General features: G+C 43.0%; 2 protein-coding genes and 1 non-coding gene across 3 annotated transcripts; 1 reads left to right on the forward strand and 2 right to left on the reverse strand.

The window, feature by feature from the left end:
• Nucleotides 1-7073: 7073 nt before the first annotated feature.
• On the reverse strand, nt 7074-28140 carry LOC118517906 (zinc finger protein OZF-like). The gene is made up of 5 exons (XM_036064335.1): nt 26166-28140; nt 25933-25977; nt 19783-19933; nt 10775-10864; nt 7074-8754 (listed from the first exon to the last, which is right to left on the reverse strand). The coding sequence occupies exons 1-5, from the start codon at nt 26223-26225 to the stop codon at nt 7505-7507; spliced, it is 1596 nt and encodes a 531-aa protein (XP_035920228.1). The 5' UTR covers nt 26226-28140; the 3' UTR covers nt 7074-7504.
• On the forward strand, nt 13056-13162 carry LOC115500235. Its single transcript, XR_003964470.1, has one exon. It is a non-coding gene; the product is annotated as a U6 spliceosomal RNA (small nuclear RNA).
• An 11004-nt stretch (nt 28141-39144) lies between the features above and the next one.
• Nucleotides 39145-52956, reverse strand: ZFP37 (ZFP37 zinc finger protein). Its single transcript, XM_030293814.2, has 4 exons — nt 52825-52956; nt 47357-47483; nt 46914-47048; nt 39145-41746 (listed from the first exon to the last, which is right to left on the reverse strand). Exons 1-4 carry the CDS (start codon nt 52954-52956, stop codon nt 40206-40208), a joined length of 1935 nt encoding a protein of 644 aa, XP_030149674.2. The 3' UTR covers nt 39145-40205.
• Nucleotides 52957-63805: the final 10849 nt, after the last annotated feature.

Raw genomic sequence — 63805 nt, forward strand, 5'->3', positions numbered from 1 at the left:
GTCTGGAAAGTCTAAAACCAAATACCATGACTTTGAGGATTAGGTCTCAACATATGAATTTTGGGAGCAACAAACATACAGCCTCTGGAAGCTATTGTTGTCACTCTCTCGTGTCTCACTGTCCCCTTTTTGCATTTTTAGGTGTCCTTATACCTTTGCAACAACTCCCCTGTATTAAAGTCCCTTTATTCAACTACCTAGTATAGGTTCTATTTTCCTGACTGGAATCTGCCTTATATATTAACTTTAAAAATTGCTTTAAGGGGCACCTGAGTGGCTCAGTTGGTTAAGTGTCTGAGCTTCAGCTCAGGTCATCTCACAGTTTGTGGGTTCAAGCCCCACGTCAGACTCTGTGCTGACAGCTCAGAGCCTGGAGCCTGCTTTGGATTCTGTGTCTCATTCTCTCTCTGCCCCTCCCTCACTTGTGCTCTGTCTCAAAAATAAATAAATGTAAAAACTGTTTTTAAATAAATAAATATTACTTTTGCCTATTTGATGTTTTCTTGATTTTACTTTACCTGATTAGTAAAGTTAGGTATCATTTATATGTTCATTTCATTGATTACATATTTCATCATTTGAAATTTTTTCTTTTCCCTCTTCCTCAGTGATACTTGTGGAGGTGGCAGCCATCCACATCATAGCCACCCTTAGACCTCTGATGAAGCCGAAAATCATTCAAAAGAAGACCAAGAAGTTCATCCGGGACCAGTCAGACCAGTATGTCAAAATTAAGCACAACTGGTAGAAACCCAGAGGCACTGACAATAGGGTGCGCAAAAGATTCAAGGACCAGATCTTGATGCCCAACACTGGTTATGGGAGCAACAAGAAAACAAAGCACATGCTGCCCAGTGGCTTCCAGGAGTTCCTAGTCCACAACGTCAAGGAGCTCGAAGTGCTGCTAATGTGCAACAAATCTTGCTGTGCAGAGATTGATCACAATACCTCCCCCAAGAACCACAAAACCATTGTGGAAAAGCAGCCCAGCTGAAGGCCAGGCTGCACAGTGAAGAAAATGAATAGACACCTTATGTGCACGTCATAATTGTATTAATAAAACCATAAAACTATGGGACACCTGGGTGGCTCAGTTGGTTAAGCTTCTGACTTCAGCTCAGATCATGATCGCACAGTTCATGAGTTCAAGCCCTGTGTCAGGTTCTGTGATGACAGCTCAGAGCTTGGAGCCTGCTTCAGATTCTTGGTCTCCCTCTCTCTCTGCCCCTCCACTGCTCATGATCTATCTCTCTCTCTCAAAAATAAATAAAAACATTTTTAAAAACATTTTTTTAAACCCATAAAACTACATACACACACAAAATTTTTTTCATACTTATTTATTTTTGAGAGCAAGGGAGAGACAGAGCACAAGCCAGGAAGGGGCAGAGAGAGAGGGAGACACAGAATCCAAACCAGGCTCCAGGCTCTGAGCTGTCAGCACAGAGCCGCACATGGGGCTCAAACTCACAATCTGTAAAAAGAAATCATGACTAGAGCTGAAGTCAGATACTTAATCGACTGAGCTACCTAGGCACTCCTCTTTTTTTTTTTTTTTTAAGGTTTACTATGAGAGAGTGTGTGTGCAAGTACGTGCACAAGCAGGGGAGGGAGAGAGAGGAGAGAGAGAATCCTAAGCAGGTTCCATGCTGTCAGTGCAGAGCCCCACGCGGGGCTTGATCTGACAAACCATGAAATCATTGACCTGAGCAGAAACCAAGAGTCTGTTGCTTAACCAACTAAGTCACCCAGGTGCCCAAGGAAAGTTTTCTTCTGTATAGGTTATCTTTATCTGTCTTACTGATAGGAACTTAGCTATATTCTGAACATTAATATCTTTTCTGTTGTATGCATTGTAAATACTCCCTACCAGTCTTGTTTTTCTATCTGTAAATACAGTGTTTTTGCTTATTTGTTCAAATCTATCAATCCCACTTTTATGGATTAGGATTTGAAATGCCAAGTATATATCCATATATATTACATATATAATTTTTAGCCCCCCATTTTTTTTACCATTGAGCTATTTCTGTGCCCATACCATAGTACTTTACTTATTTTAAATTTTAAAATAGGTTTATCATATAGGAAAATTCTTCTGTGAATGTTCTTTGCCAATAAGTTTTGGGCTATTTTTTGCATTTGCAATTTCAGATGAAGTTGAAAATAAATGTGATAACTATTTTTTTTTAACCTATGGGGTTGAGGTAGAGGTAAGAATTCTACTACCATCCACAATAGAATAAAATAGGAAACTGGACAAAACACAGAACAATGGTTTCCAGACACTGAATAACAGCACAGAACTGTGATCCTTAAGAGAAAAATAAAGTGACCTCTATGATTGCCTCCAGGATAAATCCTCAGGGAGGAATATCTTAAAGAGAGCCCAGGGGTTCACTAAGTTGAGGAGAAAGAGATCAGACATGAGGGAGGCCAGAGTTTAGACTACTCCAATCAGACTACTTGAGAGAAGTGAGCTACACAGCAATATATAAAAATAATATGTCATGAACAAGTAGGGTTTACCTCAGGAATATAAGATTGGGTTAACATTAAAAATGTCATGAAATTTTAAAAAGTCAAGAAATGAAATTGACTGTATTTTTATATTTTTAATGGGTTAGAAAACACACAAAAGTGTAAAACAGAGATGGAAGTGCAAGAGCCAAAATAATTTGGAAAATTAACAGTATTTGGGGTTTCATTTGTTCATATCTTCATAAGAAGGAAGCTCAACTAATTAATTTTACACATTTCTTCTTTTCTAGTAAAACATCTGACACTATAAATTTTACTCCAAGCTCTGGTTTAGTGGCATTTCCAATACTTTGATATATTTTATTTTCATTTCAATATCATTTAACGTTTTTTTATTTTCTCTTGTGACTCATCTCTACTTAGGCTAACAAATGGAAATTTGATTTTCTCCACCTTTTCAGAAAAAACCCATGGTGTGCCTCCCTCCCATCCTAACCATACCCACTCACACACTTGCATAATACCATTTTGATCTGTTCTACTCTAAGAATGTCTAAAATACAGGAGATTCGACTGTGAAGTGTGCAACTGTGACAACATTCTGAAGTTGAGATAAACATAGTATCTAAGCATTGGGGTGACCATCAGCATACATAGCTTCAAGTAAATCTCAACAGCAGGCATGTAAACATTGCAATTCTTTAATTTGCAAACCATTTTAAACTATATTTTCAGCATTACTAGAGTAGTTCCATTTGTTTAATTTTTTTTTTTGAGAGAGAGAGAGAGCTCAAGTGGCAGAGAGGGGCAAAGGGAGAGTGAGAGAGAATCTTAAGGGGGCTCTGCATGGAGCCTAATGTGGGTCCCGATCCTACAACTCCAGATCATGACCTGAGCCAAAATCAAGAATCAGACACTTAACCAACTGAGCCACCCAGGTGCTCCCATTTGTTTCAACTTTTAACTCTGCCTGGAAACTCTGAAATATCTGTGAGTTTATGTACAGTATAATGTTTCAGAGTCCCTGGGTATGAATCGTGGTGTCTTGTGTAATCCCTTAAATTCCAGTTGTTGAAGACACTAGTACCTAATTCATAGTGCCCAAAAAATACCTATTAGTAATACTACTGAAGTAGAAAGGAGGCAGAATGAAGTATCCATTTAAAGAGAATACAATAGGCTCAGATGTCAAAATACAGGAGGAAAGTTAAAAAAAAACTGTAAGAATTTCCTACCTATTTTATGCTCATGGTGATGGTAGCTATGTAAAGGAAACCATTAAATAGAAGACAAGACATTGAAAATAGAGATACTGAATCTTCTAAGGATCTGAGACTTGAAATGCCTATAGAAGGGGCACAAGCTTTCTTCTTGCTGAAGTCATATACAGAATTAATGGGATGATAGTGAGGAGGGATAAGGGCTAGAAAAACAATGAATTCTAATGAATGAAGGGTCTCTGAAAACACTACATAGTTCCATATGAGGCCTAACAGGCAAGCTGGATCTGAGAGAAGTTCTGAGAGAGAGGAATTCCATAAATTATTGGCATAACTGCATAAGTGGCATTATCATATAGTTTCCAAGATGCAAACATTGAAGGGCAAGATACATGTGAATATTTTAGTTCCTGATATTTGTTTAGAAAATTAATTTCATACATTTACATCCCAACTCAGTATTTATCTTCAATATTCTTTTTTTAAATTATTTATTTATTTATTTATTTATTTAATTTTTGAAGGAGAGAGAGAGAGAGAGCATGAGTGGGGGAGGAGCAGAGAGGGAGAGAGAGAGAGAGAGAGAGAGAGAATTCGAAGCAGGCTCCAGGCTCTGAGCTGTCAGCACAGAGCCTGATGCAGGGCTTGAACTCACAAACTGAAGATCATGACCTGAGCCGAAGTTGGACACTCAACCAACTGAACCACCCAGGCACCCCTGGTATTTATCTTCAAAAGTGACTAATAAAAAATGACTAATAAAGAATTACATGACTGCAATTCACTTATTAGTTTAAAACCATTATTGCAAAGTTAAAATCTACAGTAAAAATCATGACTATTATTGACACTTCCTATTTTAAAATATTACTTTTAATTTAAAATCTAAGAAAAAATATTTGATAAAAATTTAGGATCAGGGAGCCTGGGTGGCTCAGTTGGTTAAGTATCCGACTCTTGATTTCAGCTCAGGTCACGATATCAGTCATGAGATGGAGCCTCACATCAGGCTCTGTGCTGGCTGTGGAGCCTGCTTCAGATTCTCCTTCCTCCTCTGCTCCTACCCAGCTTCCACATATGTTCTCTCTCTCTCTCTCTCTCTCTCTCTCTCTCTCTCTGACAAAACAAAACAAAAACTTAGGATCAAGCTCAATATCAGCTTCACCTTCATTTTAAGGAAAGGCTGAAAGGCTGAAAGGTTTTTGATATGAACCTCTCTTTTCATAATATTACTTGACAACAAAATTTACAACTTATATGAAGTTATTGTTCTTTAAAAGGAAAGAATGCCAGGGTGCCTGGGTGGCTCAGCTGGTTGAGCGTCCTACTTCGGCTCAGGTCATGATCTCATGGTTTGTGAGCTCAAGCCCTGCATCGGGCTCACTGCTCTCAGTGCAGAGCCTGCTTCGGATCCTCTGTCCCCTTCTGTCTCTGCCCCTTCCCCATGTGTGCTTTATCTCTCAAAGATAAATAAAACACTTAAAAAAATAAAATAAAATAATAAAACTAAAAGGAAAGGATGCCTTGGATAATAGAATTTCTAAGAAAAGTTATTTGTGATAAAATGACAACTCAACAAAACAAAGACTTAATTTGCAAACAAACTATAAAATAATAGTATTATTTCTATGTTCAGGCTGGTCACAAGAAAACATATAGGGCAGCAAAATAGATACCCCTCAAAATGTATCTCCAAGAGCTTCTACATATAAGAAACTACAATTTAATAGTCCCTTCGAAATGCATGTTTCTTGGAGCAACTGGGTGGCTCAGTCAGTTAAGTGTCTAACTCTTGATTTCAACTTAGGTCATGATCTCAAGGTTTGTGGGTTTGAGCCCCGTGTCAAGCTCTGTACCTGACTTGGGATTCTCTCTCTGCCCCTCCCCTGCTTGCTCTCTATCTCTCTCTGTCAAAATAAATAGTTTTTAAAATGCATGTTTCTTGTTAATTTATTTAGCATAATGTAGGGACAGGATACAGAATACCATATTATGTCAAGTTCATTTAAATTCTGTCGAGGTGAAGTGACATGACACCAACTCCTCCATGTCTCCAGTGGGACAGAATTGTGTGGAGGCTAAGAGGTTGATCTGAACCCCAACCTTCCACTTATTAGCCACATGGGTTTAGCCAGGTCAAGAAACTTCTCTAGGCTTGCCTCACCTATAAAATGGTGATAATCTCAGTTTCATGCATTTGTTGAAAGGATTAAATGAGAAAGTAAATGTAAAATTACTTAGCAGAAAGTGTGGTAGAAATATCCAATCTAGAAGGCTTTTAAAAAATTCACTTCTGATAATCACAAGGATATAAAGATCTCAAGATATGCATAAGAGTATGCATGTAAATACCATGAGCTGAAAAAGGGCTATGAACAGGAGGAATTCCTTTGTGTAGAACAATTTTTGTCATATGTTGAGTATGCCAACATTGTCTACATCCACTACTTGCTTTGTCTGTTGTTTGATGTATTTCTTACTTCTGAATGCTTTACATCAAGCAATATTTTCAAAAGTATAAAAGTATCAAAGACACCAAACTTTTGATGTCTTTATAAATACACTGGTTTCATCTTCTCGTAATTCTATACACATCAAGAAAGAGTGGGGGGAAGAGCTAGTTGTAATTTAGTTACAATGTATCCTTTTACATTTTTTTTTAATTTTTTTTTCAACGTTTATTTATTTTTGGGACAGAGAGAGACAGAGCATGAACGGGGGAGGGGCAGAGAGAGAGGGAGACACAGAATCGGAAACAGGCTCCAGGCTCTGAGCCATCAGCCCAGAGCCTGACGCGGGGCTCGAACTCACGGACCGCGAGATCGTGACCTGGCTGAAGTCGGACGCTTAACCGACTGCGCCACCCAGGCGCCCCTCCTTTTACATTTTTTAAGATGTGGGGAAAATGGTGTCATTTAGTGTGGAAAGTAAAGCAGGCATGAATATCCATAGCCACTTCCAAATGACAGATAATTTGGGTTATGAACGCCATTCCTACGTGATTTGTAGGATAATCACATATAGTTGTCACTTCGTTGTCCTGATTAATCAATTTGAAGGTAGCCCTTCAACAATACAGGTTTGAACTATGAGGGTCCTTGGATTTTTTTTATAAATACAGTACAATACTATAAATGTATTTTCTCTTCCTTATGACTTTTTAAAAAGATTTTTAAATAATCTCTACATCTAATGTGGGACTCGAACTCACAACCCCAAGATTAAGAGTCACATGCTCCACTGACTGAGCCCCATAGATACCCCCTTATGACTTTCTTAATATCATTTTCTTTTTTATAGCTTACTTAATTGTAAGAATACAATATACAATACATATAATATAAAAACGTGTTAATCAATGGTTATGTCACCAGTAAGGCTTCCAGTCAATAGTAGGAGGCTATTTATTAGTTAAGTTTTTGGAGAGTTAAGTTACACATGAATTTTCAAGTGCATAGGGCAATGGTGCCCCTAACCCATGTTGCTCAAATGCCAACTATACTCACTCATTTAAAAAATTTGTACTACACAGTGAACAAGTCAATCGCATGTGGTTGAGATTTTTCTATCATACTTAAAAAAAACTTTTAGTATTAGGCCTGAACCAAGATGTCCAATGTAATTTATTTTTGGAAACATGATTTCTCAAAGTTGCTTCTTGGTATTTATTTTTGGTGCTTAATAGTTTGGGAGCTATTGTTGAAGGCTTCTCAAGTTTAGTACATTCATAGAATTTTTAGGCTTAATGAATTCTATGATGTGTGATGAAACTTTGATCGCTGAATCAAAGTTTTCTCATTCCATTAAAAGTATTTGTGTTCAATATGAATTCTCTGATGAACAATGAGAGTAGATTTCTTGCTGAAAGCTTTTCTACAATTACTACATTCATAGGGTTTTTCTCCAGTATGTATTCTATGATGCACAGTGAGGTGTGACTTCTTACTAAAGGCTTTTCCACACTCAATGCATTCATATGGCTTCATCCCAGTATGGATTCTTTGATGCACAATGAGTTGTGATTTCTGGATAAAAGCTTTTCTGCATTCACTGCATTCATAGGGTTTCTCCCCAGTATGAATTCTCTGATGTTCAATGAACTGTGAGCTCCGGATGAAGGCTTTCCCACAATCGTTGCATTGATACCTTTTGTCCCCAGTGTGAGTTCTCTGATGTACAATGAGATCTGACTTTTGAATGAAGGCTTTTTTACATTCATTACACTCAAAGGGTTTCTCCCCAGTGTGAATTCTGTGATGTACACTTAGTTCTGACTTCCTGTTGAAGGCTTTTCCACATTCATTACATCCATGGGGTTTCTCCCCAGTGTGAATTCTCTGATGTACAGTGAGCTGTGACTGCCAGATGAAGGCTTTCCCACAGTCACTACATTCATATGGCTTCTCCCCAGTATGAGCTCTTTGATGAACACTAAGTGTTGATTTCTTGATGAAAGCTTTCCCACATTCATTGCATTCATATGGTTTTTCCCCTGTGTGAATCCTCTGATGAATAATGAGGTTTGACTTCTGGATGAATGCTTTCCCACATTCATTACATTCATAGGGTTTCTCTCCTGTATGAGTTCTCTGATGTACAGTGAGTTGTGACTTCTGAATAAAGGTTTTTTCACATTCATTACATTTGTATGGTTTCTCTCCAGTATGAATTCTCTGATGTACAATAAGTCCCGACTTTCCACTGAAGGCTTTCCCACACTGAACACATTTATATAATTTCTCACTGGTTAGAATTTTCGGCTGTGCAAAAAGGTGTGGCTTTTGCATGAAGGCTCTGTTGTGTTCACTAGATGTTCTGTTCAGATGAATTCCTTTCCCCAGTGCACTGTTACATTCACAATCTATCTCCTCAGTCAGGGGCTTATTGTTAATGAATGCAACCTGGTTCAAAAAATTGTCCTGGTTTTCCTGGTGATTTATCTCATCTTCAAGTTTCCAGTCTCCAAAGGTTGAGTATACAATCATGTTATGGAGTACCACTTCTTCAGAAATGCTCTTCTGTGTTGTTAATTCTTTCATTCCAGTTTCAAAGTCTGAAAAAAGCCCAAGTGTAAGTGATCTTACTTCACTCCTGAGCTTTGAAGAATACAAAACACAAAAATAAAAAATAACATTCTTTGGTTTTTGTTTTTTTTTTTTAATTTTTTTTTTCAAGGTTTGTTTATTTTTTGGGGGGACAGAGAGAGACAAAGCATGAACAGGGCAGGGGCAGAGAGAGAGGGAGACACAGAATCGGAAACAGGCTCCAGGCTCTGAGCCATCAGCCCAGAGCCTGATGCGGGGCTCGAACTCACGGACCGCGAGATCGTGACCTGGCTGAAGTCGGACGCTTAACCGACTGCGCCACCCAGGCGCCCCAACATTCTTTGTTTTAATAGAAATAGATAGAAATCTGATAATGAGTACAGTCAGTTTTGAAATAAAGGTAAGCTTAAAATTCAAAGATAGAAGAATAAACAGGCATAAAAAAAAGTTAGCAAGATGCAATGGAAAAAGAAGAGTTGATGAACTCAGTGTCACAGTCCCACATGGCACCAACCCCAATGCACCACAAGGCTCGGTGAAGAACAGAGGCAGATCCAAAAATCATTTCAGGAAAGACAAAGGAAGGATGCTAGCAAAGGGGACGGAGAATGAGCGGAAGTGACCAGCAGAAAAATTAAATCCACACTAAACATAAAAACAGTTACAAGTATTTTATAAGTAACCAAGCATATTAGAGCACAACTACAGGATAGGGATTTCCACATATATGCATCTTAAAGAGGCAGATGACATAAAAATGCATGGAATAAGACAGGGTCTATTTAAAGGGGGCGGTTCTGAGGTAGAAAAACAGACAGTTTCAGAGGGAGAAAGAAGGCAAAAAACAAGGAAGACATACCTGCTCATAACTAGGTGGTGGTAATGAGGAAAGAAAGAAAAGGAAAATATGGGTCCTGGAAGACAATGAAAACCACAAAACCAGAAAAGCCAAAACTCTTTTCCAATCCCAAAATAAAAGAAGGAGGGGAAAAGACCTACTATACTAACAGAAAAGAACTCCATAAAATTTAGAAATCTTACCAAAACACTGTGATGTAATAAAATGAACAGAATAAAAGTACAGTCCATAGAGAACTACTACAGAAAATCAGGAAATAAATTTGTGCAGATATTGAGAGGAAACTGTCCCCTGCAAAACACAAAAATAACTATCCATGAACCAGAAGAAAATATTGTCTGAACTCCAAACAGAATATATTCAAACAAGCATCTGAGGACCTGGAAAACCACTATGAAGCAGAACTTATTTAAAAAAACAAAGAAGCAAACAAACAAAAAATGGAGAGATGAAAAAGAATTGGTTAAACTCAGGGGGAAAATGAAAGATTAAATTACAAGGTGTGGGCAGGGAGGTAAGAAGAATTTAATAAGAAGCACTGAAAAAAGATAGGAAAACAACCAAGATAATAAAAATGACATAAAGAATCAAGTGAAAATGGTCACAAAGAAAGTAGAAAAAGAAGACTGACAAAGGAAGAATATTTATATTACTGGAGTATCTGAAAACTGAAAAAACACAAAACAGGACGTTATAATATCAAGACATATGACACTAAACGGAAGATGAATAAAACAAGGTAATTAAAAAGGATATGAATATCATTTGGTAAGTTACTTTGATAGAGGGCATATCTAAGTCTGGGTAAATGTGTAACGGGAAGAGTATAAGCCCATTTTGGAAGAATAGGGTGCTGTAGATGTTAGCCAAAGAGAGGTTAACTAATTAAGAATGTCCTAAATGATATGGGCATAAATAAGACAGAAAGAACAGATAAGGGGGTTACCTCTCTCTCTAAAAGTTAAGCAAAGAAAATGGATTGCGTGGGTGTTTGGTATGTAGAAGTGTTATTTAGGTATTTGACTATCTCACACCAACAGTCTTCGGCCATTTTGAGACCTCTATGGCCTTAAAAGAATGATTTCCTAAAAAATATTTCAAAGATAAATGTCTCACTAATCAATACTAATCTTACATCCCTGTTTCCCATATACCAGGTTCTCACTTACCTGGATAGGCCCAATTTGAGATTTCTCCCCCCTCCATCCATGGTTCTCCTTGCTTCAATAAGACTACATCTGACTTCAGATACTGATACCCTGTTTATGGGAAAGGATATAGAACTTGGGCATTAGTGGACATCCAACCATCCTAGAACTCAAGCCCACTACATATGCACTAGAATAGCCAAAATTAAAAAGACTAACATTACCAGGGTGTCGGGATGGCTTAGTCAGTTAAACGTCTGACTCTTGATTTTGGCTCAGGTCACGATCTCACAGTTACCTGAGTTCTCGAGCCTGGCATCAGGCTCTATGTTGACTGTTTGGAGCCTGCTTGGAATTCTCCTTCTCTCTGCCCCTACCCCACTTGCGCTCTGTCTCATTCAAAACAAATAAATAAACTTTAAAAAAATGCCAACATTACCAAATGTTGATGGAGCTGCCATAATGCTAGTAGGAAATAAACTGGTATAACCTCTATGGAAAACTGCCTGGTGGTATCATCTAAAGCTAAATATACATGTGCCATGATTCAGAAACTCCACTCCTGTATATATACCCAATAGAAATAGAATGTTTATTTCCACTAGAAGGTGTATATAAGAATGTCCATACAGCTTTATTCAATGGCCCAAATCTGAAACAAGCCAGATGACTACCAACAGTAGAATGGATACGTTGATGAATTACTCTAAACTCACTGAATGGAGTATGATGAAACAGTAAGGAGAAACAAGCTACTGTCAATTGCAACAACATGGATGAATTTCACAGATACTATGTTAAACAAAGATGCCAGGGGCGCCCGGGTGGCTCAGTCGGTTAAGCGTCCAACTTCAGCTCAGGTCATGATCTCACAGTCTGTATGTTCAAGCCCTGCATCAGGCTCTGTGCTCACAGCTCAGAGCCTGGAACCTGCTTCAGATTCTGTGTCTCCCTCTCTCTCTCTGCCTCCCCCCACTGGTGCATGTTCTCTCTTTCTCTCTCTCAAAAACAAATAAAAAATAAACATTAAAAAATTAAAAAAAAAAAAAAAGAAAGATGCCAGACAATAAAAACTTATATACTGTGTGGTTACACTTAGATGAAGTTCAAGAACAGACAAAACTAATCTATGGTGATAAAAGCCACAAGTTGTTATCACAAGTTGAGGAGATAAATGGCAAGGGGTCCATGGGAGCTTGCTAGGGTGCCTGAAATGTTTTATACATTGATCTGGGCAGTGTTTAAATAACATAGGGAAAAAATGCATCAATCTGTACATTTAAGATTCGGGCTATTTACTATATATGTTCTATGTCAACTAATCTTATAAAAACTAGGAATGTAGGCACAGCCCATCATCTTTAACCTCCAAAGAATGAGCAGGATGCATCACCCATTTTCTTTTCATCCAAGTCCACTGGAATATTTGGTACTCAAAATTAATATTCTTTAGACCTTTATAGCTTGAAATGAAGCTCATTAAATATTCAGAGACCCAGCAGTTTTCAGTAAATAAGAAAGGAAAGGCAGGCAATTGGGTACTCTGGTGGTTTTAATATGTTCATAAGTTCTTTGGCACTCTTCCCTTCAAGAGATTCTCTCCTCCCCTTAAACATGGGCTGGACTTAGTAACTCATTTCTAATGAACACAAGAAGGTAGAGGTGATGGTATGTGATTTCAGAGACCTGGTCATAAAAGGCACTGTGACTTCCTCCTGGCTTTCTCTCAGCTCACTCTATCTGGGGGAAGTTTGCCATGTCATAAAAACGGGTGCACATGGTGAGAAATTGAGATCTCTTGCCAATGGACAGCAAGGAACTAAAGGCTCCTGTCAACAGCCATGTGAGTGAGTTATCTCAGAAACTGGATCCTACAGGGGCGCCCTGGTGGCTCCATTGGTTGAGCATTTGACTTTAGCTCAGGTCATGATCTTGCAGTTCGCAAGTTCGAGCCCCACATCAGGCTCACTGCTGTCAGCGTGAGCCTGATGTCCCCCTCTCTCTGTCCCCTTTTCTATGCCCCTGCCTCACTTGCACTCTCCTTTAAAAATAAACAAGCAGGGGCACCTGGGTGGCTCAGTCAGTTGGGCGGCCGACTTCGGCTCAGGTCATGATCTTGTGGTCCGTGAGTTCGAGCCCCGCGTCGGGCTCTGTGCTGACAGCTCAGAGCCTGGAGCCTGTTTCAGATTCTGTGTCCCCCTCTCTCTGACCCTCCCCCATTCATGCTCTGTCTCTCTCTGTCTCAAAAATAAATAAAGGTTAAAAAAAATTTTTAAAAAATAAAAAAAAATAAACAAACATAGTGCTCGCTTCGGTAGCACATATACTAAAATTGGAACAATACAGAGAAGATTAGCATGGCCTCTGCGCAAGGATGACACGCAAATTCGTGAAGCATTCCATAAAAAAAAATAATAAAAAAAAATGAACAAACATAGTAGAAAGGGGAAGATGACGGCGTAGGAGGATGCTGAGCTCACCTCGTCCTGCTGATCACTTAGATTCCACTCATCTCTGCCTAAATAACCCAGAAAACAGCCATAAGACTAGCAGAATGGACTCTCTGGAGCCAAGTGTAGACAAGAGGCCCATGGAAGAGGGTAGGAAGGGCGGAGAGGCAGTGCATGCTACATGGACTGGTGGGAGGGAGCCGGGTGGTGGAGGGGCAGCCCGCCCAGCAAGGCAGAGCCCCCGAGTCTGACTTGCAAAAGCGGAGGGGCCGGACTGCGTGAGTTCTGACAGCCAGCGGGACTTAACATCAGGAATGTTATAAGTCAACAGCTCTGCTTGGAGAGTGGGAGGGCGAGAGGACACCGGTGTCGAGCCCTGGAAGACAGAGCTCAGCTTGGCAGGGAACATAGGCACTGGCCAGTGCCATCTCCCTCTCCCGTCCCCCAGCCGAAATCCCAAAGGGAACCAGTTCCCGTCACTGAACTTGCTTGCACCGCGCAAACACCCAAGGCTGTGCTTTTGTGGATCCATCCCTCCAATAGGTCTGCCTTCCTCCTGGTGCTGCAGGGCCCCTCCCACAGGGGACCACCAATGGCAAAGCGAGCTAAGCCTACCCCTCCCACCCCTGTGCACTCTGCAGATCCACCCCGGCTAATATATCAGATCCCATCAAAGCAGCACCACAAGCCTGGCATTGTGAAAGTAGCCCAGACAGGGGCCACACCACTCCACAGTGAGTCCTGCCCCTGGGAGAGGGGAAGATAAGGTACACACCAGTCTGACTGTGGCCCCAGCGGTGGGCTGGGGACAGACATCAGGTCTGGAAAAAGAGGAAGCTGAGAAAAAGAGAGATAAAAAAATCCAGGAGTATGAGGGAAGAATTAGAGAACTAAGTGATGCAATCAAACGGAACAATATCCGTATAATAGGAATTCCAGAGGAGGAAGACTGAGAGAGAGAGGCTGAAGGTGTACTTGAACAAATCATAGCTGATAACTACCCTGATCTGGGGAAGGAAAAAGGCATTGAAATCCAAGAGGCACAGAGAACTCCCTTCAGACGTACCTTGTATCGATCTTCTGCACGACATATCATAGTGAAACTGGCAAAATACAAGGATAAAGAAAAAATTCTGAAAGCAGCGAGGGAGAAACGTGCCCTAACATATAAAGGGAGACCGATAAGACTAGTGGCAGACTTATCTACTGAAACTTGGCAGGCCAGAAAGGAATGGCAGCAAATCTTCAATGTGATGAACAGAAAAAATATGCAGCCAAGAATTCTTTATCCAGCAAGCCTATCATTCAGAATATGAGAGATAAAGGTCTTCCCAAACAAAAAAAAACCGGAAGGAATTCATCACCACTAAACCAGCCCTATAAGAGATCTTAAGGGGGATTCTGTGAGTGAAATGTTGCAAGGACCACAGAGTACCAGAGACATCACTACAAGCATGATACCTACAGACATCACAGTGACTCTAAACCTGTATCTTTCAATAATAACATTGAATGTAAATGGACTAAATGCTGCAACCAAAAGACATAGGGTATCAGAATGGATAAAAAAACAAGACCCATCTATTTGCTGTCTACCAGAGACTCATTTTAGACCTGAGGACACCTTCAGATTGAAAGTGAGGGGATGGAGAACTATCTATCATGCTACTGGAAGTCAAAAGAAAGCTGGAGTAGCCATACTTACATCAGACAAACTAGACTTTAAATTAAAGGCTGTAACAAGAGATGAAGAAGGGCATTGTATAATAATTACAGGGTCTATCCATCAGGAAGAGCTAACAATTATAAATGTTTATGTGCTGAATACAGGAGCCCCCAAATATATAAAACAATCACAAACATAAGCAACCTTATTGATAAGAATGTGGTAATTGCAGGGGACTTTAATACTCCACTTACAACAATGGATAGATCATCTAGATACAGGATCACTAAAGAAACAAGGGCCCTGAATGATACATTGGATCAGATGGACTTGACAGATATATTTAGAACTCTGCATCCCAAAGCAACAGAATATACTTTCTTCTCGAATGCACATGGAACATTCTCCAAGATCACATACTGTGTCACAGAACAGCCCTTAATAAGTATAAAAGAATTGAGATCATACCATGCACACTTTCAGACCACAATGCTATGAAACTTAAAATCAACCACAGGAAAAAGTCTGGAAAACCTCCAAAAGCATGGAGGTTAAAGAACACCCTACTAAAGAATGAATGGGTCAACCAGGCAATTAGAGAAGAAATTAAAAAATATATGGGAACAAATAAAAATGAAAATACAACAATCCAAATGCTTTGGGATGCAGCAAAGGCAGTCCTGAGAGGAAAATACATTGCCATCCAGGCCTATCTCAAGAAACAAGAAAAATCCCAAATACAAAATCTAACAGCACACCTAAAGGAAATAGAAGCAGAACAGCAAAGGCAGCCTAAACCCAGCAGAAGAAGAGAAACAATAAAGATCCGAGCAGAAATAAACAATATAGAATTTTAAAAAATTGTAGAGCAGATAAATGAAACCAAGAGTTGGTTTTTTTGAAAAAATAAACAAAATTGACAAACCTCTAGCCAGCCTTCTCAAAAAAAAAAAAAAGGGAGATGACACAAATATATAAAATCATGAATGAAAATGGAATTATTACAACCAATCCCTCAGAAACACAAGCAATTATCAGGGAATACTATGAAAAACTATATGCCAACAAACTGGACAACCTGGAAGAAATGGACAAATTCCTAAGCACCCACACGCTTCCAAAACTCAATCAGGAGGAAATAGAAAGCTTGAACAGACCCATAACCAGCAAAGAAATTGAATCAAAAATCTCCCAACAAATAAGAGTCCAAGACCAGATGGCTTCCCAGAGGAGTTCCACCAGACATTTAAAGCAGAGATAATACCTATCCTTCTCAAGCTGTTCCAAAAAATAGAAAGGGAAGGAAAACTTCCAGACTCATTCTATGAAGCCAGAATTACTTTGATTCCTAAACCAGACAGAGACCCAGCAAAAAAAGAGAACCACAGGCCAATATCTCTGATGAATATGGATGCAAAAATTCTCAATAAGACACTAACAAATCGAATTCAACAGCATATAATAAGAACTATTCACCATGATCAAATGGGATTCATTCCTGGGATGCAGGGCTGCTTCAACATTCACAAATCAATCAATGTGATACAGCCCATTAATAAAAGAAAAGATAAGAGCCATATGATCTTGTCAATCAATGCAGAAAAAGCATTTGACAAAATTCAGCATCCTTTCTTAATAAAAACCCTTGAGAAAGTTGGGATAGAAGGAACATACTTAAACATCATAAAAGCCATTTATGAAAATCCCACAGCTAATATCATCGTCAATGGGGAAAAACTGAGAGTTTTCCACCTGAGATCAGGAACACGACAGGGATGTCCACTCTCACCGCTGTTGTTTAACAGTGTTGGAAGTGCTAGCATCAGCAATCAGACAACAAAAGGAAATCAAGGCATCAAAATTGGCAAAGAAAGTCAAGCTTTCGTTTTTGCAGATGACATGATCTTATACATGCAAAACCCAATAGACTCCACCAAAAGTCTGCTAGAACTGATACATGAATTCAGCAAAGTCGCAGGATACAAAATCAATGTACAGAAATCAGCTGCATTTTTATACACTAATAATGAAGCAACAGAAAGACAAATACAGAAACTGATCCCATTCACAATTGCACCAAGAAGCATAAAATACCTAGGAATAAACCTAACCAAAGATGTAAAAGATCTGTATGCTGAAAACTATAGAAAGCTTATGAAGGAAATTGAAGAAGATATAAAGAAATGGAAAAACATTCCATGCTCATAGATTGGAAGAATAAATATTGTTAAAATGTCAATACTACCCAAAGCAATCTACATACACATTCAATGCAATCCCAATCAAAATTGCACCAGCATTCTTCTCGAAGCTAGAACAAGCAATCCTAAAATTTGTATGGAACCACAAAAGACCCCGAATAGCCAAAGTGGTAGTGAAGAAGACCAAAGCGGGAGGCATCACAATCCCAGACTTTAGCCTCTACTACAAAGCTGTAATCATCAAGACAGCATGGTACTGGCACAAAAACAGACACATAGACCAATGGAATAGAATAGAAACCCCAGAATTAGACCCACAAAAGTATGGCTAACTAATCTTTGACAAAGCAGGAAAGAATATCCAATGGAAAAAAGACAGTCTCTTTAACAAATGGTGCTGGGAGAACTGGACAGCAACATGCAGAAGGATGAACTAGACCACTCTCTTACACCATTCACAAAAATAAACTCGAAATGGATAAAGGACCTGAATGTGAGACAGGAAACCATCAAAACCCTAGAGCAGAAAGCAGGAAAAGACCTCTCTGACCTCAGCCGCAGCAATTTCTTACGTGACACATCCCCAAAGGCAAGGGAATTAAAAGCAAAAATGAACTATTGGGACCTCATGAAGACAAAAAGCTTCTGCACTGAAAAGGAAACAATCAACAAAACTAAAGGCAACCAACAGAATGGGAAAAGATATTTGCAAATGACATATCAGACAAAGGGCTAGTATACAAAATCTATAAAGAGCTCACCAAACTCCACACCTGAAAAACAAACAATCCAGTGAAGAAATGGGCAGAAAACATGAATAGACACTCCTCTAAAGAAGACATCCGGATGGCCAACAGGCACATGAAAAGATGCCCAACATCGCTCCTCGTCAGGGAAATACAAATCAAAACCACACTGATATATCACCTCACGCCAGTCAGAGTGGCCAAAATGAACAAATCAGGAGACTATAGATGCTGGAGAGGATGTGGAGAAACGGGAACCCTCTTGCACTGTTGGTGGGAATGCAAACTGGTGCAGCCGCTCCGGAAAAGTGTGGAGGTTCCTCAAAAAATTAAAAATAGATCTACCCTATGACCCAACAATAGCACTGCTAGGAATTTACCCAAGGGATACAGGAGTGCTGATGCGTAGGGGCACTTGTACCCCCAGTTTTTATAGCAGCACTTTCAATAATAGCCAAATTATGGAAAGAGCCTAAATGTCCATCAACTGATGAATGGATAAAGAAATTGTGGTTTATATACACAATGGAGTACTTCGTGGCAACGAGAAAGAATGAAATGTGGCCCTTTGTAGCAACGTGGATGGAACTGGAGAGTGTTATGCTAAGTGAAATACGTCATACAGAGAAAGACAGATACCGTATGTGTTCACTCTTATGTGGATCCTGAGAAACTTAACAGAAGACCATGAGGGAGGGGAAGGCAAAAAAAAAAAAAAAAAAAAAAGGTTAGAGAGGGAGGGAGCCAAAACATAAGAAACTCTTGAAAACTGAGAACAAACTGAGAGTTGATGGGGGGTGGAAGGGAGGGAGGGTGGGTGATGGGCATTGAGGAGGGCACCTGTTGGGATGAGCACTGGGTGTTATATGGAAACCAATTTGACAATAAATTTCATATTTAAAAAAATAAATAAATAAACATAAACAATTTTTTTAATTAAAAATAAATAAATTGCAACTTCTTAAAAAAAAAAAGTAAAGAAAAGAAATGGATCCTACTCTGTCAGTCAAGCCTTCAGATGACTGCAGTCCCTGCTAATATCTGATTACAACCATAGGGGACCACATGCCAGAACCACCCAGCTAAGCCCTTCCAAATTCCTGACCTACAGAAATTGTTAGTAAAAATTGTTTGTTTTAAGCTACTAAATTTTGAAGTGATTGTTACATAGCAATAGGTAATTAGTTCCTAGTACCCTCTGAGTGATGTCCTTACCTGTGAGGAATAAGCTTAGGAATTCCCTGAGCCTGTACTGATGAGCTAACAATGCATAAAGAATTACAAAGCCATGGGATGCTCACACCCAAGCTTGGGTAAACAAGATTAGGCCCCCAGAATAAAACGGGGCGGGGGGGGGGGCAAATGCCTCCAGAATAGAAAGGGGGGCAAAAACCCCCTATACAAAGGTATATGAGGTAAGCAAGATTAGGTATTCAGGGAAAAAGCACCCCCAATTTAGTACTATGGCAGAAAGCTGCTTTCACAGGAAGGACCAAATTAGGTAAACAGGTAAATAGGGCTATAGACTGCTGTGCTGCAGGTGATGCTGCCCAGAAGGGAGCTGATTAACAAAAGAAAGGTGCCTTGTTAACCCTGAGGTGCTCTATCTGTCTTATCCCCTGGGCTAGCTAGGATAAACAGACACAGCGCCTCCTGTCTGCTGTTAACAACCATCTGCCCATCTGCCTGGTGCCAGGATTTTGTTTTATATTGAGCCAAACCCCCGAACACCGTATATCTTCAAAACCCCCTTTCCCTCATGCCCATGAGTTAATGTTCACAGATTGTCTCTTCATGCATGCCCGTCACATTTGTAAGCCTTCTGATCTTAATACATATGGAGCAAGGTCCCTTATTTGGGGCTCTTGTCTTTTCCCGGACATTAGCCATCTCTCATATTTTAATCCTGTCTCTGCTTTCTTGCTGGCCAAGAAAGAACTTTAGACTCAGAGTCTATGACACTTACCCACTGAGACAAGGTTGCTATAGTTCTCCAGCATCACATCCCTGTACAGGTTTCTTTGAGCAGAATCCAGCTGCTGCCACTCCTCCCAAGTGAAGTCCACAGTCACATCCTTGAATGACACAAATCTCTGTACAGGACGTTCCTGTTCAATCTAAAGTGAAAAATGCTAGGTGATGTGTAAAGCATGTACCAGGAGTCACTGCTGTTTTAATCATACAGAGTCCATCTTAATAAATTAAAGATGTTTATACTATGAGGCCAGTTTTACTATGTGGGAGAAGCAGAACACCTATTAGGAAACCTCTGCTATGGAGAGTCATTCATCCTCTCTTTCCATCAATAAGCACTTATTAGGCAACCACACAGCCAGCATTATTTGGTGCTCAGAATACTAGTACGAACAAAAGACAGGAAGTTTACAGACTAGTAGATGTAAGCAAACAAGTAAATATATAAAAGCTACAGGGTGTTAAATAAGTTATAATACAAATAGGAAAGAAAGAATGATTCTATTTTGGGAGGTTGAGTTGGGCTTTGTAGAAGATGTAGTTAGGCAAAATGAATAATGAAAAATGTAAAAATAATTTAAAAAAAAGTAAAGATAAAATAACTTTTTTGAAATGTAAAAAATGAATGGCGTAAACTCCAGTAAGATATGGAAGAGGAAGAAAGATCATTCTAGCTGGAGAAAGGAGTATGAAAAAAGCTATGGCGACATGAAAAAAGAACATGGCAAACTCAAGGAATTTTAAGTACTTCAGAATAATGCTCTCAGAAATCATTTATTCATATGCTTTCACAATTTTTACATATCTGCATGTCACTTGCACTATTACTGACTTAAGAGTTTCAATTCAACTTTTTGACTTAAATTCATGATTTTAAAAGGAAACCACAATAGGGAAAACCAGTATCAGTTCATAAAATGAAGACAACAAAAATCTGTAAAACAAGTATATACTGATGAAATGCCATACATGGGATTTGCTTTAAAATGCTCTAGAGAGGGGTGCCTGGGTGGCGCAGTCGGTTAAGCGTCCGACTTCAGCCAGGTCACGATCTCGCGGTCCGTGAGTTCGAGCCCCGCGTCAGGCTCTGGGCTGATGGCTCAGAGCCTGGAGCCTGTTTCCGATTCTGTGTCTCCCTCTCTCTCTGCCCCTCCCCTGTTCATGCTCTGTCTCTCTCTGTCCCAAAAATAAATAAACGTTGAAAAAAAAAAATTAAAAAAAATAAATAAATAAAATGCTCTAGAGAACAGGGGTGCCTGGGTGGCTCAGTCGGCTAAGCACCTGACTTTGGCTCAGGTCATGATCTTATGGGAGTTGGAGCCTCATGTCAGGCTCTGTGCTGACAGCTCAGAGCCTGGAGCCTGCTTCGGATTCTGTGTCTCCGCCCCTCTCCAATTATATGAAATATCTAGAATAAGCAAACTCACAGAGCCAGAAGTAATTTTGAGGTGACCGAGGGCTGTGGGGGTAAAGTAGAAAAGTGAGTTATCGCTCAATGGGTACAGAGTTTCTGTTTGGAGTGATGAAAAAGTTTTGGAAATAGTGGTGATGGATTCACAAATTGTGAACATAATTAATACTACTGAATTGCACACTTAAAAATGATTAAAATGGCAAATTTTATGTTATATGGATTTTACCATAAAAATTCTATTGGTCCAGATTAACTTTGAGATAGCCTATTATAATAGATCTTGTAGATCTGGCCAAGTGGCAATAATGACTAGGCAATTAGATTTTAGTGGGATGACGGTGGCTCAGATAAAAACCATGAGGCATGGAATTCAAGCTGAGAAAAGCGAGAAGTAAGAAGTAGGGAGTGGGGTGTAAAGGACACTGAAAAAGTGGAGGATCAATGGATCGGAGCTTTGGATGGAAGTGGAGAATTACTGGAGTCAAGGTACTACCGTAAACAAACCAGAAACAGAAATAATGGCCAGAATGAAATGCTTGGAGGTACAGTTATTGGTGATTATATATCTAGAATAGGACTATGGAAGTTGGTTGAGATGGGATAGAGGAAAACGATGTCCGGAAATGAGGAGATACGCTGGTACTGGAAGCAGAACGAAGTTAAAGGTCCCCAGAAAAAGACAAGACAGAGCTTCTGTGAGAAGTCATTTTAGGCCCCCAACTGTTTTCCCTCGATCTACGCCCTCTGGGTTCTACTTGCCTGTGCACATTTCTTGCAGAGCTTCCTAAGGTTAGAATTAAATGCAAAAACCTCAGTAGTTAAGGATTTTAAGGGAACAAAGGGAATGCAGAAAACTAACAGTCTCTACCAGGCTAGGAAACAGCCTAACCATAAATCAATGGTAAAACTCCCAGTGCTGTTTCAAAAGTAAGCAAGGCCCTGAATTTCTTACCCAAGGTAAGGAACCCAAGACCCCATCCAGTTTTTACTGGCTCTCAGAGCTTGCCCACAGCCCCTTACCCTTGTCTGACTTCTCCACTATAATGTTAAAGTGTCTGCCCTAAAAGAAGCACAAGTTTCCTCAAGGTTAACATATGATGCATGCATAGGCATGTTTCCTAAGTACGCCTCTACAAACTTCTGCCTGCCTTTACATGCAATGGCAAAGCTCCACTTTCTGAATATTCACCCTAAACCCTAAATAAAAAGAGCCCACACACCCCTGCTCAGGGTGTCACAGCTTTGGAAGTTATTCCCTGGGATCTCCTTATTTACTGCAAATAAAAGTTTCCTTTGTGCAATAACTCTACCTGGTGTAGTTTCTATCTCTGACTCACTCACCAAGGAGCAAACTCATGTTAGTTCAGTTACAGTACCAAAAGTACGGTGATAATGTGATTTATAATAAGAAATTTATATTTGGTCTTTGTAGTTCCTAGCATAGAGCTCCTAAAACCCTTGGAGGGGTGCCTGGGTGGCTACGTCGGTGGTTAAGCATCCGACTTCGGCTAACCATGGTCTCATGGTTCGTGGGTTCGAGCCCCGAGTCAGGCTCTGTGCTGACAGCTCAGAGCCTGAAGTCTTCTTTGGATTCTGTGTCTCCCTCTCTCTCAAAAATAAACATAAAAAAAATTAAAACCCTTGGAATTTCCTGTGCTGAAAGCGATAAAGTTCTCTTATTATGTTAATGAGATGGCTTGCGGGGGGGGGGGGGGGGGGGGACGATGGGGGGGCACCTAAGGAGAGGGTGGCTGGTCACCAGGGGAGCCAACCAAGAATAGAGAATTGAAACTTCCAGTCCTACTCCTGATTTTTGGAGAGGGAGGTGGAGTTGGGAGGTTCAATGGATCACCATTGGCCAATGATTTAATCAATCATGCCCATGTAATAAAGCCTCCACAAAGACCCAAGTGGAAAGAATTCAGAGAACCTCCAAGTTCATGAACCAGAATGCTTCCACATGCCATGTGCCAGCTGCCAGGCCTTGAACTCCATTCTCCTTTGTTCAGGACTCTGTCTTATATGTTTTCATCTGACTGTTGATTTGTATCCTTTAATATCCTTTGTAATAAACTGGCAATCTAGTGGGTAAATTGGTTTTCTGAGTCCTCATTATGAGCCACTCTAGCAAATTAATAAAACCAAAGGAAGAAGTTGTGGGAACCTCTGTTTATAGCTAGTCAGTCAGAAGCAGAGGTAACAACTTAAGACTAGTGACCGTGTAATGGAACCTGGTCTGGATCACCCAGCAGAAGAACCAAATGGCACTCAGAGATCTTGGAAGGCAGGAGGTTTATTTCACACCAACACGCTACAGGAGATCACTCTCCAGAGGTCTGAGCCCTGAGTGAACAGGGAGGAACAATTTATAGTCTGTTACTTCCACATTCCGCATTAGTACTAATCTGGTGCATGTGTGCGGCAAGCAGAGTAGGAAGAAGAACCTGGAAGGGGAGTCTTTGGTCGGGGACTGGAATTTTTCTATCAGTCCTGTCGGCCATCTTGTAACAGATTTTTCTCTACCGATCAGAATCTGAAGTGAAGGGCAGTCTTGTGGGAGCCCTTGACCTATAGTATCTGATACTACCTCTAGGTGGGTAGTGATGAGGGAGCATGCGGCAAGCTGGGGGCAAAATACAGGCTGGCACACCATCCCTCCCACCCAGCGGAATATGTGTGATATTCTTGGACACTGCTAGCTACCCAAGAACAAAGGAAAGGGGTTTAAGTGCTTGCCATGGTAATGTGGGAAACTAAGGCAAATGAAAAATTCCCTTACTGCCTATAGCCCACTGACAAGTCCTTGAGATTAGCAGAGTGACCTCCCTCTAGAAGCTCAGCTGCCTCAAGGATGACCCTTTGCTGGGGGCAAAAGAGAACATTAGCTTAACATTATCCCAACCTCGAGGATCCTGTAAGTCTACTTCCTTTATCTCAACTGCCCCAAGATATATGCTGGCAATCATACTCCAAGCTTATGGCCCCCTGATATATATCGGAAGGTTCTCATGACTGTGATTTTATTAAACAGTAATAAATGGCATTTCCCTAGCAACAGCTAGCCCCTCAAGGTCCTGGAACCTTGCTTCCAAAATTCCTTAGAGACTTACTCTACCCTGATCCTCTCCCAACCTGAGGGCATATAATGAGTTACCCGTCATGACCCCAGTGCAGCTCTTTCTACCCACAGGCCCTGTTCCCATGCTTTGATAAGATCACCTTTTTGCACCAAAGACATCTTCAAGAATTCTTTCTTGGCCGTTGGCTCCAGACCACCCCACCATCACCCCCAAACTTCATCAGGTAGTGTCAAAATTGAGCTGAATTGTAGGACAGCCAGCTGGTGTCAGAAGATTGCTCAGTGGTATAGGAAAGAACCCCCACACATTAGAATTGGGTGCAGAAGTACAGGTACATAACCCAGTAGTCCCCAGACTTTTAAAATCAGACACTGGATACTGTGATACAATAAGAAATATATATTTTGGTCTTCATCCCTGGCTCCTAGTCAGAATTCCTAAAACTTTTGTAATTTCCTAAGCAATAAAGGTGTGATAAGCATCTTTTGTTCTAGTATTTGGTCTTTGACTCTGGTTCTTGACACAGGGCTCCTAAAATCCTCGGAATTTCTTGGGTGATAGGAGTGTCTTTTGTTCTAATGAGGTGACTCTTGATATTTTTCAGTTAAAAAACAAGCACGTACATCAATAATACATACCTTTTTCAAAAAAAAAACCCCATAAATTATATACAAACACTTCAACACTGAGATATTATGACATTAAGAATATATGTACGTAATTCTCTTTTCTCCCCATACCCCAGTGCATCATCTTGCCCATCTTCTAGGAATGGATGCTCCCCACTTTGAAGACGACTATACTCACTCCAACTGTGTGCTACATGGTGGGTATAACCAATGGGACATTATAGATAAAAATTCAATAATATATGCCTTCAAATAAAAACATTTAAAACCATATGATAATCATAACCATTAAGATGTTTGCTAGCAGTGTTTAGCTGAGCAATAAACCAACAGAAACGAGCAAATTCACTTGATTTCCACTATCCACGAGGCATACTCACTTGATATACACTTTGAGGGTCTCAACCTATTGCATTTTAAAGGAAAAATATTTGATTATTTATTGGTTAAAAACTACAAATTAAAATTGATACTATTATGATCTTTAATAATGTTAATTCCTTGGACCAATTTTACAACCTTTAATTTGTGGATCAAGGTAAATTTTTTGGCAGCTATGTACTTGGGCCCCATGATTTTACTGCCTTCAAATTGGATTATGCCATGTTATTATGCCCTATTGTTATTTTGAGCGACGGTTTAAGAAATAGCTATGGAGAAGCCTCCTACAGAATTTATCAAGGGTTGGTTAAGTGTTAAGGATACTGCCTACTATATCATATGTATGCAGACCCATCAAGAGAATAACTTTAAACCTAAATGACAAAAATGCTTTCATTCCCTCAAGAAAATATCATAATGTGTAATGTAAATCATATCTTTGCAGATGATAAGCTCAACTTTAATGAACTATGAAAAACTATGACCTTGTATCACTATATTTTGCATTTCCTTGGTCTAGACCTTCTGTTTTATTTTCCCTGATTTCTATTTACATTTTTTTCATTTAATTGAGTTAATTCTTTTAAACTGCCTCAAATACAATGGAAAACAAAATGGGGTATAAATAACTCACTTACCTGAGACTTGGTCATTTTCTGTCGCTCTTCAGAAGGCACAGATATCTGTAAAGACAGAGCTGGGATGAGCAGGGAGGGGATAAAAAGAAGACCACCTTAAGAGTCTGGGCCTGCCCTGTGAATTCCTGCCCCTTTCAAAAGTGTCTTTCAGAGAGACCACAAAAGATTATGCTGTGATAACATCAACTTATTAACTTACAGTTCTGAAAAGGTCAGGTCATGGTATGTTTTACCTTTGTGAATGTGTATTCCTTTATACATTTAAAAAGTTTCTCCTCCTCCTTTGGCCCCATAAATCTATAATTAGATATTTATCCTAAAAAAAAAAAAAAGCAAGGACACACATAAAGATATATATGCAAGGATATTCATCACAATGCTGCTTTATCACTACCTAGATGTTCAACAATAGGGACTGGTTAAATCAGTTATGGAAGGACAGAATACTAGACAATCATTAAAGTACCTTAGAGAAGAATTTACAGACTTGGAAAAATGTTCTTGTTGTATTACAAAGGAAGAAAAATAGGTTATAAAACAATATATATACTGAAAAGAAATATATTTGAAAGGAACAAAAATATGTCTGAAAGGACATACATCAAAATGTTATGGTTACCTTTGGTGTAGGATTAAAAGTGATTTCTATTGACTTGTATTTAGCATTTTCATTTTCCAGTTTTTCTAAAATAAACGGCTACTTTTTAAATTAAAAAAAAAAATTGTTATTTTTAGCAGCTATTGTCCTACTGACCTCTTAACCCAAACTCTTATCAATGAAGTCCTAAAGGGCACAATTCACTAGCTTGATACATTTAATAAGCTGTAACAGTCACTGTCATCAATAGACTTATAGGACCACTTCAAATGTATAGGCTCAGTTCAAATGTCACCTCCTCTAGAAAGCCTTTCCTGGATAGAATCAGCCATTCCTTCCTCTGACTTTCCCTTAGTTTGCAACACTCTGCTACAAGGGCTTCCTGATACAAATTTAGGGCAAGGGAAGATGCAGTCTGAACTAGGACCACAGCAGTGGGAATGGGGAAGACAAACTGGAGAGATGTCAGGGAGGCTAAATCACCATGACCAGAAGATTGATTGGACATGGGGAGAAGAAGGCTGGGGAGAAAACTAGATGTCTATAGGATTTTTACTATGGCCATCTGAAGTAAGGGTGACTCTTCATGATGATGAACATAGTAGGATGAGCAGGTGAAGTATGGAGAACTAAGAAGATATATTCTATTTCTATCATGTTAAGATTGAGGTTCTGTGAGTGAACCCCACAGAGATGTGTAGGAGACAGCTGGCTACTGTGAATCTGGAGCTTATTAGAAATGTCTAGGCTGGTGCTATAGATTGGCAAGTCATGGCTTTCAAGGTGGAAGGTGATGCAATGAGTGTGGTTGAAACTGTCCAGAGAGAGCACATGCATTGAAAGAAGACAGGGAGAAAGCAAAGGAGCTTTGAGAGAGGGTTTTTGAGAGACTTTGGCTTGAAGTACTTAGCTAGCTACCAGACAGTAGCAGAGAATATAAACTGCCTCAAGTCTATTGACCAGATAGATCCAAGAGTGGAAACAAAACCTTTGGCGGAAGGATGGGAACTCTCCCTGACCCTCACATCCTTACAGGCATAAACCCATGCAAGAAAACCCAGCACAATATGCGTGTGGAATGCAGCCTGAATGCAAACCGTTACAATTCAGGGCTGGAGCCCCAATCACTAGTCGCAAACCACCTGTTCCCTAAGCTATCACACAGGCTCCTAACAGCTGCCCAATACAGCCCCCCACACATTGACCTAACATAACCCTAAAGACGGATATCTGTCTTCAGGGCCCAACCATTGATTTCTATGTGACCCCAACCCGAGAGACTCAGAATCACAAAGACACGCTCCATCACTAGTCCCACAAATTCCCAATCAGTCGCTGACCCACCTCAGAGTCCACTACTACCAGCAGCATCACTAAATACCAACCTATACCGGGCGGCAATCGTGATTTGGCAGGCCCGCTTAATTACTAACCAAAGACCGAAAATTACGGACCGCTAGAGATGCTCAATCGCTGATCAAACATGATGCCCTTACTCCCAATACCGCAGCCAGTGACTGAAACCTCGTTTTCTGTGAACCGGACCCCTCAACTCCCAGCCTCTCCTGCGGGGACCTCAGCTGAGCGACAAGGCCACCCCCTCCCACCGTGAGGGCTGCGGACTCTCCGGTGTTAACGGCGGAAGCAGGCGCAGCCCTCGACCTGCTTCTATCGCGAGACTTTTCAGGTGTTTAGTCGGGCTGAGCCAGGAAGATTAATATGGCTGCGCCTAGTTAACGGAGAGTGTGACGGAACGGGAGGCGCCATATTTCGAGTAGGTGTTAGTGCCGTACAGCAGAGAATCCTGAGAGCAAGGCAAGGTAGAAGTGGAATACGGGAGCTACAGAAAAGATGTACTGGGACAATGCGGGAGCAACAAAGAATCCCGGGTTTCTGAGGATAGAGTCAAGGAACCGCTCCCGCTAAGATGTGTAGAAAAGAGACACGCAGTGCAAGGTGCAAATAAAGATGGGGAAGTGGGGTGGGGGAATAGGAGAAGCCGCTCCCGTTATTAAGCCAAAGAGGAGCGTGAGTCTCAGCCAGAGTCAGTTGATCTACAACACATTGCCTCACTTCCCCAATATTAGGTATAATAATGATAAAATATGCTTACTGAGGTAGGTTATTTAATTTAGGTTTCAATTAGGGTGGAAAAGTCAGGATGGAGCAGTATTCTTCCTGAGACAGAGCACTGGGAGAGGGAAAGTCAGAATGCTTTCATCTGGTGACCTCCAGCCTGTCATCCTGGAAAATGGAATTCAAATGTTCCCCTCCTGGGAATGCTGTCCCAGATTGGGATGGGAAAACTCAGCCACTGCTAAAGACACCTCAGATGGCAGCAGAGGAGAAGTGTTTGAGGATAAACTCTGAAGGATAATCCCAAACCCCTGAAACCTCCTCTCAACCTGGTCTTGAACTTGCTCTGTGGCTTTGGGCCAGCTGCTTTCCCTCAGTTCTCTCATTTGTCAAGAAGAGGAAGGTTGTGAAATATTCATTTGGGTGTCTCAATGTTTGCTGAAAGCACTTCAGAATCTGCGCAGTTTTTTAAAAATAATAAATACCATGTAATAGTGTTATTACTGTTAAATAATTAAACAAGGAGACTATTAGACTTAGGTGGTTCGAATGCCTTAGCAACCCTCCCAAGCAAATCAAAACCTAAGCCTGTAAATGCCTCAAGGTTACGAAATCAAAACCTAAGGCCAACCAATCACAAATGAGGCTTTCCCAAATAAGACAACTGTTTAAACTATAGGCAATCAAATAATTTCCTTGCTTTGCTTCTGCGACTTCTCTATAAAAGTCTTGCCTCTAGCTCTTGTCAGTGGAGCACTTCTTACCCCTTGTGGCTTGGTGCTGCCCAATTAGAGAGTTTTTGCTCAAATAAACTTAAAAATTTTAGTATGCCTTAGTCTGTCTTTGAACATCACTACAGAATATCCAGCCCTAACTAATGCCTAAAGACACTATGGATTAATTCTTGGGGTTCACTCAGCTCTTTAAAGTCATATACAGTGGCCATGATGCTTCTGGAATGTCCTTCCCAACCATATGTCAGGAAAACTTCTATTCATGCTTCAAAACTGGGAGCCAATATCCTGTTTTAAGTTTTTTCCCAGAGTCCCCTGGCATCTGTGCCTTTTCATGGGCACAGCTGCATATGCCTTCTACTATGACAGTCATCATTGCCAAGAACTGGGATTTCCAGTGTTTGTCTTTTCTCCCCTTTGGTCTGACAGCTACTCAGGGCAAGCCTGTGTCAGTATCAGCCTAGTTTTCCCTTTTTTGTTAAAAACATATTTATGTCTATTGAGTCCCACCATAATGTAAAGCTCATTCATTCCTTCACTCACACAATTCGTTATTGTCTTGCTTGGTAATGCAAGGAACGAGCTCAGAATCTGATAGTGACAATGTAGTGTGACTAGTGACCTGATAGAGGCATGACTGGTGCTGCAGGGCACAGTGAGAGGTAAATAACTTGGTCAGGGACTGGAGTGGTAGTGGTGGTGGGGGTGTGGGATGGAGTTTGTCAGGAAAACAAGATTAAGAAGGAAAGTGTCAACAGAACAGCAGATATATACCACTTCTCACATACCTGAGAGCAAAGTGATCCCACCTCTACATCTTTGCTCAGATGGCTCCCTATGTTAGGAATACCCACACACTCCTATTTTGGGGGGAGATTCCATGCCAAAAATCAGGGGAGTCTCGTGCCTTGTGAGGTCCTAAATTAATAGTTTTTTACATGTTTAAATAACGCAGGGGTCTGCAATCTACAACACTTAGGCAAATCTGGCCTGCTGTCTGTTTTGATAAAGTTTTATTGGAACACAGTAATGCTCATTCATTTAGATATTGTCTATGGTTGCTTTTGTGCTATAATGACAGTGTTGAGTAGTTGTGACAAGAACCATATGGCCCACCAAGTCTAAAATATTTACTGTTTATTCCTTCACAGAAAAAAGTTTGCTGACCCCTGATCCAATTTAATGCTGAGGGAGAAACCATTATTATCCCCTTATACAGAGAAGGAACTTCAGGCACCAAAAGGTCACACAGCTTGTTACTGGTGCAGCCATGATGTAAACTCCCAAAGTCTGACTGAGAGCTTATGCTCCTAACCAACTATGCTACACTACACTTTAATGAATGTCTTTTGAATATCAATTAATTTCTTTTGGTAAAGAGGCAAATGTAATTAATATAATTATCAATATAACTTGTCATCCAAACCAGGACAGCTTTGACAGTGAAAAGAGGTGCAATTAGTCACTGTATCTGGACATGGGACATAAAGCCTCTCCTGAACAATCTGTGATGTGTGATCACCCTAGAGATAGGAACAGAGATACACAAGACAGAGCAGAATAGATAGATAAAATTATGAAAGATGTTTTATTTTATTTCATAAGCCAAATAAGTGTACTTTCTTGCTTTATAGTCATACACCTATACATAAAGAATACTTTCTTGTGAATTCTTATGTTACTTTCATTAGCTTATGACATTTCATCTTGCTTAAACAATAAAAATAATTCTTACTGCCCAAATACTCCAAGTTATTCATGCTGTATGTGTGCGGGGGGATGGGGGGGAGTTCTGTTTAGTATTCCACTCTACTCTCAGGTGGCTTATAAGGTGAGAGGAAACATGGGCCAGACAATCCATAGAAATGGCATTATACACATGAGGAAAAAAACGTGTAGAATCATCTGTGCAGCAGACGTGTGCAGATGTGTGATAGCTACTTACTTTGATATGAATTTATAAGCCAAATATTGCCTTCAGTCAATCAAATACAATAAAAATACATCTAAAACTGGTGGTTCTTATAGATTATTCTAGAAAGGATATGCAATCAATCAGGGAAAGCACATACAATGGAAAAAACAAGACACCAAGGATGGAGCCCTGGAAAATTCCAACTGGTGAGGGATAAGAGAAAGAGGGCTTGATGATGGGAACGGAGGAGAGAGGGAGAGAGAAGAAGATCAAGGGGGAATGGTGTCAGAGGAACTAACGGCAAAATATTTCAAGAAGAGGGAAGCATTAAATGTCAGATGCAACCAAAAATCCACTACGGTAAGGAAAAAAAAATGTCCCTTGGATTTGAGAAGAGTAAGATGGCCTTTTTAGAAATTGTTTCACAGTAATGATGAAGACAGAGCCCTACGGAATTCTACTGAAATATAAATGTGGACTGAGGAAGTAGAAACACCAAGGTAATACCAATTTTCAAGAAGCTTGTATATTAAAGGAGAGAAAGATGATGAATCAGGTTACAAGCTGGTATTTTTAATATACAAAATAATTTAAGCAGGTCAAGGACTGAATTATTTCCTGAGACACATATGTCTTCAGACAACTATAAAGACACAGATCAAAAACCCAATAGAAAAACAGGCTGGTACCTCAATAATAATTAAAGATATGTAAATTAAACAATGAACTTTTTCATATTGATAAAAAAATTTTTTTTAATTTTTTTTAACGTGTATTTATTTTTGAGAGAAAGAGACAGAGCGTGAGGAGGAGAGGGACAGAGAGAGAGGGAGACACAGAATTGGAAGCAGGTTCCAGGCCCCGAGCTGTCAGCACACAGCCTGATGCGGGGCTGGAACTCACGAACCGTGAGATCATGACCTGAGCTAAAGTCAGACACTCAACCGACTGAGCCACCCAGGCACCCCCATACTGATAAAATTTTAAGTTGATAGTATCCAATATGAAAAAAATCAAGTATGTAATTATTCACCCATATGCATAGATGGGTGGCAGACAATCTAGCAATATTCTCAAATTGAATATGTGCCAAAACAACTTGAAAAAAGAAAAACAGGGACGCCTGTGTGGCTCAGTTGCTAAAGCGTCTGACTCTTGATATTGGCTCAGGTCATGCTCTCATAGTTCATGAGTTCAAGACCCACATTAGCCTCTGTGCTGACAGCATGGAGCCTGCTTGGGATTCTCTCTCCCACTCTCTGCCCCTCCCTACTCTCTCTCTCAAAATAAATAAATAAACTTTAAAAAAAGAAAAGAAAAACAAAGTGGGAGGGCTTACTTTCTTTACCTGACTTCAAAACTTACTGTTGGTTTACAGGAATCAATGCAAGGTAATATTGGCATGAAAGTAAATCAATAGATAAATGGAACAGAGAGTCCAGAAATAGAACGCCACATACATACTCAGCTGATGTCTATTTAACCTTTGGTATCGGTGGTGCCAGTGGTGGGCAGAGATGCCATGTGGAGTTTGTGGCAAGCCCCAATAGGAGAACACCATAGGCTCCTGGAGTTTTGGAGCAAGGCTGGGCCATCTGCAGTGGACAATTAGATGCTTTTGTAAAACATCTCCTTGCATGCTATTGCATCCTGGTAAAAACAGAATGCATGCCCATGGGACACTAAATGACTACTCCACCAGAACTACCCATTATGAGGTAGAACCTGTCAAAACCATCAAATCATGAATTAAGTGGGTTTAGAAAACATCCATTTTAAGGTGGAAGTGGTACATTCAGCAACAGCCTGCATAAGCAAGCCCATGGCACCCACCACTGTTACATCAGCATCCCCTACAGGTTGATGCGTAGATACTCTCAGCTCTTTGTGTGCAAAGAACCAGTAGGCAAAAGGAGGCATCACTATTTCAGAAGAGGTAAATAACCCCGATATCAGTAGAAAGTGGGCTATCACACAATGTGGGCAGGGAAGAAAACATAGAACTCAGTGATCCACTTAGTACCTCTGGCCCAACTGTGACTGTAAATGTACAGGTTCAGGTCTGAGAAGGGCATTATGGCCAGTGTCTTAGGTCAGCAGAGATCGCTACAAATGGATAGTGGAGAAGTGAGGTGATGAGTTATCTACTATGACCCTGGGACCACTATAGCAGCAGGAGCTGTGGTTTATCCCACTAATCTCTCCCTTCTGACTTCTCCCCACAGGCAAAAAGGGACTCAGGAATTCTGGAGGAAGTACTTCACCGATATATAAAAACCAGTATATCTAAACAGAGCAAGGGAAGTAGTATGATAGACATAAAGTTGCATATCCAGACTCTTCTTTGAGGAAGGACTTGATGTTTGGCTGGGGGGAGTGCACTAAGAAGACAACTTCTAGCTGTCAGCTACTTAGAACTAGGACTCCGTTACAGAGAGCTGCCTCACCCAAGGTCATGCCCTTTGCAGTGCAGCCTGGATCTGGTGAATGAGCAAGATGGGGGTCCAGAGGCCTAATACAGTGAATGGGAAAAACACTCAGTTCAGAGCTCTTCACCAGGTTCGCAGAAGCTTTGTTGGGCCTGCAATGTATGTAAACTTCGTCCTTTGTCCAATCCTGCATTTCCTCCTTCCTTTCATAGATACTGGTTGTTTTTTTTTTTAATGTTTTGATTTATTTTTGAAAGAGAGCAAGACAGAGCGCGAACAGGGAAGGAGCAGAGAGAGAGGGACACAGAATCCGAAGCAGGCTCCAGGCTCTGAGCTGTCAGCACAGAACCCAACGTGGGGCTCGAACTCCTGAACCACAAGATCATGACCTGAGCTGAAGTCGGATGCTTAACTGACTGAGCCACCCAGGTGCCCCTAGAGTTAATGTTCTATAAACACCAATTAGGTCAAGATGTTTTATAATGTTCTTTAGTTAATATATGTGCTTACTAATTTTTCCTTTTTTAAAAATTTTAATTTAAATACCAGTTAGTTAACAGGGTCTTTATTAACGTTCTGTCTAGCTGTTTTATCAGCTGCCTGTAGAAGGATGTGAAAATCAATTATGATTGTGGAATTGTTTATATTTCTCCTTAATTCTTTCCACGTCTGCTCCTTATACTTTAGAGCTCTGTTTTAGGTGCATAAATGTTTATGAATGTTTTGTCTTCCTGATGAATTAATCTTTTAGTCTTTAAAAAAATTTTTTTTAATGTTTATTTATTTTTGAGACAGAGAGAGACAGAGCATGAACGGGGGAGGGGCAGAGAGAGAGGGAGACACAGAATCGGAAGCAAGCTCCAGACTCTGAGCCATCAGCCCAGAGCCTGACGCGGGGCTCGAACTGACGGACCACAAGATCGTGACCTGAGCTGAAGTCGGACGCTTAACCAACTGAGCCACCCAGGCGCCCCTCTTTTAATCTTTTTAAACTGACCCTCTTTATCTGTTAATAGTTTCATTGAGAAGTCTGTTTTGTCTGCTATAAATATAGCCATTTATGCCTTTGTATGCTTACTATTTGTGTGATACATCATTTTAATCCATTTAATTTTGACTTAATTGTGTCTTTTTATTTATTTAAAATTTTTACTTTTGAGAGAGTGACCACAAGTGGGGAAGGGGCAGAGAGGGAGACACAGTATCTGAAGCAGGCTCCAGGCTCTGAGCTGTCAGCACAGATCCCGACCCGGGTCTTGAACTCATGAACTGCGAGAGCACGACCTGAGGCAAAGTTGGACACTTAACCAACTAAGCCACCCCAGCGCCCCTCTGTGTCTTTTTAAAGTATAGATCTTTAGTATAGAGCTAAAACTGGGTCTTGCCTTTTTATCCATTATGAAAATCTCTGCCTTTTAATTTGAGAGTTTTGTCAACTAACTTTTTTTTTTTTCAACGTTTATTTATTTTTGGGACAGAGAGAGACAGAGCATGAACGGGGGAGGGGCAGAGAGAGAGGGAGACACAGAATCGGAAACAGGCTCCAGGCTCCGAGCCATCAGCCCAGAGCCTGACGCGGGGCTCGAACTCCCGGACCGCGAGATCGTGACCTGGCTGAAGTCGGACGCTTAACCGACTGCGCCACCCAGGCGCCCCTCAACTAACTTTTAAAATGATTAAGATTGGGTTTAGGTCTACTACGTTATTATTTCTATTGTTTGTCTCCTTTGATTTTCTTCTTTTACATCTCCCTTCCTATTTCTATTATGCATTTTTTTAAGTTTATTTTGAGAGAGACAGAGACAGCACAAGTTGGGGAGGGGCAGAAAGAGCAGAGAAAGAACCCCAAACAGGCTCTGTGCTGCCGGAGCATAGCTCCACACAGGGCTTGAACTCACAAAACTGTGAGATCATGACCTAAGCTGAATCCAAGAGTTGGATGCTTAACTGACTGAGCCACCCAGGTACCCCTCCATTATGAATTTTAAAATTAAAAAAATTTTTTTCTACTGACCTATTTCAAGTTCAATGACTTCCCTGTCATTTACATTCTGCTGGTAAACTTATCCAGTGAATTAAAAAACTTTTTTAAAATATTTGTTTTAATTTTGAGAGAAAGTGAGTGTGCAAGTAGGGGAGGGGCAGAGATAGAGGGGGACAGATAATCTGAAGCAGGCTCCACGCTGACAGCAGAGATGGGGCTCGAACTCACAAACCACAAGATCATGACCTGAGCCAAAGTCAGATGCTTAACCAATTGAGCCACTCAGACACCCCTCCAGTGAATTTTAAATTTCAGACATTGTACTTCTAAGTTCTAGAGTTTTCTTTTGGTTTTTCTCCAGTTTCTATTTATTTGCTTAGTTCTTAAAAAATGTGTATTCGCTGTGAGCATATCTTTATTTCACTAAGCAGTATTATAATACTTATATTAATATCCTCATATGCTCATCCTAACTTTTGGATTGGTTGTCTCTTTTCTTGAATAGGGTCACATTTTCCTAATTGTTTAACTGTCAAGTAAATTTTTCTTGTATCCTAGATATCATGAATGATAAGTTGCGGAGAGTTTGGATTCTGTTATATTTCTCTGAAGAGTGTTAACATTTTTGTTTTAGCAAGTAATTAGCATGGTTGAACTCAAACTTCAAACTAATTCTGTGGGGCAGCAGCACAAATAAAAGCTCAGTTCTCTTGTCTTTAGTTGAAACATTAGGAGTCTGTGCCAAATATGCATGGTTCAGAGATCAGACAGGGATTTGGGCAGAGTTTATTCACAGAATTTGGGTTGCTCCTTCTTTGAGTCTTTCTTTTCTGGGATTTTCCTTTCACTTTTCAGTGGCTGTGGTTTCCCTGAAACTCAGCCCTGTACTTTTTCATCTCCAAAAGACTGAATGTTTTCTATCAAATTACCCACCTCTGCCACACCAACTTTAGCATATCCTCAGGATAAAAGCTGTGATCTAACTTACCATTCCCTTCTTCCAAATTTCAACTCTTTTCCATAATCTGCTTTTGTTCACTCTCCAGTACCTTCAGGTCATTGGTTGTGTGTGTGTGTGTGTGTGTGTGTGTGTGGTTTTCCAGAGTTTATAACTATTATCTGTGGAGGGTCAGGATCAGTAGGAATCTACTTGGCCATACCACTAATGAAAACTCATTACAATAAAATAAAGTCAATTCATGAAATTAGAAAAATTACTTAGAAAAACATAAAACTCCTAAACTGACAATCTTGAATCACCATCCACATAATGATAGTGATATTTTGCATTTTCTAACATATGTATTTGTATAAACATTATCTTTATATTAAAGAAATGTCTCAGAAACATTTTCAAATACTTTTAAATTTTAACAATCATTTATACCAGTGTTTCTCAAAGTGTGGTCCCCAGACCAGCACCATCAGCATCTCCTGGGAAGTTATTAAAAATGCAAATTCTCAGCCTCCCACCCCCTACTGTCCCAGACCTACTGAGTCAGAAACTTTGTGGATGGGGCCCATTTCTAATGTCTGTGTTTTAACAAGCCCTCCAGTCAATTTTGACACATGCTATCATTTAAACTCACCTCTGTATGTCTATTTTCTTTCATTCTTCATCTCCAATAATTTTTTAGACATCCTTTCTTCAGTCATTGATGCTAACATTTAATTCCTTTTTTTACCGTACACGTTGGCTTTCAAACACTTATTTCCACTGCTCAGGCATACATACCTATATTCCTCACTGTCCCAGGTATGGTACTATTATGGGTTCTCCACAAGGTGTGGGAAATTTGACCTAGTCATCACATGCAACTGTTTTATCCTTCTAAAAAGTGCAGACTTTCCACAGCTCTGGAAAGTGAAGATTCATTCTGTGTTTGGTGCCAGGCTTCCACCTGGTTACAAATTACTGATGGAAAATGGCTTTCACATTGCATTTTCCTTCTCTGAAAGTAAATAAGTTACTTAGAAATGAGGGTATAACATTCATGAGTTGATTTTTCAACACACACGTGTATATACACACACATTTCATTCTCGATACTTATATCTGTTAATTCTCTGAAGTGAGGAGATCAAGAAGGCAGGAATTTGAATGGGAAATATTTGCAAAGATGGCACTTAACCACATATTCGCTGAGGGGCCATCATTATACTAGCCTAGTATCCAGATGAAATATTTATTGAGCAGAACTGACCACTAAAAAAGTCTTGCTTATTAACCCGTATGTTTCTTCTGAAGAACAAATGAGGTAATGTAGTAAATGTGCTGTAAAAACGTAAAAGGTGACATACATGCCAAATATTATTATTACCTTATATTATGAAACCATTTTTGTGCTTAAGTCACTGTTTTTAGTGTAACAACTTAAATTTTAATACAATTCAGCTGTGTTTTTTATCTATGACTCGTGAATAAAAAATAATAATAATAGGGGCACCTGGGTGGCTCAGTCGGTTAAGTGTCCAACTTCAGCTCAGGTCAGGATCTCACAGTTCGTGAGTTCAAGCCCTGCAGCAGGCTCTGTGCTGACAGCTCAGAGCCTGGAGCCTGCTTTGGATTCTGTGTCTCCCTCTCTCTCTGCCCCTTCCCTGCTTGCGCTCTGTCTCTCTCTCTCTCAAATAAACATTAAAAAATTATTTTTAGGGGCGCCTGGGTGGCTCAGTCGGTTGAGCGTCCGACTTCAGCTCAGGTCAGGATCTCACAGTTTGTGAGTTTGAGCCCCGTGTCGGGCTCTGTGCTGACAGCTCAGAGCCTAGAGCCTGTTTCAGATTCTGTGTCTCCCTCTCTCTGCCCCTTCCCCGCTCATGCTGTCTCTCTCTGTCTCTCAAAAATGAATAAACGTTAAAAAAAATTTTAATAAAAAATATTATTTTTAATTAAAAAAATAAATAAGTATGCAGTGGAAAATAGGTCTCATGTGCAAACTCAAATTGATCCATAGTAACCTCTGGAATGCATGCTTTTTTTTTTTTTTAATGTTTACTTATTTTTGAGAGTGAGGGAGACACAGCATGAGCAGAGGAGGGGCAGAGAGAGAGGGAGACACAGAATCCGAAGCAGGCTCCAAGCTCTGAGCTGTCAGCACAGAGCCTGATGTGGGGCTCAAACCCACAAACTGTGAGATCATGACCTCAGCTGAAATTGGGCGCTTAACCAACTGAGCCACCCAGGTGCCCCTGGAATACATGCTTAAGAATGATTCTGAGGCCACGTCTAGATTCACTCAGAATGAGTGTGGTGACCCATTAGCAATGTTTGCTATTGGGCAAGAACAGGAAGTAGTGGCATTTGTTACAATACATTTGAAACCCCAGATTGAGGTGTTTGTATATACGTGCTCTGAATATGAGACAAAACGGAGTGACTGTTCAGAAAAGCACTTTCATTCACCTAAAATCAAAATTTATCTTCAGTCGTTTTAAAAAATGGCATATAGAAGAAACACAGTACAGAATTATAGTTGTAATTCATTATTTTAATAAAAGGACGTGTGTTTGATAGGAAAAGCCTTTGTGAATTCAATATCAAGTTTAATGCCATATCCTCAGATTCACCACCCTTCCTAGAAACTTTTACTTTGTAAACAACACCATGGAGTGGGCTCAGTGAAAATTTTAATCAGTGTTGATGTATGCATATTAAAAGGACTTTAGTTGTGAAAATAATACATTTCAATTGTTCAAAAATTCGTATACAGGATATAATAAAAAGGAGGTCTCCCTCCAGTCCCAGCTCCCATTCCTGTACTCCTGTGCTCATAGAAACCACTATAAGGTTTCTTATATATTTTTTCAAACCAAGTCTATTTACATACAAATACATATACATATATACACACATACATATATACACACACAGAGACAGGCAAATGCACACCCTTTTGTACAAAAGTGGGAACATACTATACACACAGTTCAGCAATCTGCTTTTTTCACTTAACGATGTATCTTGGACATCATTCCCCACCAGCACCTGTGCATCCTCAGCTGCTTTCATTTTTTCTCTTAATTTTCTGTTAATATTTTTTACATAAATAACCTTTAGGAAGTTTGCAGCTGATGCAGAAGCTAACAAAGACATTAAGAAAGAGAGAGGTGATAATATCAAAGATCAGGCTCATACCAGTGGCCACATACATTTATACATGGAAATTAACAGATATGCAAATTCAATTCTCATATGCGGTGCTTAAGTACACAAAACTCAAGCAACTCAGGAATTCAGCATATGTAATTTGCTTCTCTACTGCTCTGATTTTTCAGCTTATTAACATTTTTAAAAGCTTTATATTTTGGTCTGAACACATAAATAATTAATAATTGAGTACTTTTAAAACAGTATTTTCTATAAAAGGTTGGTATCAAGTTTAAACTCTCCATCCATTGCTTCCCTGTAAGATTCATTTTCAAATTCCCTCGTATGTAACGAGGTGTGACTTCTTATTAAAGGCTTTCTAACATCCTTAAAATTCAGACTTCTTCTAAGGTTAAATAAAACCTCTAGTTAAAAGGTTTTCCCACATTAATTTCACTGAGATTTTTCTTCTGAATGAGTTTTCACATGTTTGGTAAGGGATGCATTTTGTTTGAAAGCTTTCCCACATTCATTACATTCATAGGGTTTCTCTCCAGTGTGGGATCTCTGATGTATAACAAGTTGTGACTTTACATTGAAAGCTTTTCCACATTCATTACATTCAAAAGGTTTCTCCCCAGTATGAGTCCTCTGATGTACAATGAGATGTGACTTTTGGCTAAAAGCTTTCCCACATTCATTACATTCATAGGGTTTTTCCCCAGTATGAACTCTCTGATGTTGAGTAAGACCTTCAATTTGTTTGAAGGCCTTTCCACATTGGTTACATTCAAAAGGACTTTCACCTGTATGAGTTCTCGTGTGGTAAGTAAGAGATGAGCTATGCCCAAATGCTTTTCCACATTCATTACATTTGTAGGGTTTCTCCTTAGTATGAGTTCTTTGATGTATAATGAGGTGTGACTTCTTGCTGAAAGCTTTCCCACATTCATTACATTCAAAGGGCTTCTCGCCTGTATGAATTCTCATATGTTTAGTAAGGGACGAGCTATACTTAAAAGCCTTTCCACATTCATGACATTCATATGGTATTTCACCTGTATGAGTCCTCACATGTTCTGTAAGAGATGAGTTATACCTAAAGGATTTTCCACATTCCTTACATTCATAGGGCTTCTCACCTGTATGAGATCTTACATGTTGAATAAGGTTTGAGCTGTGTCTAAAGGTTTTCCCACACTCAGTACATTTATAGGGCTTTTCCCCAGTATGAACTCTCAGATGGTCAGTGAGGGCATGTTTATGACTGTGGGCTTTCCCACACTGAGTACACTCATATGGCTTTTCTCCAGTGTGAGTTCTCTGATGCACAACGAGGTGTGACTTTTGGCTAAAGGCTATCCCACATTCATCGCATTCATATGGTTTCTCCCCAGTATGAATTCTCTGATGGTCAGTGAGTCCTTGCTTGTGACTGAGAACCTTTCCACATTGATTACATTCATAGGGTTTGGCTTTAGCTTGAGTTTTGTCACACTTAGTAGATGAGCTACGGCTGGATGATTTCTCATGTTTCTTTCCAGTTTGAATTTTGTCGCATTTAGTACGGGATGAGCTATGATGAGATAATTTCTCATGTTTCTTGCCAGTTTGAGTTTTGTCATGCTTATTAGATAAACTATGGTTGGATAATTTCTGTTTCTTTCCAGTTTGATTTTTGTTTTTCTTTGTATCAGGTAAGCTATGGCTGAAAGATTTCTTGTGCTCTTTAGTTACATTAGGTTTCTTTTTTGCATAGTTTCTTATATGACCAAGTAAGTCTAAATTCTGTTTCAAACTCTTTCCATGTGAATCAAATTTAAGCTTTCTTTTTGAAGGAACATGTTTTGTACTCACATTTATTTCCCCCAATGAGCTACATTCATGGCCTTTCTTCTTAGTCAGACTTTTTTTCTTGAATGCAACTTCCCTAAGGAGTTTGTTTTGAGATTCCTGGTGATTCGCTAGCTGGTCGTTCTCTTGCTGGACTTCTTCTAAAATGGAATTCAATGAGACATTCTTATGAATCTTTTCACTCTCATATTTTGAACTACAACTTGTAAAACAAATGCCCTATTGTGGGGCTGAATCTTTATTCAAGCTTCACATCCCAAGGTGAATGAAATATCAAGTGTAAATGTCCCTAAGCTTTTGGACTTGAGGGGAAAGTGCTGTAGACAGCACTTCCAAGTGCTTATCCAAGAAAAGATAATTGACAATAGTAATTAGAAAAAATTTTGCCTGTTTACAAATATAACCTTGTAACCTGGGATAGATGATAAGATAAACTGAAGGAGCAGTGACTAGGTAATAGATGAAGTTAAAAGAGCTTGTGATTGTAGTTGGTATTTTTTGAGGTTTCTCCACAGCCCAAGCTTCCCAGCTTTGATAACTGCCAATTCATTCACAGTATTTGGCTCCCACAGCCTGTACTACATTAATTCAGCTCTCTATGGTCACAATTGGAGACACATCTGGCTGAAGCCAAAGTGTCCAATATGAGTCTTCCTCCTAAATATTTAGACTCTAGTTTGTCTCCATTGGGTTTTTACAATGATATAAAACGAGTAATAGTAAAGTCATATCTTCCCTGTGTAAACAGAAAGTTCATCAGTATGAAGAACGAAGCATACATCCACAAAGAAGCAGAGATGTGAGATCACATGTTCTCAAAGAGACCATTTATCTAATCCCAATTCTGGATGGCTTTCCAGTTCCTAGTTCTAATCCCTGGTAGGGTCAGGCTGACATATCCACCTTTAGGTTACAAGAGATAAACCTAAGTCCTTATAGTAAATTCCTCGATTTACTTAGGCTAGCCTGAGTATATTTTTGTTACTGCCCTCCAAAGAGCCAAAATAGAGAAAATAAGGGAAGTCTACCAAGAAATACTAAACAGCTTATAGGTGACTAAGGGAATAAGCAGGAAAGGGTGTTCCAGTGCTACCACCTACGATCAATATAATAATGACATTCCTGTACTAAAACAAACAAACAACCAAAAAACCCCCGAAAAACTAAAAAACCAACCAAACAAAAAACCCTACAGTTTCTGAGTCCCCTGATGCTTTTACCATGATAAAATTCATAGAAATGAGACTTCTCATAGAAATGAGATTTACACCATTTAGAGTTACAATGTACACATGTATCTGTTTTCCAACAGTTTGCTATGGAGCATACCTTTGTTTCTGTCAGGTCACTCTACTAATTACTAATCATAAACTTTAAGCTTATTCCCAGCTTTAAGTGATTGCTCACGTCCTTCCTTCCACACGTTATACAATTACACATTTTAAGATACCTTCCCAGTGTGTGTTTTCCTTCTCTGAGTCCACCACCCACACTGACACATGGAGGCAATTATGTTTGTACCATTATGATCCAAACTCTGGTTGAAAACAATTGATTGAACAGTGGTAAACACAGGGCCCAAACTAGACCAATACTATCCTTTCTCCTAAGAATTTAGAATTGAAATTCAAAGACCTCTTTTAGCTAGGTATGGATACGACATGTGTAAAAATCCAAAAACTTAAGAGTTGGGACTACCATTTTGAGGCAGCTTTCTTCAGGTATGTGTGTGGAAAAACAGAAAAAGCTTTAGGATGGGAATTAAACAGACTCAAAGAGAGAAACAGATGTAAGAGTCTCAAAGAATGAAAGAAACTGAACAGCTACCTTGGTCATGAAGGAACAACACATGGATAAAGTGAAAACTGGGATCAAACAGAAAATAGTTTTAGTATTTGGATATAAGCCAGGAAACACCATTACTTTCATGGAGGACTTTGAAGAGATTAGTTCCCATGGGGTAAAAAAATCAATTTTTGTGGGTATAGATATAGTGGTATAGATATAACAGGGAGAGGTAGAGTTGCCAGGTGCTTCTTCCTTTAGGAAACTTTAAGTGGTACAAGCATTTTGGGGGAAAGGGTAGAACAAGAGCAAGACAAAGGCAGCCTCTTCCAATGTGCAAGGATTCTGGAGAGGATAGAGGCAAATCTTCTGGGAAGAAAGGGATCAAAACTCAAACCTTTCCCCTTGAGGTGTAACATTATAAGAACCTCTTATAATGATGAAGATTGGCCAGCAGGAAAAAATATAAAGCACTACGAGAGAAATTTACCATGAGGGGAAAAGATAGAATCTGAACTAGTGAAATGGTATAATAATAGGGTAATAATGAAGAGAGTTGAGTCTGACAGAGCATGTGATTACATCTGTGAGCTTATCCTGGGACGCCTGGACGGTTCAGTCGGTTAAGCGTCCAACTTCGGCTCAGGTCATAAACTTGCGGTCTGTTGAGTTTAAGCCCCGCATCAGGCTCTGTGGTGACAGCTCAGAGCCTGGAGCCTGCTTCCAATTCTGTCTCTCTCTCTCTCTCTCTCTCTCAAAAATAAATAAACATTAAAAAAAAAAAAAGACTGTAAGCTTATCCTGAATCAGAGAGTAACACCTGAATGTTAAGCTAAAAGGACTGACGTATATAGCTCAATAGACTCAGCAAATCATTGGAAGGAATAGAATAGTCTTTCCTTGAAGCAATTCCAAGTACTATATAGGAAACTGAACTGAGAAGAAAGTCACTGTAGCAATGACAAAGATGTATTAAATGATTCAGTATTATTTTTTAGTTGCAACACCAAGTATCAGTGAGAAAAGTAAACACGCCAAAATTGGAGCCACTAATGGATGGATCGAAAACTCCATGAGGTCCCTTCATTCGCCATTTGAAGGACTAGTCCTTCTGGTTTCAAGAATTCGTGGAGAGTTGGAAAATTCAGAGGACACTTAAAAATATACTGTAAACATTCTGCTAAGTTGGGGACTATAGTGATGTAAATAATAAGTGAATATTTTAATATTTGGTGGCAACACCTAAGATGAATTACTTCAAAAATGGATTCAACAAATCAGCCTAAGAATTAGAACAATTTAGGTATGAGATAATGTAAAGCTAATTTGGGTGATGTCCGTGAGAAGTGAAGAAAGCAAACAAACAAATCAGGAACTGAGGAGAGGATAGAAAAAGAGAAAATAGAGCAAAGATGCACCGGAACTCCATGGTAGACAGGCCTTAAATCAAAGTAGACCCGGGGCACCTGGGTGGCTCAGTAGGTTAAGGGTCCGACTTCCACTCAGGTCATGTTCTTGCAGTTCGTGAGTTCGAGCCCCACGTCAGGCTCTGTGCTGACAGCTCAGAGCCTGGAGCCTGCTTCAGATTCTGTGGCTCCCTCTCTGCCTGCCCCTTCCCCCCTCCCCTCTCTCAAAAATAAAATAAACGTTAAAAAAATTTTCAAAGTAGACCCTGATAAAAATATGGAAGGTGAAAGGAAGCTCTAATTTAGAAAGAAATATAAAGCTTTCCCTTTCTGACACTCTGAGAATGAGCTTTCCTGTGAAGTAGGTAAAAATATGAGTGCAACACAAAGACACTGGAGATTTATCTGGACAAGATAAATTTTTCTTGAAAGTCGCCCATGTAGAATAAGTAGCTTGTATTTGCACAAATGATTCTTTTGAGGAAAATACAATAGAAAAAAAAAGAAGAACAGAGAGCAGAAGACAAAACCTTAGGGATACTTCAGCAAGTGGAAAGAAGAGAATCTGGTGAAATAAATGTAAAGAAGCACTTAGAAGATCAGATTTAAGTGGTATATAATTTAAGCTAAGTAGGCAAGAATTTCATGCTGATCGAAACTATTAAACTATGCGCTGGAAGGTAAGCAGGGGTTACTTTAAAGCCAGAAATTTACATAGAGACACAAAATCTGTAGGATTTGACTGTAGAGGTTAAGGAGCAAATGGAAATGATGATTCATTATAGACCACAGGTCTGGAGCATTTTCACAGTGAAAGAAGGGAGGTGGAAAGTAATTAAAGGCAGGGAGCATCATGCCAAGAGATTTGGAAAGAGGATGGACCCAAGAAGGTTTGAACACATAAGGAGAGAAACATATCATGGAGTCCCAGAATTTGACTGGATGAAGGGAAATATACTGAGGATATTAGTAAAAAAGGAGATAATAAAAAACAGCACTGCTTTAAACAAGGTAAGCAGTGATGGGACTTTGAGAACAGCTAAGAGGAGTCACTGCTCCTCCTGGAAGCTGAGCAATGGAGAGCATAAATGAGGAAAGATGACTGACTATATATGGAAAGGTCAGTTAGGCATCTGAGGGGCTGGTATCAAAGGTTCAGAACTCTAGCTGTCACCTTTTTCCTACCACAATATGAATGGTGTGGCATACTGTATTACTGTTCCCTGTGGAAAGATTGTACCTCCCAGGCCCCTGCATGCCACTTGAATCCTCCCTGGAGAAGGCTGTCCATTCCTACCCTGCTGAGCTTAGGAGTGGCCAGGTGATCTGCTCTAACCAATTAGCCAATAAAATGTGAGCAGAAAGAGATATCTACCACTTCCATTCAGTAGTTTTAAGTCAACAAGTGGTTCTACTCATTCTTCTTTCCTTGTGACATGAGAGCAGGATTTGCCAAATAGGGGCTGCTCTTTCGATGTAGGTCCAAAGGATAATGTGGAATAGGGCTACAGCATGAGCAAGAAACAAATCTTTCTTGTTGGAAGCCACTGAGATTTGGGGGTCATTCCTCAGTGGAGCATAACTTAGCCTAAGCTAACTGATGCAAGTGGTATAAGCAAACCCCCATACGTGAACACAGGCTTACAACTACTGTGAACCTCATATGAGAACCTCACACGTAGACAGGTTCACAGACAGAAGAGATATTAGAATCTCCAAGGTTAGAGAATCTTTGTAGTTTGAACTCCTCCTCCCCCAGGAGAGGATATTTTTCAACTGCTACTCCTGGTTAAGAAAGAAAGGTCTCAAATATTTAAGATTTTAAAAATAAATTATTCACTGGGTTGACTGGGTGGCTCAGTCAGTTAAGCGTCCGACTTTGACTCAGGTCATGATCTCACGGTTCATGAGCCCCGCATCAGGCCCTCTGCCGTCAGAGCGGAGCCTGCTTCGGATCCTCTGTCTCCCTCTCTCTCTGCCCCTCCCCTGCTCATGCTCACTCCCTCTCAAAAATAAACATTAATAGATAAATAAATAAGTAAATAAGTAAATAAATAAATAAATAAATAAATCATTGAAGAATTGCAAAGTTACCACCAAAAAACTAGGAACTTACTTCCATTGGTTCCTATTTGCTTGGGTCTTGCTATTTCACTGGGACCACCTTGTCTAGGTTTTTTGCCCTTCCCCAACCATGGCTCTTCTCCTTTTTCCAACTTGGAGATCATGTCTGGTTTGGGAGCTTGATAACCTGCTCACGAGAAATGGTACAAATTGAGTGGTAGGAAAACAAACATCCCAGAAATCAAACGCTAATATTTGGACTTCAGAGCCTTGAAAGAATTAAGAATATACGGCTTCTGAAATTTCACAATGGCTGCCCATGTACCCTATCCAAGGAGACCTTCCATTTTGGAGACAGGGGCACAGTATCTTGAGTTGTACCCAAAAGGGATCACAACTCTTTGATTCATAATAACCATGGCCAAATTTATCAAGAACTTCAGAGAGAAGGTATCACCATGCACACATTTTGAATTATGAAAGAACTGTCCTTACCCATTGAGGCAAGGTTGCTGTAGTTCTCCAGCATCACATCCTTATACAGGTTCCTCTGGGCAGGATCTAGTTGCTCCCATTCCTTCTGGGTAAAAGCCATAGTCACATCTTTGAATGTTACTGATCCCTGTAATAGCAATACTTCTATTCAGTCTAATGTTATTCACATTAGTGAGTGATTTGGACAAGATAATAATGATTTGTTCTTAGCTCAACCATTCAATTTGATCACGATGTTATAGTGGATACTAATTCTTTACTCAATTATGCATTTTTTGAGAGGCAAAAATCATATTAAGAAATGTCCCTATTATGGACTGAATGTTTGAGTATCCCCAAAATTCATACGCTGAAACCCTCCCCTCCAATGTGATGGTATTAGGAGATAGGGCCTGCAGGAAGTAATTAGAATGGGATGAGTTCATGAGGGTAGAGTCTCCATGAATAGGATTAATGCCCATATAAGAGTCACAAGACAGCTTGCTTCCTCTCTCTGCTCCTTCTGCCAAGTGAGGGTACAAGAAGTCTGCAACCTGGCAGTTGGTCTCACCAGATCCCAGCCAGGCTCACATCCTATCTTGGACTTCTCGCCTCCAGAACTGACAGCAGTAAATTTCTGCTGTTTATAAGCTACTCAGTTGATGGTACTTCATTGTAGCAGCCCAAACTGACTAAAACAGTCCCACTTGTGAATTTGTTTATTCAAGAGGATAAAGAGTGAAAAAAGTCATACAATTATCAGAGAGAAAGACAATTACCAAAACAAACAGAATCAGTCTTTACCTTTTCTTCTATAACAAAAAACAGTGGAATAGTGTTTATGAGGTAGAAGAATTGAGATCCTTGATTTTTAGAACCAGCCAAAAAATCACCTATATTTGGAAGCAAAAGTAATGTATTTTAGGCATGTAAGGATGCAGAAAATATAATACGTATATATTTTAGAAATAAAGAAAAGGAGAGGGACAGGGAAGGAGGAGGAGGAGAAGAAAAGGAGTGATTTTTAAAAGAAGGAAAAGTGAATCAGAATAAAGATTTCAAGATTGGGAAGGACATAATGTACAAGAAAGAGCTGTGAATAATAAAACCAGTCAAATGTCTAGTTACATCCAAGTAACTTGATAATCTTCTTGTACAACTGTTACAAAAGTCATTAAAATCAAGAGTCGTGACTTAGGGGCACCTGGGTGGCTCAGTCGGTTAAGTGTCTGACTTTGGCTCAGGTCATGATCTCGCCGTCCATGAGTTCAAGCCCCGCATCAGGCTCTGTGCTGACAGCTCGGAGCTTGGAGCCTGCTTAGGATTCTGTGTCTCCCTCTCTCTCTGCCCCTCCCCCACTCATGCTCTGTCTCTCAGAAATAAATAAACGTTAAAAAATTAAAAAAAAAGAAGAGGCGTGACTTAAGAAAAATAAACAGGACTATAACTGGTAGGGGTGGGGGGTGGGGAGAAATTAAAGCATGTTTAAGATCTCTTATTAGGCAGGTGAGAGGAGGAGACACAGCTACTGGAGAAGTTTGCCACTAATGAATACACGCTTGAACAGATTTGTTTCACATTGAAAAATAACTCCTTACCTCCATAGACTACCAATCAATTAGCTGTGTATGTCACCAATCTCTGACCTGACAAACCTCCAGTCATGGACATCTAAGAAGTCCCATCATTGACTGTCAGTGGCCTCTCAATCACTGATAGACTGATCCCAACGAAGTCCCCTATCGGTAACAGCAACAAATCTCCCCAGTCGCCCCCACACACTCCAATCACAAAATCCCACAGGTCTCTCAACTATGGATACCTAAAGAACACATCAGTCTCTTCTCTGATGCAACCCCAAATCCTGACTCTACCAGTCCCCAATCACTGACGCCAACAGACCTCCACCAACAGTGGCCTTTACAGAAACCCGAATCAGTACCAGCCAGCTTCACTATACCTTCAATCTCTTTAGCCATTCCCTTCACCTGCTTGCTTTGCCTGAAATCTACCTTCTCCTGAGGATCCTGCTCCCTTACAAGTTTCCCTGCTGGAGGTTATTTGGTTTGGCCCAACCATGACTCGTGTACGTCACGGCCTGAAGATGAGGTCAACGATAACTTTCAACTATTCTTCATTCATCCTTCAAAATCCCTATCATGTTTTGGGGCGCCTGGGTGGCTCAGTCGGTTGGGCGGCCGACTTCAGCTCAGGTCATGATCTCGTGGTCTGTGAGTTCGAGCCCCGCGTCGGGCTCTGTGCTGACAGCTCGGAGCCTGGAGCCTGTTTCAGATTCTGTGTCTCCCTCTCTCTGACCCTCCCCCATTCATGCTCTGTCTCTCTCTGTCTCAAAAATAAATAAAAACGTTAACAAAATTAAAAAAAAATCCCTATCATGTTTAGAGTATCACCAGACTTCAACCCATTAACCCTCCATTTCAACGATTAACTAGAAGAACTCACAGCCTCGCCATATAGTTGTACTCGGAGCTACGATGTCGTACAGCTAAGGAAAAGGTGCATGGGGTGAAATCTAGAGGAAGCCAGGCACAAGTATCCAAGAGTCCTCTTCCAGTGGAGTCACACAGGCCACAAATGATTCCTCCAGAAACAAATCGTGAGAACACGTGTGAAATGGTGTTTCCCAAGGAAGCACTATAGAGACTCAGTGGCGCTCACGGGCACCCTCTGCCTGGCACACACAAAAGTCCCGGATCCCCAGAAGGAAATCAGGAGTTCAGCATAAACCGCATTGTTTACATCGTTTAGTTTATTAAATGTTTTATTTATTTTTGAGACAGAAAGAGACAGTGGGCGGGAGGAGGGGAGGGGCAGAGAGAGACACACACACACAGAATCTGAAGCAGGCTCCAGGCTCAGAGCTGTCAGCACAGAGCCCGACGCGGGGCTCAAACTCATGGATTGTGAGATCATGACCTGAGCCGAAGTCGGACGCTTAACTGATGGAGCCACCCAGGCGCCCCTACATAGTTTCGTTCAGGCACAGGGAGCCACTTTTATCATTTCTGGGAATGGTGCAAAGCCTCCTGCAGTCTAAGTTCTCAGGTGTCAGCCAAAGGTCAACCTTGCAAGCAGGCTTTTCTAAGGACAGCTGTTAGGGGCCACTTATGTCAACTCTTCCGCACAGTAATTCTGCCTCATTCACTGCAAACCTGAACACCAGCCTCCTCTTCCCTACAGCTCCTCCACTAACTGCATCAATGCAGAAGAGCCCTTCCACACCCTGGCCTTTCTCTTTCCTGACTCCAACAATCTTTTCTTCTACCCAAACTCAGCCACTGATTCGTCGCCCAGGCATTCTTTAGACCCTTGCCACATACATTACAGCACCTCTAAAATCTCTACTTAAAACACTGTCCTGCCAGCTTACTTCTTCTAGTACCTTCCATGTCAATATTTCTCCAAATACATTCGGCCCTCATACCCATCGATCCTAACCATTTTTTCACAACCTTCCATTGCCACGCAGCCTTACTTTTCACCTGTCCCGTTTAGATTTAGTTCTAACACCATACACACTCCACGGAAAACAGCTTTCACTTCCTTGCCCCTCTTCTTCTCCACTGTACTTCCCTAGCAAAGCCTCAAACTTAAAACCCAACTTAATCTCTGCCTGCAACCTTGCAGTTAAACATTCCAAAAGAAAAAAGTCAAACAACTGTGCTGACTGGACTCACTTCAAATTGATGACACATATCTCAAATGGGCACCCAATACTGAGAGCTTCCTGTTCCTCTTTCCAAGATGATTATTCCAAACATTCTCCTCTTTCTCTCTGAAATCTGCAGCACCTACTCCTTTCCCACTGTCAGCTGATGAATTTGCCTTACACTTTCAAAGACAAAATAAATGTACGTGAACAAGAACTACCTTGCCTTGTTACCACCAATTCCACCAATCTGTTTCCAAACCCCTATCATCTGTCTCCTTTCTGTTGAAATGGAAGACGTGTCCCTTCTGTCACTGAAGGCCAGTTTCTCCACTTATGCTTTGGATCCTATCCTCAACTGCTTTCTTCAGGACTTCACCCCCTGCAATTAACCTCTCTCTTTTGTGTCACCTATTTTTCCCTTTCTACTGAATCGTTCCGACTGACATACAAAGTTGCCTTAATATCATTCATCCAATGAAAACTGTCTCTTAATCACATGTCCCATCCAATGCCAATGTATTTGCTCCTTTTACCAGCAAAACTCCTGGTGTTGTCTATACTCTGTCTCTATTTCATCACCTCCATTCTTTCGACTCATTCCAACAGGATTTTACCCTCATCGCTCCATGAAAAAAAACTCTTCTTAATCAAAATAACCATTGAGCTACATCTTGCCAAAGTCAAATTCTCTGCAGTGATAAGTCTGGGACTCACAAGAGCTTATGACACAACTGACTCGCATGGTCTTGAAAAGCTTTCTTCTTTAAGCTTCTTTGACACCACATTTACAATTTTCATCATATCTCAGTGGCTACTCCTCACTCTCCCTCTTTTTCTGTTCTTTTCCAAACCTCTAAATGTATGAGTGACCCAGAGCTCTGTCCTTGGTCCCTCTTTTCTTCTCTATCTGCGTCCCCTCTGCAGGTGACCTCATCCAATCTTATGGCTTCAAGCACCATCTTTATGCTTGACGTCTTTCATTATGAATTCTCCAGCTCACACCTCTCCGAATTCTAGATTCATGCATCTAATGACTATTCAACATCTCTACTTGGGCATGTAATGGGCGTCTTGATGTGGCCAAAGCAGAACCACTGTCATCCCCTTCTGGCTCCCATTTATATCCACCAAATCTGGTCGTCTTCAACACAACCCTTTCGCAGAAAAAGGAAGCACCCTTTATCCGGTTCCTCAAGCCAAAAGTCTAGATGTAAAATCTTGATTCTTCTCTTCCCCCATGTTTCATATCAGCTCATCAGGAAGTCCTACTGGCTCATCTCTAGATGTATTCTGAATCTGATTTTTCATTCCCTTGCTACGACCCTATTCTAAACCATCATCATCGCTTCCCTTTCACTATTCAATAAACTCCTAAAGGACCTCTGCACACAGACAGGGACAGTCCGGTCTCCAACTACCACAGGCACCGTAATAGACTCCCATAGACCACACATTGCCACACACCTCCCCAATCTCTGACACACCACGAAGCCATTTCTGATCCCCACAGCCTTCCAAACCATGGCCTTTCGGGCCACCCCACCCCCACCCCGCCCCCCGCCATCACTGTCATCGCAGATACCTCGAAACACGGATTTCCTTAAACTGTGGCACCCACGGACCGCGCAGGCCCCCCATCACTGCGCCACAGATTCCCCCAGCACGCTGACCACCCCTCCCCCCGCCAGAAGACCCTCCAGCCTCGCCTCCAATTCCCAAATCGCTCCTCTCAGAGACGGCGGCCACCCTCCAATCACGGACCCCCAACTAGCCCACCGCGGACCGCCCGGCCGCCCCGCCCCGCCGTCGCGCTCACCGCGGCGCTGCCCCCCGGCTCCGACACGGCCATCTCCGCGGCACACCCGGCCCCTTCGGCCGTTCCCGCACCCCTCCTCCGGCCCACGCTCTCCTGCTTTGTGAGGATCGGGTCGCAGGCGGAGGCCGACATGGCGGCTGCTCGAAGCGCGGCCTTAGCGAGCCCGGCGCCTGCGATGGCGGCGCCCCTGGGTATCGCGGGAGGGCGCGGCCATCTTGACCGAGGCTCCGCCGTACAGCGGGGGCTTCGCGCTCCCGGCGCGCGCGCGGGCTGGTGGCCCCGGGACGCCGCGGAGGGTTCCGAGAGCTGAGATGCGAGGCGGCAGGAAGCGTGCTCAGGTACCCACTGCACGGTGCCTCGCGGCGCTCGACATCCCAGCCCCGGCGTCCGGAGGCTCGGCCACGCAAATGCAGAATTCGGAGTCGCCTTTCTGAATCCGTCACTGCAGCCGGTTGCCGGGAACCCCGCAATCACGAGGCCCAGCGCGGGATCCAGACAGCCAGGATAGTAAGAGAGATTGAGGAGGAAGGAGAAAAGGCCCGATCGCTCAGACACCATTGTTTCATAGAGAGAGAGCACTAATCGTCCAAATACACGTCTTTAGGGGCGCCTGGGTGGCTCAGTCGGTTAAAGCGGCCAACTTCGGCTCAGGTCATGATCTCGCGGTCCGTGAGTTCGAGCCCCGCGTCGGGCTCTGTGCTGACAGCTCAGAGCCTGGAGCCTGTTTCGGATTCTGTGTCTCCCTCTCTCTGACCCTCCCCCGTTCATGCTCTGTCTCTCTCTGTCCCAAAAATAAATAAACGTTAAAAAAAAAATTAAAAAAAAAAAAAAACAAATACATGTCTTTACCTTTACGGTATAAGAACAATGAGGGGAAAAAATGAAGCAGCAGGTTCAATGAACACATCACTCCTCAGTGAGGTCAGCTGAAGCCAAATAATCAAGCAATTGGAGCAGAAATAGTTTCTCAATGAGCTATTTGGTGTACCGACGCCGTTCATTTAACAATTATGTGTTGAGCTTTTACTTTGTGCCGGCTAAGTTGCTGTGCTATGCTAGGTAATGGGGAAAGAGTGGAGACCCAGATGGAAACAGCCTTTGTTCGCCCTGATGGAATTTACAGTGGGGCAGCGGGCTTGTGAAGTTATCCCAAATATGTGGTTGCTTTTTCCAGAGTCAAACGCACCTTCCATTTAGATGAGTGAACAATTAGTTATCCCTCAGCAGTGGCTGCATCGTGGGCTCAATCTTTAGTCTGAATACAATTCTCAGTGCACCTTCGCTGAGCTCATGAGACTCCTTAGGCCACCTAATTTCAGGACAGTTTTCTGCCTAGTCTCCCCATCCTATTATTGAAAACGTTTTTCTAACAATAATTTGTTGTTGTTGTTCCACAAATCACAGTGGTGTGTTTCTCATTTATTTTCCAACTATCCCAACAACGCTTTCCCTAGTCTTGTGGCATCGATTCTAGAGCCTAGCAAAGTATGTTGTAAATATTGAGATAGGCAGAATTCTAATATGGCCCCCATTATCTCTGCCCCTGTTATCACACCTTTAAGAGATCCCCTCTCTTTCAGGAACCTGTGATCTCACACCCATATAAGATCCCAGATGAGTTGACTTTGAGTTCATAAAAAAGTGGAGATGATTCTGGGTGGACCTGACCTAATCAGGTGAGCCCTTGAAAGAGACTGGACCCTTCCTGAAGTCAGAAATTACAAATAGGAACAGGCCTGCGGAGGGGCCACACAGCAAGAACCTGAAATCAGCCTCTCAGAGCTGAGAGTGGTTTTTGGTCTACAACGAGCAAGACAACAGGACCTCAGTCCTCAACAGCAAGGAAATGATTTCTACTAACATCCTGAGGGAGCTAACAAGCATATCTTTCTCTAGTGGAATCTTTAGTACACAACTCAGCCAGCAGCTTGAATTGAGCTTTGTGTGACCTCGTGTGGGGAATCCAGCCATGCCACCATCAGACTTCTGACCTACTGCAACAGTGAGATAATAAATTTATGTTATTTTTGAGAGAGACAGAGACAGAGTGTGAGTGGGGGAGGGGCAGAGAGGAGGGAGACACAGAATCCAAAGCAGGCTCCAGACTCTAGGCTGTCAGCACAGAGCCCAAAGTGGGGCTCGAACTCATGAATCACATGCACCAAGAGATCATGACCTGAGCCAAAGCCCGACGCCCAACCGTCTGAGCCACCCAGGTGCCCCTGATCATTTCTTATGCAGCAAAGACTCAGTGAAAAGTGAAGGCGGGGGTGCCTGGGTGGCTCAGTTGGTTAAGTATCCGACTCCAGCTAAGGTCATCATCTCACAGTTTGGGAGTTCAAGCCCTGTATCCGGCTCTGTGCTGACAGCCCAGAGCCTGGAGCCTGTTTTGGAATTTGTGACTTCCTCTCTCTCTGCCTCTCTCCCACTCACACTCTCTTTCTGTCTCTCAAAACTTAAAATAAATGTTAAAAAAAAAAAAAAAGGGACACAGCCCTCTTCCCTGTGTTCCAGACTGAGCATTTTTCTGTCCTTGTACCCTGGGTGTGAGCAGTTCCTTCCCATGCTCCTCAAATACAGTCCTTACTTAAATTGATCCGATGTTACAGTCCCAGTGTTCCAATATTTACATTAAAAAAAAATAGCTCTCTAGCGTCTGGGTGGCTCAGTCGGTTAAGTGTTTGACTTCAGCTCAGGTCATGATCTCAGGGTTTGTGAGTTCCAGTCCATTGTCCAGCTCTGTGCTGACAGCTCAGACCCTGGAGCCTGCTTTGGATTCTGTTTCCCTCTCTTTCTGCCCCTCCTCTGCTCACGCTCTGTTTCTCTCTCTCTCTCAAAAATAAATAAACATTAAAAAAAAAAAAATAGCTCTTTCTATCTGCTTACAGCTAGTTCAGAAAGAAGAGAGCCAGGCCAGTTTCTGTGGGCTTATGACCTAGTACTCCTTAACATATTGAAACAAATTCCAACAAATCTATACATGTAATGCTGTTCTAAATTGGAACAGTTCTCCAAGCCCCCCTAATTCTAGTAACTGACGAGTATTCCTCAGATACCCTTTGGGGAGCATGGTATTGAGAGAAAGAAATGGGTGGAAAAGATAGGAGAAACAGGATAAGGATATTCGCTGCACTAAAGAGGAGGGAGAGCAAGGAAGAGAGTATGGCAAAGACAAAATGAGGTAGTAAAGTCACTTGATGGGAATAGAATGGTGACCAGAAACTCTTCAATTTAGAAAAAAAGTTCCATCATTTCTCCACATGGCAGAGTGAGTCCATTTCCTAATTCAGGACAAATAGGAAAAGAGAACATCTTACAATTAATTTAATTCTGTAAATACAATAAGGATCAATTGTGGATTCCTATTTACATGAGAGTTTCTGTACATGGTAAGACATTTTCAAGTGAGTAAAAAAGTCATAATATCAAAGAGACCCCTGGAAAAGTGTCTCTGCTTCGGATCAACTCTATTATTTCCTTTGCTATCACCTGACCTTACCGGATATATATATTTTAGTTACCTGAGTTTCTAACTCTGTCTCCTAAATTAGCCTGTATGTTACTTCTTAACTATGTAGAATTTCTTACGATAGTCTCTAGAAAATGTCCTACAAACTGATCTATTGAGGTTTTCCCAGAAAAGGAAAGAGAACTGTGTGATCTTGTGTATCAATGCCTTCTCATTCATTCAACAATCCAAAAAGCAATAAGTATTGATTGGACATCTGTTGTACACCAGACACTATGATAGGCATGTGGATACAATGATGAGAAACAATGTAAACACAGCTCCTACCTGCAGGGAGCTGAGGATCCAGGGGAGCAGAGCACTATTATTCCAATGAGCACACACTGAAAAGGCGATAGCAAAACTAGAGAAGTGCTTTTGGAAATACACAGGGTGCCAGGAGAGCTTGCAACCTAGTCTCGGCATATTCGGAAACTTTCTCTGAAGAGAGGACATTGAAATTGATATCTGAAAGGTGACCAAGAGTGGCCTGAGACCACATTTCAGAGGGAAGGAATTGCATGTGCCAAGGCCAGGGCCACCTCCTAGCCCTCACCTTCACAAAGAAGACCCTGGAACCTTCCCGACCTGCTCTGAGAGCCCTCCTGGGTCTTCACGGACCTCTGTTCCTCCAGCCTTTCCAGGGTCCCCCCCCCCAGCCCCTTTCTCTGCAAGGCACAGAGAAAACACCTTCCCTTGCAGAAAACACCTTCATATTTTCTGGGGAAAGGGCCTCGCCTCCCCAACTTCTCATTCCCCGGGCTCTTGCCACGGTAGCCCGCCCCACGTCGTCCACGAACATCACTCTCTTTTATTCAGAGGAAGAGATGAGGGAAGAGTCAAGAAGGAGTGGGGTGTCATGGGGGCAGGAAACTTTATGAATACGCAGGCGGATCTAGAGTGGGACAGGTGAGGCTCTATGTGTCCCAAGGAATTCCTCAAGAGGAGGGACTCAAGGTCAGGGTGTTGACGTTGGGGGTATAAGGACTGCCAAGTGGCAAGCTAACGATGTCCCATGTCTCGGTTGGAGTGCTCGTTCTACGGGTTTGTAGTACATCTGTGAGCATCTCAGTGACGTGTGCGGGACACAGACTGTGCGTTCTAGGGTTACAAATAAAATCTCTTTAGTGTTGATACAATGAAGCGCCGAAGTAGGAAAACCAAAGATGAGTAAAAGATTCAGGAGACTAACAGAATACACTGCCACAGTGGCAGAGGTTTGAAGTAGTAATAACTTTATTGGAACACATGTAAACATAGGGATCCATAAGGAAGGAGACACGTGACTTCCGTTCCAGCATGAGAAACCCTGCAAGGTCCCTCACACATCCAGGCTGCTCATTGGTCTCACAAGATCTGTTGGAGATACCTTCTAGGTGTTCGTCCTGAAGAAACCCAATCTCCAGTAACCCCACACCCCAAAAAAAAGCAAGCGTGTTTTTTTGGAGTGGCGGTCACAACAGGTACACACACACACACACACACACACGCGCGCGCGCGCGCGCGCGTACACATGAGGCGTTGTAGTTTTGAAATAAAACAGGAAAACACCTAGCGATGAGAAGGCACCAATCCCGTCCCTCACTCCAGCGATCTGAGCCACCAGAGGAAAAGAAGGGTTTTGCTCCGAAGGCTCCCGTTCGCCGGCTGTCTTCTGGAAACCTGGCCGCGCCCCTGAGCTGGCACCGGGTGGGAGCCGAGCCGTGGTCCCACCTAAACCCGATTCGCGGACCGGCGCGTCTGGGCCAGGCTGGGCCCGAGCTCGTCGCGGCGGTGCGCGCCGTGTGGCCGGCCGCGGACGCCTGCCCCGAAGTGGGGCGCGCCGATCCGACCGGCTGGGACAGAGGGGACCCCTGATCGCCACCTCCCCCCACCCCCCCAGATCGGGCCCCCTACGGCCGGGCGCCGCGGGCGCCGAGGGCGGCGGGCGGCTGGCCGGCGGGCCCGGGCTGCTGGGCGAGCAGGGCGTGGAGCAGGGAGGCCGCCCAGTGCAGGGTCGCGCCCGCGTGCGCCAGCTGCCAGGAGAGCCAGGCGCGCTGCGAGGCCGAGGGCTGCGTGCGGCGGGTGGGCACAGGCAGGAAGGCGCCCCCTGGAGCCCGCAGCTCGTCCAGGCCCACCGCCAGCGCGCCCACCCGGTCAAAGAGCCTGCCGGTGACCACCTCCAGGGGCTCGCGCGCCTCCGGCCACAGGTGGCAGCGGCGGCGCTTTGGGGAGGCGGGCCGGGCCTCGCGGCCGTCCTGGCAGCGTCCGCGGTGCGTGGTCCTCACGGGCGATCTGCGCCGGGTCCTCCGGTCCTTGTGGCGCCACGGAGAGTGGGCGGCACCTGCGCGGGAGAGCAAAGGAGAGCGGTTTCGGTGAGCGCCCAGGCCCGTGGGGATCCCTTGCCAAGGTCTCCGCCGCCCCTTCCGGGTCTGGACTACCCCGCCCCCGCTGGCCACCCCACCCACTGTGCCCCAGCATCCCTGACTCTGGCGGCCCCTTCCAGGATCTGGTGGGAACCGGTGCCAAGGCTTGCACGCCTTACCCCCCCCCCCCCCCCAGCCCTGGAGCGCTAGATCTAGGAGCATCTCACCCTGGCTGTGTCTGTCTCCTCCCCCGGGGGTACCCGGCTTGCCACTCAGCCCCCACCCAACTCGCTACGTCGTCAGCTCTGCAGAGGGCCAGCCCAGAAACCTACCTCTTGTGCCATGACCTCTTGGCCCTTCTGCAGGGCAGTCAGACCGGTGGTCTCTTCCCCGTTGGGCCGGAGATGGTCCTCTCCTTCCCTTCTCCTGGCAGCGTCCATTTTCTCTGGAGCGATCGTCAAGGCAGCCATCGGGGCTTCTCCCTCGCTTGTGCCTGGAGCCCTTGGTCTCCTGGCTCTGCCTGGTGATCGCTGTGAGTGGAGAGGAGAGGAATGAGTGGTCTGTGGCCTAACTCTGGACTCTGGGGTTCAATGGATTAGAGGAGGTTCCCAGTCTGACCCTGGTCGCTATTAGCCTCACCCCCACTGGCCGGTCTCCTCCAGCTGCCCACAGCCAGCTCTCCAGGGCCCAGCCTTCTCTGTCACTGTCTAGGTGCCCGAGCCGCCTGGTACGCATACTCCAGCAGATGGTCCCTCAAGTTGGCAGAGCCCATGACCACAAGGAATCTGACCTTGGTCTTGGGTTTCTCTCGCCACTTTCAGCAGTGTAACCCTCAAAGGTAAAATCTTTCTGGGTGTGAAAACCAATGAGGGGAAAGCTCATTTAAAATCCAATTGGGGGTGGGGGTGGGGCTGGGAGGCTCGGCGGGTTAAGGGTCCCACTTCAGCTGGGCTCAGACCCTGGTCTCAGGCTCCTTGGGTTCAAGGCCCGTGTCAGGCTCTGTGCTGGCAGCTCGGAACCCGGATCCTACTTTGGATTCTGTGTCTCCCTCTCTCTCTGCCCCTCTCCCTCCCCGCTCTCAAAAAAATTTTTTTTTCTCTAAGTAAATAAAATCCAGTCGGGAGGCCAGAAGGGGTTGTTCTCACACCACAGCACTGTCGCCAAGTACAGAATCACCAAATACAAACCCCAAGAGGAAGGAAGAGAAGAGACATGCATCGCTTCTCCTGCAGGACTGGATTAGCCCGGCAACTCAGCCGATGAAAAGCTAGTGTGCCGTAGCTTTCACGTTCAGAATTGCAATACCCTGAGATTCCCCGATAAACCCATTTTTTTGCTGGCACAAAAGGTGACTTTTACCTGTGAGGTCAACAGGGGCCTGCTGCTTTGCCCATCGCCGCCCAATCTCTTGTGCCTCCCAAACCCTCACAGCCATCAGGCCAAAGCCACCCTCCCACAAGAGAAGCTGGAACCCTACCTCCTGTGCTCTTCCAGTCCTCTCTGGCCTCCACGATTCCATTCTTTCTCTGTCTTTCATAGGAACGTGGATCTTCTCCTCTCTCTTCGAAGGATGGGCTTGCCCGGGAGTAACTCCCTTTGTAATTTCTGCGGGAGCAGCCCTGTCTCCTCGGGTGCTCCTGGCCAGGCCTCCCTCCACTCACAGCCGATTCCATTTCATCCAAGTCTCCTACCTGAGCCACACGTCTGGACGCCCAAAGACTGCAGGAGGCAATGGCCAGGCGGGCAGAGGGCACGGTTTTATATGAAGTCCCCAGGGGCCCACGGCCCCTCCTCCGAGGGCCTGCTGGGAGCAGGACCGGACCACACCCAAGGCAGGGGAAGCTATGGGTTAGATTAGGTCTTCTATGGGCTCTCAGTCCTTAAACTCTTCAGCTGGTAGCTTCTGAGCATTCTTCTTGCAGACGTTGGCAAAACCAGTTGGTTCTGTGCTGCATGTTGATTCAAAGAAAGTACAACATTTTGTTGTTTGTTTTGAGTTGGGGTTTTCATATTTAATAGTTCTACATGAAATCAGTGTTATAAAACTATGTTAGACTTAGGTACACAAAATATAACAAATATATGTGTAATTAAGTTTATAATATATATTTGGTTATATTTCACATATATATTATTTATTTAGTGGAGAGTACAATTCTTCCCTTTTGAATCACCCATAGAGGACCTAATCTAACCCATAGCTTCCCCTGCCTTGGGTGTGGTCCGGTCCTGCTCCCAGCAGGCCCTCGGAGGGGCCGTGGCCCCTGGGGACTTCATATAAAACCGTGCCCTCTGCCCGCCTGGCCATTGCCCTCCTGCAGTCTTTGGGCGTCCAGACGTGTGGCTCAGGTAGGAGACTTGGATGAAATGGAATCGGCTGTGAGTGGAGGGAGGCCTGGCCAGGAGCACCCGAGGAGACAGGGCTGCTCCCGCAGAAATTACAAAGGGAGTTACTCCCGGGCAAGCCCATCCTTCGAAGAGAGAGGAGAAGATCCACGTTCCTATGAAAGACGAGAAAGAATGGAATCGTGGAGGCCAGAGAGGACTGGAAGAGCACAGGAGGTAGGGTTCCAGCTTCTCTTGTGGGAGGGTGGCTTTGGCCTGATGGCTGTGAGGGTTGTGAGGCACAAGAGATTGGGCGGCGATGGGCAAAAGCAGCAGGCCCCTGTTGACCTCACAGGTAAAAGTCACCTTTTGTGCCAGCAAAAAAATGGGTTTATCGGGGAATCTCAGGTATTGCAATTCTGAAACGTGAAAGCTACGGCACACTAGCTTTTCATCGGCTGAGTTGCCGGGCTAATCCAGTCCTGCAGGAGAGCGATGCATGTCTCTTCTCTTCTCTTCCTTCCTCTTGGGGGTTTGTATTTGGTGATTCTGTACTTGGCGACAGTGCTGTGGTGTGAGAACAACCCCTTCTGGCCTCCCGACTGGATTTTATTTACTTAGAGAAAAAAAAATTTTTTTGAGAGCGGGGAGGGAGAGGGGCAGAGAGAGAGGGAGACACAGAATCCAAAGTAGGATCCGGGTTCCGAGCTGCCAGCACAGAGCCTGACACGGGCCTTGAACCCAAGGAGCCTGAGACCAGGGTCTGAGCCCAGCTGAAGTGGGACCCTTAAACCCGCCGAGCCTCCCAGCCCCACCCCCACCCCCAATTGGATTTTAATGAGCTTTCCCCTCATTGGTTTTCACACCCAGAAAGATTTTACCTTTGAGGGTTACACTGCTGAAAGTGGCGAGAGAAACCCAAGACCAAGGTCAGATTCCTTGTGGTCATGGGCTCTGCCAACTTGAGGGACCATCTGCTGGAGTATGCGTACCAGGCGGCTCGGGCACCTAGACAGTGACAGAGAAGGCCTGGGCCCTGGAGAGCTGGCTGTGGGCAGCTGGAGGAGACCGGCCAGTGGGGGTGAGGCTAATAGCGACCAGGGTCAGACTGGAACCTCCTCTAATCCATTGAACCCCAGAGTCCAGAGTTAGGCCACAGACCACTCATTCCTCTCCTCTCCACTCACAGCGATCACCAGGCAGAGCCAGGAGACCAAGGGCTCCAGGCACAAGCGAGGGAGAAGCCCCGATGGCTGCCTTGACGATCGCTCCAGAGAAAATGGACGCTGCCAGGAGAAGGGGAAGGAGAGGCCATCTCCGGCCCAACGGGGAAGAGACCACCGGGTCTGACTGCCCTGCAGAAGGGCCAAGAGGTCATGGCACAAGAGGTAGGGTTCTGGGGCTGGCCCTCTGCAGAGCTGACGACGTAGCGAGTTTGGGTGGGGCTGAGTGGCAAGCCGGGTACCCCCGGGGGAGGAGACAGACACAGCCAGGTTGAGGAATGCTCCTAGATCTACGCTCCAGGGGCTGGGGGGGGGGGGGGGTAAGGCGTGCAACCTTGGCACCGGGTTCCCACCAGATCCTGGAAGGGGCCGCCAGAGTCAGGGAGTGCTGGGGCACAGGTGGGTGGGGTGGCCACGGGGGCGGGGTAGTCCAGACCCGGAAGGGGCGGCGGAGGACCTTGGCAAGGGATCCCCACGGGCCTGGGCGCTCACCGAAACCGCTCTCCTTTGCTCTCCCGCGCAGGTGCCGCCCACTCTCCGTGGCGCCACAAGGACCGGAGGACCCGGCGCAGATCGCCCGTGAGGACCACGCACCGCGGACGCTGCCAGGACGGCCGCGAGGCCCGGCCCGCCTCCCCAAAGCGCCGCCGCTGCCACCTGTGGCCGGAGGCGCGCGAGCCCCTGGAGGTGGTCACCGGCAGGCTCTTTGACCGGGTGGGCGCGCTGGCGGTGGGCCTGGACGAGCTGCGGGCTCCAGGGGGCGCCTTCCTGCCTGTGCCCACCCGCCGCACGCAGCCCTCGGCCTCGCAGCGCGCCTGGCTCTCCTGGCAGCTGGCGCACGCGGGCGCGACCCTGCACTGGGCGGCCTCCCTGCTCCACGCCCTGCTCGCCCAGCAGCCCGGGCCCGCCGGCCAGCCGCCCGCCGCCCTCGGCGCCCGCGGCGCCCGGCCGTAGGGGGCCCGATCTGGGGGGGTGGGGGGAGGTGGCGATCAGGGGTCCCCTCTGTCCCAGCCGGTCGGATCGGCGCGCCCCACTTCGGGGCAGGCGTCCGCGGCCGGCCACACGGCGCGCACCGCCGCGACGAGCTCGGGCCCCAGCCTGGCCCAGACGCGCCGGTCCGCGAATCGGGTTTAGGTGGGACCACGGCTCGGCTCCCACCCGGTGCCAGCTCAGGGGCGCGGCCAGGTTTCCAGAAGACAGCCGGCGAACGGGAGCCTTCGGAGCAAAACCCTTCTTTTCCTCTGGTGGCTCAGATCGCTGGAGTGAGGGACGGGATTGGTGCCTTCTCATCGCTAGGTGTTTTCCTGTTTTATTTCAAAACTACAACGCCTCATGTGTACGCGCGCGCGCGCGCGCGCGTGTGTGTGTGTGTGTGTGTGTACCTGTTGTGACCGCCACTCCAAAAAAACACGCTTGCTTTTTTTTGGGGTGTGGGGTTACTGGAGATTGGGTTTCTTCAGGACGAACACCTAGAAGGTATCTCCAACAGATCTTGTGAGACCAATGAGCAGCCTGGATGTGTGAGGGACCTTGCAGGGTTTCTCATGCTGGAACGGAAGTCACGTGTCTCCTTCCTTATG

Source organism: Lynx canadensis, chromosome D4, assembly GCF_007474595.2.
Source record: "Lynx canadensis isolate LIC74 chromosome D4, mLynCan4.pri.v2, whole genome shotgun sequence".
NCBI lineage: Eukaryota > Metazoa > Chordata > Mammalia > Carnivora > Felidae > Lynx > Lynx canadensis.

Coding starts and splice junctions, on each gene's coding strand:
- LOC118517906 (XM_036064335.1), bottom strand. CDS start 26,225: ATGGGGCCAAAGGAGGAGGAGAAACTTTTTAAATGTATAAAGGAATAC. Junction 19,934..25,932: donor AGAAAATGACCAAGTCTCAG/GTAAGTGAGTTA, acceptor TTTTCACTTTAG/ATTGAACAGGAACGTCCTGT. Junction 8,755..10,774: donor CTCAAATTGGGCCTATCCAG/GTAAGTGAGAAC, acceptor GGCTTTTTTCAG/ACTTTGAAACTGGAATGAAA.
- ZFP37 (XM_030293814.2), bottom strand. CDS start 52,956: ATGTCGGCCTCCGCCTGCGACCCGATCCTCACAAAGCAGGAGAGCGTG. Junction 47,049..47,356: donor CAGCAACCTTGCCTCAATGG/GTAAGGACAGTT, acceptor TCTCGTGAGCAG/GTTATCAAGCTCCCAAACCA. Junction 41,747..46,913: donor GCAAATAGGAACCAATGGAA/GTAAGTTCCTAG, acceptor ATTCCATTTTAG/AAGAAGTCCAGCAAGAGAAC.